Source organism: Pseudophryne corroboree, chromosome 8, assembly GCF_028390025.1.
Source record: "Pseudophryne corroboree isolate aPseCor3 chromosome 8, aPseCor3.hap2, whole genome shotgun sequence".
NCBI classification, from domain to species: domain Eukaryota; kingdom Metazoa; phylum Chordata; class Amphibia; order Anura; family Myobatrachidae; genus Pseudophryne; species Pseudophryne corroboree.
Genome location: NC_086451.1, coordinates 365,886,399 through 365,954,032, shown reverse-complemented (window position 1 = coordinate 365,954,032; position 67,634 = coordinate 365,886,399). Strand labels below are relative to the sequence as shown.

The following is a 67,634-nucleotide window of genomic DNA, read 5'->3' as shown; positions in this document are numbered from 1 at the left end:
GGGTTTTGTCAGTGTTTTGTCACTCAAGTTGAAAATAATTGGTTTATTTTCAACTAGGATGTCTGTTTTTTTCTTTGTTCTCTGTCCTCCTCTTCGTCCTCTTGTTCTTTTCTTCCAGTATGGTTCTCCCAGTGTTTTTTGTTCATGGATCTTTTGTAATCTGGTGGTTTCTGATTGCCTTGATTGAATTCTAAAAAATAGTCTTCATCTGAATCTTCTTCTGAGTCTTCACAATAATTTCTTTTAGTGGATTTTATTCTTCCCTTTGGTTTTTCTAATTCCTTCTTTTGGATTGTTTGTATTAATGATTCAATTTCTTGATTCTCTTCTCTTATTGCTGCTTCTTTTCCTGAGGTAAATGAATCTTTTATGAGCTTGTATTGATTTGTAGTATAACTGAAATTCTTTTGATTATATGGTTGATAGTTTCTTTCTGTCCTGTATGTTTTGGATATTGCTTGATTAATGGTTCTCTTGGTTCTTGCTTGTTTTGTTGCTGCCAATTCTGATATGTCCTTTTCTTATATGTATTGAAGTTTCTTACTGGTTTGTCTATGTCCTGAGTTTTATGGTTAAATGATTGCCTCTTTGTGTTTCGATTCTGAAGGAAAAATTCTAGTTCTTGCAGGTCTCTTTTAAATTTTCGTTGCTTTTGAAGGATGATATCTTCTTCAAGTTTGCCTATTTTGTCATTTGTCATGCGCGTAAGATTTTTGAAGTCCTCCATCTTCGATAAGCTGTCAAATCTTTTTTCAAATACTTGGATATTTTCATTAGTCTTTGTTAGATTAATTGATCTATCTTCAATAATAAGTTTGATTAGTTCTATTGAACAATTATCCAAAATCTTGTTCCATTTTTCGTAGAAATCCTCCTGTGTCGGCTGAAAGGTGGCTGTTTTTGTGATTCTTAACCCCTTTGGAATCATACAATTTTCTATGTATTTCTGGAGAGTTGTGATTTCCCACCACTGGCGGACTTCTTGAGTATATAATTTCTCCAATTTAAAAAATTGAGTGCAGAACCGTTCGTCTTCTGCTGTAATCTCAATGGGGATATTACTTTTAGTAAAGATATTCCCTAAATCACTTCTTTTGTGTGAGATGTGACGTGAAGTGTATTGTGCCATACTGCAGCAGTTTGATGAAAAAAGAACTATAAATTTTAGAAAAAAACTGCGCTGTGTGTGTCTAAGCAGCTCTGTTTGATTGAACACTAGTAAAATATATTTGCACCGAGCGCTGAAAAGATTAAATATATATATAAAGATTTCTAAAAAGCTTATGAAAAAACTTTGTAAAAAAACTTGTAAGAAACGTGTAAAAAATGTAAAAGACAGTGGCACCTGTGAAGAAAAAAGGGTTAATATAGCGGTGTTTACAGCTCCTTTTGGAGAATTTTTGAGCTAAGTTCGTCCCGGTTCACAAAATGTGAATGATCTACCTCTCCCTAACTACTGACCGGTGTTCGTGCAGGGCTCCAAGATGTAATATGGTACGTCCTCTTCTCCCGTACCGCTGCGTCCAGCGGTCTGGGATCGCGGTCAGTTGTCCAGTCGCGGCCCGATGACGTCACACTGCGGCTCGGCGTCGGGGAGTTCGGGCCGGTCAGATGGTCGACTGTAGCTCTGTGCCTCCAACGCGTTTCGTGTGTCACCGCACACTTAGTCAAGGATGGCAATTGTGTTTCCTGTTCCTTCTTTTATACTTAAAAAACTTTATTGTTCATGTTAAAAAAAACGGAAGTGCAAACAGGAAGTTAGTATCAAACAGGCGGCAACCATGTGCTCCTGTTTGAACATAGTAAAAAAAAAAAATTTAATTTTTTGAAAAATCTTTTCTTCTATTTAAAAAATAGGTGCCACTAAAAATTTATCAAAGAATGAAAATATAATGTGTGTTTTTATAAAAATGCGTTTAGTTCAATGTCAATGTTGAGTCCATGCGGAAATAAAGTTTTCATTTCAAAAATCCATCTAGTTTCATTTTTTAAAAGATCTGTGACGATATTTCCACCTCTCCAGTTGCTTTGAACTTGTTGTATTGCCATAAATTTTAATCCAAGTGGGTCTTTATTATGGAAATCTGTGAAATGTTTTGACACACTATGGCTACTCAATCCTCTTTTTATATTGTAAATATGTTCCGCCAGCCTTATTTTGAGTCTTCTCTTAGTTTGACCAATGTATTGTAGCCCACATGGGCATTCCAAAAGGTAGATTACTTGCTCCATCTCACAGCTTAAATGGTCTTGAATTATGTATGATCTTCCAGTTTTATTTGATTTGAAGGTTATTTCTGGTTTGGTTGTGTTTTTATTTAGATTTTTGCAGGCTTTACAATTTAAACAGTAATGATGGCCCTTTGATTGGGTGTTTTTTGGAAAGCTTCTCTGATAGCTTTTCACAAGATCTTGTTTAATATTTTTCGCTTTTCTATATATGATCTTAGGTCTATCTGTTAGGCTGTTTCTCAAATCATCATCCAATTTCAGAATGTGCCAATGTTTATTTAGCATGGTTTCTATGTTTTGATGATTACTGTTGTATTGAGTAATGAATTTGATTTTTTCCATGTTTTCATCTGTTCTTTTTTCTTTATACCTAATGAGATCTTTTCTATCCATAAGATCAATCTTGTTTTTCTGTTTATTCAAGTCTTCAATTTTATATCCTTTCTGGATAAAATTCTGTATCATCTTCTCACTCTGTTTTTCATATGTCTCCTTTTGATTGCAATTTCTTCTAATTCTTTGTAGTTGGCTTGATGGTATGCTTGCTTTCCAGTTTCTATGGTGATTACTTGAGTATGGCAAAATATTATTTCCGCTTACTTCTTTAATATGGGTTTTAGTGTTGATTCGATTATCTTCAATGAAAATTTCTAAGTCTAAGAAAGTTACTGTATTTTTACTTGTGTTTGTTGTAAATTCTAAATTGATGTTATTACTATTTATATGTAGAATGAACTTTTGTAGGTCTATATCAGTCCCTCCCCAAATGAAGAAGACGTCATCAATGAATCTGTACCAGCAGATCAGACTTTCTCTGAATGGATTGTTTGTCCAGATATTCTGATCTTCCCACCTTGCCACGAACAAGTTTGCGTAGCTGGGCGCAAATGATGTGCCCATTGCCGTTCCACATTTCTGTCTGTAGAACTTGTCGTTATTCCAAAAATAATTATGGTTTAAGATGAAGTCAATATTTGTCATGATGAAATTGACCTGTCTTGTTGGAAGATTTGATGCATTCAAGAAATGTTCAGTATATTCACAACCTATTTCATGATTAATACTTGTATACAATGATTTGACATCACTGGTTCCTAGTGTATAGTGTTCTTCCCATTGTATGTTCGTAAGTATCTGTATGATATGAATGGTATCTTTTAAATAACTTTTTTGTGTCTTTACAATATCTTGAAGGAAATGGTCTGTGTATTTTGATAAATTTGAGGTGATGGATTGGATTCCTGAGACTATAGGTCGTCCAGGTGGATTAATCGGGTCCTTATGCATTTTTGGCAAGCAGTAGAAGGTAGGAATTTTAGGATTTTTTTCTATAATGAAGTTGAATTCTTTGAGGGTAATAATTCCTAAATGTAGGCCTTCCTCAATTTGTTCTCTCAGTTGTGTTTCATACATACTTGTCGGGTCTTGATCCAATATTTCATAAGTATCTTGATCTTCTAGAAGACGTGTAACTTCTCCTTCATACTGGTCCTTATTAAGGATAACAATGCCCCCGCCTTTATCGGCTGGTTTGATTACAATGCTTGCATCTTGTTTCAGTTCTTTAAGTGCCAGTTTCTCCTCTTTAGAAATGTTCAATTTCATTTTAGGTTTCTCAGGTATTTTTTCTATTTCTTCTTCTATTAATTTTTGAAATGTCTCTACATGTGACCCTTTACAAAATGTTGGGTTAAAAGTTGATTGTGGTCCAAATTCTGTATGGTGGAATTCGTCTGGTTGTGTGATTGAACAGGATTTAGGATTTTTTGAATTTTTTTTTTTGATGTTACATTTTCTTATGAATTTATGCAAGTCTATGTATAAATCAAATTTGTTTATCTTTGATTGTGGAGCAAAATTAAGCCCTTTCTGAAGAATTGATGTTTGGGGTTTTGTCAGTGTTTTGTCACTCAAGTTGAAAATAATTGGTTTATTTTCAACTAGGATGTCTGTTTTTTTCTTTGTTCTCTGTCCTCCTCTTCGTCCTCTTGTTCTTTTCTTCCAGTATGGTTCTCCCAGTGTTTTTTGTTCATGGATCTTTTGTAATCTGGTGGTTTCTGATTGCCTTGATTGAATTCTAAAAAATAGTCTTCATCTGAATCTTCTTCTGAGTCTTCACAATAATTTCTTTTAGTGGATTTTATTCTTCCCTTTGGTTTTTCTAATTCCTTCTTTTGGATTGTTTGTATTAATGATTCAATTTCTTGATTCTCTTCTCTTATTGCTGCTTCTTTTCCTGAGGTAAATGAATCTTTTATGAGCTTGTATTGATTTGTAGTATAACTGAAATTCTTTTGATTATATGGTTGATAGTTTCTTTTCTGTCCTGTATGTTTTGGATATTGCTTGATTAATGGTTCTCTTGGTTCTTGCTTGTTTTGTTGCTGCCAATTCTGATATGTCCTTTTCTTATATGTATTGAAGTTTCTTACTGGTTTGTCTATGTCCTGAGTTTTATGGTTAAATGATTGCCTCTTTGTGTTTCGATTCTGAAGGAAAAATTCTAGTTCTTGCAGGTCTCTTTTAAATTTTCGTTGCTTTTGAAGGATGATATCTTCTTCAAGTTTGCCTATTTTGTCATTTGTCATGCGCGTAAGATTTTTGAAGTCCTCCATCTTCGATAAGCTGTCAAATCTTTTTTCAAATACTTGGATATTTTCATTAGTCTTTGTTAGATTAATTGATCTATCTTCAATAATAAGTTTGATTAGTTCTATTGAACAATTATCCAAAATCTTGTTCCATTTTTCGTAGAAATCCTCCTGTGTCGGCTGAAAGGTGGCTGTTTTTGTGATTCTTAACCCCTTTGGAATCATACAATTTTCTATGTATTTCTGGAGAGTTGTGATTTCCCACCACTGGCGGACTTCTTGAGTATATAATTTCTCCAATTTAAAAAATTGAGTGCAGAACCGTTCGTCTTCTGCTGTAATCTCAATGGGGATATTACTTTTAGTAAAGATATTCCCTAAATCACTTCTTTTGTGTGAGATGTGACGTGAAGTGTATTGTGCCATACTGCAGCAGTTTGATGAAAAAAGAACTATAAATTTTAGAAAAAAACTGCGCTGTGTGTGTCTAAGCAGCTCTGTTTGATTGAACACTAGTAAAATATATTTGCACCGAGCGCTGAAAAGATTAAATATATATATAAAGATTTCTAAAAAGCTTATGAAAAAACTTTGTAAAAAAACTTGTAAGAAACGTGTAAAAAATGTAAAAGACAGTGGCACCTGTGAAGAAAAAAGGGTTAATATAGCGGTGTTTACAGCTCCTTTTGGAGAATTTTTGAGCTAAGTTCGTCCCGGTTCACAAAATGTGAATGATCTACCTCTCCCTAACTACTGACCGGTGTTCGTGCAGGGCTCCAAGATGTAATATGGTACGTCCTCTTCTCCCGTACCGCTGCGTCCAGCGGTCTGGGATCGCGGTCAGTTGTCCAGTCGCGGCCCGATGACGTCACACTGCGGCTCGGCGTCGGGGAGTTCGGGCCGGTCAGATGGTCGACTGTAGCTCTGTGCCTCCAACGCGTTTCGTGTGTCACCGCACACTTAGTCATGGATGGCAATTGTGTTTCCTGTTCCTTCTTTTATACTTAAAAAACTTTATTGTTCATGTTAAAAAAAACGGAAGTGCAAACAGGAAGTTAGTATCAAACAGGCGGCAACCATGTGCTCCTGTTTGAACATAGTAAAAAAAAAAAATTTAATTTTTTGAAAAATCTTTTCTTCTATTTAAAAAATAGGTGCCACTAAAAATTTATCAAAGAATGAAAATATAATGTGTGTTTTTATAAAAATGCGTTTAGTTCAATGTCAATGTTGAGTCCATGCGGAAATAAAGTTTTCATTTCAAAAATCCATCTAGTTTCATTTTTTAAAAGATCTGTGACGATATTTCCACCTCTCCAGTTGCTTTGAACTTGTTGTATTGCCATAAATTTTAATCCAAGTGGGTCTTTATTATGGAAATCTGTGAAATGTTTTGACACACTATGGCTACTCAATCCTCTTTTTATATTGTAAATATGTTCCGCCAGCCTTATTTTGAGTCTTCTCTTAGTTTGACCAATGTATTGTAGCCCACATGGGCATTCCAAAAGGTAGATTACTTGCTCCATCTCACAGCTTAAATGGTCTTGAATTATGTATGATCTTCCAGTTTTATTTGATTTGAAGGTTATTTCTGGTTTGGTTGTGTTTTTATTTAGATTTTTGCAGGCTTTACAATTTAAACAGTAATGATGGCCCTTTGATTGGGTGTTTTTTGGAAAGCTTCTCTGATAGCTTTTCACAAGATCTTGTTTAATATTTTTCGCTTTTCTATATATGATCTTAGGTCTATCTGTTAGGCTGTTTCTCAAATCATCATCCAATTTCAGAATGTGCCAATGTTTATTTAGCATGGTTTCTATGTTTTGATGATTACTGTTGTATTGAGTAATGAATTTGATTTTTTCCATGTTTTCATCTGTTCTTTTTTCTTTATACCTAATGAGATCTTTTCTATCCATAAGATCAATCTTGTTTTTCTGTTTATTCAAGTCTTCAATTTTATATCCTTTCTGGATAAAATTCTGTATCATCTTCTCACTCTGTTTTTCATATGTCTCCTTTTGATTGCAATTTCTTCTAATTCTTTGTAGTTGGCTTGATGGTATGCTTGCTTTCCAGTTTCTATGGTGATTACTTGAGTATGGCAAAATATTATTTCCGCTTACTTCTTTAATATGGGTTTTAGTGTTGATTCGATTATCTTCAATGAAAATTTCTAAGTCTAAGAAAGTTACTGTATTTTTACTTGTGTTTGTTGTAAATTCTAAATTGATGTTATTACTATTTATATGTAGAATGAACTTTTGTAGGTCTATATCAGTCCCTCCCCAAATGAAGAAGACGTCATCAATGAATCTGTACCAGCAGATCAGACTTTCTCTGAATGGATTGTTTGTCCAGATATTCTGATCTTCCCACCTTGCCACGAACAAGTTTGCGTAGCTGGGCGCAAATGATGTGCCCATTGCCGTTCCACATTTCTGTCTGTAGAACTTGTCGTTATTCCAAAAATAATTATGGTTTAAGATGAAGTCAATATTTGTCATGATGAAATTGACCTGTCTTGTTGGAAGATTTGATGCATTCAAGAAATGTTCAGTATATTCACAACCTATTTCATGATTAATACTTGTATACAATGATTTGACATCACTGGTTCCTAGTGTATAGTGTTCTTCCCATTGTATGTTCGTAAGTATCTGTATGATATGAATGGTATCTTTTAAATAACTTTTTTGTGTCTTTACAATATCTTGAAGGAAATGGTCTGTGTATTTTGATAAATTTGAGGTGATGGATTGGATTCCTGAGACTATAGGTCGTCCAGGTGGATTAATCGGGTCCTTATGCATTTTTGGCAAGCAGTAGAAGGTAGGAATTTTAGGATTTTTTTCTATAATGAAGTTGAATTCTTTGAGGGTAATAATTCCTAAATGTAGGCCTTCCTCAATTTGTTCTCTCAGTTGTGTTTCATACATACTTGTCGGGTCTTGATCCAATATTTCATAAGTATCTTGATCTTCTAGAAGACGTGTAACTTCTCCTTCATACTGGTCCTTATTAAGGATAACAATGCCCCCGCCTTTATCGGCTGGTTTGATTACAATGCTTGCATCTTGTTTCAGTTCTTTAAGTGCCAGTTTCTCCTCTTTAGAAATGTTCAATTTCATTTTAGGTTTCTCAGGTATTTTTTCTATTTCTTCTTCTATTAATTTTTGAAATGTCTCTACATGTGACCCTTTACAAAATGTTGGGTTAAAAGTTGATTGTGGTCCAAATTCTGTATGGTGGAATTCGTCTGGTTGTGTGATTGAACAGGATTTAGGATTTTTTGAATTTTTTTTTTTGATGTTACATTTTCTTATGAATTTATGCAAGTCTATGTATAAATCAAATTTGTTTATCTTTGATTGTGGAGCAAAATTAAGCCCTTTCTGAAGAATTGATGTTTGGGGTTTTGTCAGTGTTTTGTCACTCAAGTTGAAAATAATTGGTTTATTTTCAACTAGGATGTCTGTTTTTTTCTTTGTTCTCTGTCCTCCTCTTCGTCCTCTTGTTCTTTTCTTCCAGTATGGTTCTCCCAGTGTTTTTTGTTCATGGATCTTTTGTAATCTGGTGGTTTCTGATTGCCTTGATTGAATTCTAAAAAATAGTCTTCATCTGAATCTTCTTCTGAGTCTTCACAATAATTTCTTTTAGTGGATTTTATTCTTCCCTTTGGTTTTTCTAATTCCTTCTTTTGGATTGTTTGTATTAATGATTCAATTTCTTGATTCTCTTCTCTTATTGCTGCTTCTTTTCCTGAGGTAAATGAATCTTTTATGAGCTTGTATTGATTTGTAGTATAACTGAAATTCTTTTGATTATATGGTTGATAGTTTCTTTTCTGTCCTGTATGTTTTGGATATTGCTTGATTAATGGTTCTCTTGGTTCTTGCTTGTTTTGTTGCTGCCAATTCTGATATGTCCTTTTCTTATATGTATTGAAGTTTCTTACTGGTTTGTCTATGTCCTGAGTTTTATGGTTAAATGATTGCCTCTTTGTGTTTCGATTCTGAAGGAAAAATTCTAGTTCTTGCAGGTCTCTTTTAAATTTTCGTTGCTTTTGAAGGATGATATCTTCTTCAAGTTTGCCTATTTTGTCATTTGTCATGCGCGTAAGATTTTTGAAGTCCTCCATCTTCGATAAGCTGTCAAATCTTTTTTCAAATACTTGGATATTTTCATTAGTCTTTGTTAGATTAATTGATCTATCTTCAATAATAAGTTTGATTAGTTCTATTGAACAATTATCCAAAATCTTGTTCCATTTTTCGTAGAAATCCTCCTGTGTCGGCTGAAAGGTGGCTGTTTTTGTGATTCTTAACCCCTTTGGAATCATACAATTTTCTATGTATTTCTGGAGAGTTGTGATTTCCCACCACTGGCGGACTTCTTGAGTATATAATTTCTCCAATTTAAAAAATTGAGTGCAGAACCGTTCGTCTTCTGCTGTAATCTCAATGGGGATATTACTTTTAGTAAAGATATTCCCTAAATCACTTCTTTTGTGTGAGATGTGACGTGAAGTGTATTGTGCCATACTGCAGCAGTTTGATGAAAAAAGAACTATAAATTTTAGAAAAAAACTGCGCTGTGTGTGTCTAAGCAGCTCTGTTTGATTGAACACTAGTAAAATATATTTGCACCGAGCGCTGAAAAGATTAAATATATATATAAAGATTTCTAAAAAGCTTATGAAAAAACTTTGTAAAAAAACTTGTAAGAAACGTGTAAAAAATGTAAAAGACAGTGGCACCTGTGAAGAAAAAAGGGTTAATATAGCGGTGTTTACAGCTCCTTTTGGAGAATTTTTGAGCTAAGTTCGTCCCGGTTCACAAAATGTGAATGATCTACCTCTCCCTAACTACTGACCGGTGTTCGTGCAGGGCTCCAAGATGTAATATGGTACGTCCTCTTCTCCCGTACCGCTGCGTCCAGCGGTCTGGGATCGCGGTCAGTTGTCCAGTCGCGGCCCGATGACGTCACACTGCGGCTCGGCGTCGGGGAGTTCGGGCCGGTCAGATGGTCGACTGTAGCTCTGTGCCTCCAACGCGTTTCGTGTGTCACCGCACACTTAGTCATGGATGGCAATTGTGTTTCCTGTTCCTTCTTTTATACTTAAAAAACTTTATTGTTCATGTTAAAAAAAACGGAAGTGCAAACAGGAAGTTAGTATCAAACAGGCGGCAACCATGTGCTCCTGTTTGAACATAGTAAAAAAAAAAATTTAATTTTTTGAAAAATCTTTTCTTCTATTTAAAAAATAGGTGCCACTAAAAATTTATCAAAGAATGAAAATATAATGTGTGTTTTTATAAAAATGCGTTTAGTTCAATGTCAATGTTGAGTCCATGCGGAAATAAAGTTTTCATTTCAAAAATCCATCTAGTTTCATTTTTTAAAAGATCTGTGACGATATTTCCACCTCTCCAGTTGCTTTGAACTTGTTGTATTGCCATAAATTTTAATCCAAGTGGGTCTTTATTATGGAAATCTGTGAAATGTTTTGACACACTATGGCTACTCAATCCTCTTTTTATATTGTAAATATGTTCCGCCAGCCTTATTTTGAGTCTTCTCTTAGTTTGACCAATGTATTGTAGCCCACATGGGCATTCCAAAAGGTAGATTACTTGCTCCATCTCACAGCTTAAATGGTCTTGAATTATGTATGATCTTCCAGTTTTATTTGATTTGAAGGTTATTTCTGGTTTGGTTGTGTTTTTATTTAGATTTTTGCAGGCTTTACAATTTAAACAGTAATGATGGCCCTTTGATTGGGTGTTTTTTGGAAAGCTTCTCTGATAGCTTTTCACAAGATCTTGTTTAATATTTTTCGCTTTTCTATATATGATCTTAGGTCTATCTGTTAGGCTGTTTCTCAAATCATCATCCAATTTCAGAATGTGCCAATGTTTATTTAGCATGGTTTCTATGTTTTGATGATTACTGTTGTATTGAGTAATGAATTTGATTTTTTCCATGTTTTCATCTGTTCTTTTTTCTTTATACCTAATGAGATCTTTTCTATCCATAAGATCAATCTTGTTTTTCTGTTTATTCAAGTCTTCAATTTTATATCCTTTCTGGATAAAATTCTGTATCATCTTCTCACTCTGTTTTTCATATGTCTCCTTTTGATTGCAATTTCTTCTAATTCTTTGTAGTTGGCTTGATGGTATGCTTGCTTTCCAGTTTCTATGGTGATTACTTGAGTATGGCAAAATATTATTTCCGCTTACTTCTTTAATATGGGTTTTAGTGTTGATTCGATTATCTTCAATGAAAATTTCTAAGTCTAAGAAAGTTACTGTATTTTTACTTGTGTTTGTTGTAAATTCTAAATTGATGTTATTACTATTTATATGTAGAATGAACTTTTGTAGGTCTATATCAGTCCCTCCCCAAATGAAGAAGACGTCATCAATGAATCTGTACCAGCAGATCAGACTTTCTCTGAATGGATTGTTTGTCCAGATATTCTGATCTTCCCACCTTGCCACGAACAAGTTTGCGTAGCTGGGCGCAAATGATGTGCCCATTGCCGTTCCACATTTCTGTCTGTAGAACTTGTCGTTATTCCAAAAATAATTATGGTTTAAGATGAAGTCAATATTTGTCATGATGAAATTGACCTGTCTTGTTGGAAGATTTGATGCATTCAAGAAATGTTCAGTATATTCACAACCTATTTCATGATTAATACTTGTATACAATGATTTGACATCACTGGTTCCTAGTGTATAGTGTTCTTCCCATTGTATGTTCGTAAGTATCTGTATGATATGAATGGTATCTTTTAAATAACTTTTTTGTGTCTTTACAATATCTTGAAGGAAATGGTCTGTGTATTTTGATAAATTTGAGGTGATGGATTGGATTCCTGAGACTATAGGTCGTCCAGGTGGATTAATCGGGTCCTTATGCATTTTTGGCAAGCAGTAGAAGGTAGGAATTTTAGGATTTTTTTCTATAATGAAGTTGAATTCTTTGAGGGTAATAATTCCTAAATGTAGGCCTTCCTCAATTTGTTCTCTCAGTTGTGTTTCATACATACTTGTCGGGTCTTGATCCAATATTTCATAAGTATCTTGATCTTCTAGAAGACGTGTAACTTCTCCTTCATACTGGTCCTTATTAAGGATAACAATGCCCCCGCCTTTATCGGCTGGTTTGATTACAATGCTTGCATCTTGTTTCAGTTCTTTAAGTGCCAGTTTCTCCTCTTTAGAAATGTTCAATTTCATTTTAGGTTTCTCAGGTATTTTTTCTATTTCTTCTTCTATTAATTTTTGAAATGTCTCTACATGTGACCCTTTACAAAATGTTGGGTTAAAAGTTGATTGTGGTCCAAATTCTGTATGGTGGAATTCGTCTGGTTGTGTGATTGAACAGGATTTAGGATTTTTTGAAATTTTTTTTTTTGATGTTACATTTTCTTATGAATTTATGCAAGTCTATGTATAAATCAAATTTGTTTATCTTTGATTGTGGAGCGAAATTAAGCCCTTTCTGAAGAATTGATGTTTGGGGTTTTGTCAGTGTTTTGTCACTCAAGTTGAAAATAATTGGTTTATTTTCAACTAGGATGTCTGTTTTTTTCTTTGTTCTCTGTCCTCCTCTTCGTCCTCTTGTTCTTTTCTTCCAGTATGGTTCTCCCAGTGTTTTTTGTTCATGGATCTTTTGTAATCTGGTGGTTTCTGATTGCCTTGATTGAATTCTAAAAAATAGTCTTCATCTGAATCTTCTTCTGAGTCTTCACAATAATTTCTTTTAGTGGATTTTATTCTTCCCTTTGGTTTTTCTAATTCCTTCTTTTGGATTGTTTGTATTAATGATTCAATTTCTTGATTCTCTTCTCTTATTGCTGCTTCTTTTCCTGAGGTAAATGAATCTTTTATGAGCTTGTATTGATTTGTAGTATAACTGAAATTCTTTTGATTATATGGTTGATAGTTTCTTTTCTGTCCTGTATGTTTTGGATATTGCTTGATTAATGGTTCTCTTGGTTCTTGCTTGTTTTGTTGCTGCCAATTCTGATATGTCCTTTTCTTATATGTATTGAAGTTTCTTACTGGTTTGTCTATGTCCTGAGTTTTATGGTTAAATGATTGCCTCTTTGTGTTTCGATTCTGAAGGAAAAATTCTAGTTCTTGCAGGTCTCTTTTAAATTTTCGTTGCTTTTGAAGGATGATATCTTCTTCAAGTTTGCCTATTTTGTCATTTGTCATGCGCGTAAGATTTTTGAAGTCCTCCATCTTCGATAAGCTGTCAAATCTTTTTTCAAATACTTGGATATTTTCATTAGTCTTTGTTAGATTAATTGATCTATCTTCAATAATAAGTTTGATTAGTTCTATTGAACAATTATCCAAAATCTTGTTCCATTTTTCGTAGAAATCCTCCTGTGTCGGCTGAAAGGTGGCTGTTTTTGTGATTCTTAACCCCTTTGGAATCATACAATTTTCTATGTATTTCTGGAGAGTTGTGATTTCCCACCACTGGCGGACTTCTTGAGTATATAATTTCTCCAATTTAAAAAATTGAGTGCAGAACCGTTCGTCTTCTGCTGTAATCTCAATGGGGATATTACTTTTAGTAAAGATATTCCCTAAATCACTTCTTTTGTGTGAGATGTGACGTGAAGTGTATTGTGCCATACTGCAGCAGTTTGATGAAAAAAGAACTATAAATTTTAGAAAAAAACTGCGCTGTGTGTGTCTAAGCAGCTCTGTTTGATTGAACACTAGTAAAATATATTTGCACCGAGCGCTGAAAAGATTAAATATATATATAAAGATTTCTAAAAAGCTTATGAAAAAACTTTGTAAAAAAACTTGTAAGAAACGTGTAAAAAATGTAAAAGACAGTGGCACCTGTGAAGAAAAAAGGGTTAATATAGCGGTGTTTACAGCTCCTTTTGGAGAATTTTTGAGCTAAGTTCGTCCCGGTTCACAAAATGTGAATGATCTACCTCTCCCTAACTACTGACCGGTGTTCGTGCAGGGCTCCAAGATGTAATATGGTACGTCCTCTTCTCCCGTACCGCTGCGTCCAGCGGTCTGGGATCGCGGTCAGTTGTCCAGTCGCGGCCCGATGACGTCACACTGCGGCTCGGCGTCGGGGAGTTCGGGCCGGTCAGATGGTCGACTGTAGCTCTGTGCCTCCAACGCGTTTCGTGTGTCACCGCACACTTAGTCATGGATGGCAATTGTGTTTCCTGTTCCTTCTTTTATACTTAAAAAACTTTATTGTTCATGTTAAAAAAAACGGAAGTGCAAACAGGAAGTTAGTATCAAACAGGCGGCAACCATGTGCTCCTGTTTGAACATAGTAAAAAAAAAAAATTTAATTTTTTGAAAAATCTTTTCTTCTATTTAAAAAATAGGTGCCACTAAAAATTTATCAAAGAATGAAAATATAATGTGTGTTTTTATAAAAATGCGTTTAGTTCAATGTCAATGTTGAGTCCATGCGGAAATAAAGTTTTCATTTCAAAAATCCATCTAGTTTCATTTTTTAAAAGATCTGTGACGATATTTCCACCTCTCCAGTTGCTTTGAACTTGTTGTATTGCCATAAATTTTAATCCAAGTGGGTCTTTATTATGGAAATCTGTGAAATGTTTTGACACACTATGGCTACTCAATCCTCTTTTTATATTGTAAATATGTTCCGCCAGCCTTATTTTGAGTCTTCTCTTAGTTTGACCAATGTATTGTAGCCCACATGGGCATTCCAAAAGGTAGATTACTTGCTCCATCTCACAGCTTAAATGGTCTTGAATTATGTATGATCTTCCAGTTTTATTTGATTTGAAGGTTATTTCTGGTTTGGTTGTGTTTTTATTTAGATTTTTGCAGGCTTTACAATTTAAACAGTAATGATGGCCCTTTGATTGGGTGTTTTTTGGAAAGCTTCTCTGATAGCTTTTCACAAGATCTTGTTTAATATTTTTCGCTTTTCTATATATGATCTTAGGTCTATCTGTTAGGCTGTTTCTCAAATCATCATCCAATTTCAGAATGTGCCAATGTTTATTTAGCATGGTTTCTATGTTTTGATGATTACTGTTGTATTGAGTAATGAATTTGATTTTTTCCATGTTTTCATCTGTTCTTTTTTCTTTATACCTAATGAGATCTTTTCTATCCATAAGATCAATCTTGTTTTTCTGTTTATTCAAGTCTTCAATTTTATATCCTTTCTGGATAAAATTCTGTATCATCTTCTCACTCTGTTTTTCATATGTCTCCTTTTGATTGCAATTTCTTCTAATTCTTTGTAGTTGGCTTGATGGTATGCTTGCTTTCCAGTTTCTATGGTGATTACTTGAGTATGGCAAAATATTATTTCCGCTTACTTCTTTAATATGGGTTTTAGTGTTGATTCGATTATCTTCAATGAAAATTTCTAAGTCTAAGAAAGTTACTGTATTTTTACTTGTGTTTGTTGTAAATTCTAAATTGATGTTATTACTATTTATATGTAGAATGAACTTTTGTAGGTCTATATCAGTCCCTCCCCAAATGAAGAAGACGTCATCAATGAATCTGTACCAGCAGATCAGACTTTCTCTGAATGGATTGTTTGTCCAGATATTCTGATCTTCCCACCTTGCCACGAACAAGTTTGCGTAGCTGGGCGCAAATGATGTGCCCATTGCCGTTCCACATTTCTGTCTGTAGAACTTGTCGTTATTCCAAAAATAATTATGGTTTAAGATGAAGTCAATATTTGTCATGATGAAATTGACCTGTCTTGTTGGAAGATTTGATGCATTCAAGAAATGTTCAGTATATTCACAACCTATTTCATGATTAATACTTGTATACAATGATTTGACATCACTGGTTCCTAGTGTATAGTGTTCTTCCCATTGTATGTTCGTAAGTATCTGTATGATATGAATGGTATCTTTTAAATAACTTTTTTGTGTCTTTACAATATCTTGAAGGAAATGGTCTGTGTATTTTGATAAATTTGAGGTGATGGATTGGATTCCTGAGACTATAGGTCGTCCAGGTGGATTAATCGGGTCCTTATGCATTTTTGGCAAGCAGTAGAAGGTAGGAATTTTAGGATTTTTTTCTATAATGAAGTTGAATTCTTTGAGGGTAATAATTCCTAAATGTAGGCCTTCCTCAATTTGTTCTCTCAGTTGTGTTTCATACATACTTGTCGGGTCTTGATCCAATATTTCATAAGTATCTTGATCTTCTAGAAGACGTGTAACTTCTCCTTCATACTGGTCCTTATTAAGGATAACAATGCCCCCGCCTTTATCGGCTGGTTTGATTACAATGCTTGCATCTTGTTTCAGTTCTTTAAGTGCCAGTTTCTCCTCTTTAGAAATGTTCAATTTCATTTTAGGTTTCTCAGGTATTTTTTCTATTTCTTCTTCTATTAATTTTTGAAATGTCTCTACATGTGACCCTTTACAAAATGTTGGGTTAAAAGTTGATTGTGGTCCAAATTCTGTATGGTGGAATTCGTCTGGTTGTGTGATTGAACAGGATTTAGGATTTTTTGAAATTTTTTTTTTGATGTTACATTTTCTTATGAATTTATGCAAGTCTATGTATAAATCAAATTTGTTTATCTTTGATTGTGGAGCGAAATTAAGCCCTTTCTGAAGAATTGATGTTTGGGGTTTTGTCAGTGTTTTGTCACTCAAGTTGAAAATAATTGGTTTATTTTCAACTAGGATGTCTGTTTTTTTCTTTGTTCTCTGTCCTCCTCTTCGTCCTCTTGTTCTTTTCTTCCAGTATGGTTCTCCCAGTGTTTTTTGTTCATGGATCTTTTGTAATCTGGTGGTTTCTGATTGCCTTGATTGAATTCTAAAAAATAGTCTTCATCTGAATCTTCTTCTGAGTCTTCACAATAATTTCTTTTAGTGGATTTTATTCTTCCCTTTGGTTTTTCTAATTCCTTCTTTTGGATTGTTTGTATTAATGATTCAATTTCTTGATTCTCTTCTCTTATTGCTGCTTCTTTTCCTGAGGTAAATGAATCTTTTATGAGCTTGTATTGATTTGTAGTATAACTGAAATTCTTTTGATTATATGGTTGATAGTTTCTTTTCTGTCCTGTATGTTTTGGATATTGCTTGATTAATGGTTCTCTTGGTTCTTGCTTGTTTTGTTGCTGCCAATTCTGATATGTCCTTTTCTTATATGTATTGAAGTTTCTTACTGGTTTGTCTATGTCCTGAGTTTTATGGTTAAATGATTGCCTCTTTGTGTTTCGATTCTGAAGGAAAAATTCTAGTTCTTGCAGGTCTCTTTTAAATTTTCGTTGCTTTTGAAGGATGATATCTTCTTCAAGTTTGCCTATTTTGTCATTTGTCATGCGCGTAAGATTTTTGAAGTCCTCCATCTTCGATAAGCTGTCAAATCTTTTTTCAAATACTTGGATATTTTCATTAGTCTTTGTTAGATTAATTGATCTATCTTCAATAATAAGTTTGATTAGTTCTATTGAACAATTATCCAAAATCTTGTTCCATTTTTCGTAGAAATCCTCCTGTGTCGGCTGAAAGGTGGCTGTTTTTGTGATTCTTAACCCCTTTGGAATCATACAATTTTCTATGTATTTCTGGAGAGTTGTGATTTCCCACCACTGGCGGACTTCTTGAGTATATAATTTCTCCAATTTAAAAAATTGAGTGCAGAACCGTTCGTCTTCTGCTGTAATCTCAATGGGGATATTACTTTTAGTAAAGATATTCCCTAAATCACTTCTTTTGTGTGAGATGTGACGTGAAGTGTATTGTGCCATACTGCAGCAGTTTGATGAAAAAAGAACTATAAATTTTAGAAAAAAACTGCGCTGTGTGTGTCTAAGCAGCTCTGTTTGATTGAACACTAGTAAAATATATTTGCACCGAGCGCTGAAAAGATTAAATATATATATAAAGATTTCTAAAAAGCTTATGAAAAAACTTTGTAAAAAAACTTGTAAGAAACGTGTAAAAAATGTAAAAGACAGTGGCACCTGTGAAGAAAAAAGGGTTAATATAGCGGTGTTTACAGCTCCTTTTGGAGAATTTTTGAGCTAAGTTCGTCCCGGTTCACAAAATGTGAATGATCTACCTCTCCCTAACTACTGACCGGTGTTCGTGCAGGGCTCCAAGATGTAATATGGTACGTCCTCTTCTCCCGTACCGCTGCGTCCAGCGGTCTGGGATCGCGGTCAGTTGTCCAGTCGCGGCCCGATGACGTCACACTGCGGCTCGGCGTCGGGGAGTTCGGGCCGGTCAGATGGTCGACTGTAGCTCTGTGCCTCCAACGCGTTTCGTGTGTCACCGCACACTTAGTCATGGATGGCAATTGTGTTTCCTGTTCCTTCTTTTATACTTAAAAAACTTTATTGTTCATGTTAAAAAAAACGGAAGTGCAAACAGGAAGTTAGTATCAAACAGGCGGCAACCATGTGCTCCTGTTTGAACATAGTAAAAAAAAAAAATTTAATTTTTTGAAAAATCTTTTCTTCTATTTAAAAAATAGGTGCCACTAAAAATTTATCAAAGAATGAAAATATAATGTGTGTTTTTATAAAAATGCGTTTAGTTCAATGTCAATGTTGAGTCCATGCGGAAATAAAGTTTTCATTTCATTTCAAAAATCCATCTAGTTTCATTTTTTAAAAGATCTGTGACGATATTTCCACCTCTCCAGTTGCTTTGAACTTGTTGTATTGCCATAAATTTTAATCCAAGTGGGTCTTTATTATGGAAATCTGTGAAATGTTTTGACACACTATGGCTACTCAATCCTCTTTTTATATTGTAAATATGTTCCGCCAGCCTTATTTTGAGTCTTCTCTTAGTTTGACCAATGTATTGTAGCCCACATGGGCATTCCAAAAGGTAGATTACTTGCTCCATCTCACAGCTTAAATGGTCTTGAATTATGTATGATCTTCCAGTTTTATTTGATTTGAAGGTTATTTCTGGTTTGGTTGTGTTTTTATTTAGATTTTTGCAGGCTTTACAATTTAAACAGTAATGATGGCCCTTTGATTGGGTGTTTTTTGGAAAGCTTCTCTGATAGCTTTTCACAAGATCTTGTTTAATATTTTTCGCTTTTCTATATATGATCTTAGGTCTATCTGTTAGGCTGTTTCTCAAATCATCATCCAATTTCAGAATGTGCCAATGTTTATTTAGCATGGTTTCTATGTTTTGATGATTACTGTTGTATTGAGTAATGAATTTGATTTTTTCCATGTTTTCATCTGTTCTTTTTTCTTTATACCTAATGAGATCTTTTCTATCCATAAGATCAATCTTGTTTTTCTGTTTATTCAAGTCTTCAATTTTATATCCTTTCTGGATAAAATTCTGTATCATCTTCTCACTCTGTTTTTCATATGTCTCCTTTTGATTGCAATTTCTTCTAATTCTTTGTAGTTGGCTTGATGGTATGCTTGCTTTCCAGTTTCTATGGTGATTACTTGAGTATGGCAAAATATTATTTCCGCTTACTTCTTTAATATGGGTTTTAGTGTTGATTCGATTATCTTCAATGAAAATTTCTAAGTCTAAGAAAGTTACTGTATTTTTACTTGTGTTTGTTGTAAATTCTAAATTGATGTTATTACTATTTATATGTAGAATGAACTTTTGTAGGTCTATATCAGTCCCTCCCCAAATGAAGAAGACGTCATCAATGAATCTGTACCAGCAGATCAGACTTTCTCTGAATGGATTGTTTGTCCAGATATTCTGATCTTCCCACCTTGCCACGAACAAGTTTGCGTAGCTGGGCGCAAATGATGTGCCCATTGCCGTTCCACATTTCTGTCTGTAGAACTTGTCGTTATTCCAAAAATAATTATGGTTTAAGATGAAGTCAATATTTGTCATGATGAAATTGACCTGTCTTGTTGGAAGATTTGATGCATTCAAGAAATGTTCAGTATATTCACAACCTATTTCATGATTAATACTTGTATACAATGATTTGACATCACTGGTTCCTAGTGTATAGTGTTCTTCCCATTGTATGTTCGTAAGTATCTGTATGATATGAATGGTATCTTTTAAATAACTTTTTTGTGTCTTTACAATATCTTGAAGGAAATGGTCTGTGTATTTTGATAAATTTGAGGTGATGGATTGGATTCCTGAGACTATAGGTCGTCCAGGTGGATTAATCGGGTCCTTATGCATTTTTGGCAAGCAGTAGAAGGTAGGAATTTTAGGATTTTTTTCTATAATGAAGTTGAATTCTTTGAGGGTAATAATTCCTAAATGTAGGCCTTCCTCAATTTGTTCTCTCAGTTGTGTTTCATACATACTTGTCGGGTCTTGATCCAATATTTCATAAGTATCTTGATCTTCTAGAAGACGTGTAACTTCTCCTTCATACTGGTCCTTATTAAGGATAACAATGCCCCCGCCTTTATCGGCTGGTTTGATTACAATGCTTGCATCTTGTTTCAGTTCTTTAAGTGCCAGTTTCTCCTCTTTAGAAATGTTCAATTTCATTTTAGGTTTCTCAGGTATTTTTTCTATTTCTTCTTCTATTAATTTTTGAAATGTCTCTACATGTGACCCTTTACAAAATGTTGGGTTAAAAGTTGATTGTGGTCCAAATTCTGTATGGTGGAATTCGTCTGGTTGTGTGATTGAACAGGATTTAGGATTTTTTGAAAAAATTTTTTTGATGTTACATTTTCTTATGAATTTATGCAAGTCTATGTATAACTCAAATTTGTTTATCTTTGATTGTGGAGCAAAATTAAGCCCTTTCTGAAGAATTGATGTTTTGGGTTTTGTCAGTGTTTTGTCACTCAAGTTGAAAATAATTGGTTTATTTTCAACTAGGATGTCTGTTTTTTTCTTTGTTCTCTGTCCTCCTCTTCGTCCTCTTGTTCTTTTCTTCCAGTATGGTTCTCCCAGTGTTTTTTGTTCATGGATCTTTTGTAATCTGGTGGTTTCTGATTGCCTTGATTGAATTCTAAAAAATAGTCTTCATCTGAATCTTCTTCTGAGTCTTCACAATAATTTCTTTTAGTGGATTTTATTCTTCCCTTTGGTTTTTCTAATTCCTTCTTTTGGATTGTTTGTATTTTTTTTTACTATGTTCAAACAGGAGCACATGGTTGCCGCCTGTTTGATACTAACTTCCTGTTTGCACTTCCGTTTTTTTAACATGAACAATAAAGTTTTTTAAGTATAAAAGAAGGAACAGGAAACACAATTGCCATCCATGACTAAGTGTGCGGTGACACACGAAACGCGTTGGAGGCACAGAGCTACAGTCGACCATCTGACCGGCCCGAACTCCCCGACGCCAAGCCGCAGTGTGACGTCATCGGGCCGCGACTGGACAACTGACCGCGATCCCAGACCGCTGGACGCAGCGGTACGGGAGAAGAGGACGTACCATATTACATCTTGGAGCCCTGCACGAACACCGGTCAGTAGTTAGGGAGAGGTAGATCATTCACATTTTGTGAACCGGGACGAACTTAGCTCAAAAATTCTCCAAAAGGAGCTGTAAACACCGCTATATTAACCCTTTTTTCTTCACAGGTGCCACTGTCTTTTACATTTTTTACACGTTTCTTACAAGTTTTTTTACAAAGTTTTTTCATAAGCTTTTTAGAAATCTTTATATATATATTTAATCTTTTCAGCGCTCGGTGCAAATATATTTTACTAGTGTTCAATCAAACAGAGCTGCTTAGACACACACAGCGCAGTTTTTTTCTAAAATTTATAGTTCTTTTTTCATCAAACTGCTGCAGTATGGCACAATACACTTCACGTCACATCTCACACAAAAGAAGTGATTTAGGGAATATCTTTACTAAAAGTAATATCCCCATTGAGATTACAGCAGAAGACGAACGGTTCTGCACTCAATTTTTTAAATTGGAGAAATTATATACTCAAGAAGTCCGCCAGTGGTGGGAAATCACAACTCTCCAGAAATACATAGAAAATGGTATGATTCCAAAGGGGTTAAGAATCACAAAAACAGCCACCTTTCAGCCGACACAGGAGGATTTCTACGAAAAATGGAACAAGATTTTGGATAATTGTTCAATAGAACTAATCAAACTTATTATTGAAGATAGATCAATTAATCTAACAAAGACTAATGAAAATATCCAAGTATTTGAAAAAAGATTTGACAGCTTATCGAAGATGGAGGACTTCAAAAATCTTATGCGCATGACAAATGACAAAATAGGCAAACTTGAAGAAGATATCATCCTTCAAAAGCAACGAAAATTTAAAAGAGACCTGCAAGAACTAGAATTTTTCCTTCAGAATCGAAACACAAAGAGGCAATCATTTAACCATAAAACTCAGGACATAGACAAACCAGTAAGAAACTTCAATACATATAAGAAAAGGACATATCAGAATTGGCAGCAACAAAACAAGCAAGAACCAAGAGAACCATTAATCAAGCAATATCCAAAACATACAGGACAGAAAAGAAACTATCAACCATATAATCAAAAGAATTTCAGTTATACTACAAATCAATACAAGCTCATAAAAGATTCATTTACCTCAGGAAAAGAAGCAGCAATAAGAGAAGAGAATCAAGAAATTGAATCATTAATACAAACAATCCAAAAGAAGGAATTAGAAAAACCAAAGGGAAGAATAAAATCCACTAAAAGAAATTATTGTGAAGACTCAGAAGAAGATTCATATGAAGACTATTTTTTAGAATTCAATCAAGGCAATCAGAAACCACCAGATTACAAAAGATCCATGAACAAAAAACACTGGGAGAACCATACTGGAAGAAAAGAACAAGAGGACGAAGAGGAGGACAGAGAACAAAGAAAAAAACAGACATCCTAGTTGAAAATAAACCAATTATTTTCAACTTGAGTGACAAAACACTGACAAAACCCCAAACATCAATTCTTCAGAAAGGGCTTAATTTTGCTCCACAATCAAAGATAAACAAATTTGATTTATACATAGACTTGCATAAATTCATAAGAAAATGTAACATCAAAAAAAAATTTTCAAAAAATCCTAAATCCTGTTCAATCACACAACCAGACGAATTCCACCATACAGAATTTGGACCACAATCAACTTTTAACCCAACATTTTGTAAAGGGTCACATGTAGAGACATTTCAAAAATTAATAGAAGAAGAAATAGAAAAAATACCTGAGAAACCTAAAATGAAATTGAACATTTCTAAAGAGGAGAAACTGGCACTTAAAGAACTGAAACAAGATGCAAGCATTGTAATAAAACCAGCCGATAAAGGCGGGGGCATTGATATCCTTAATAAGGACCAGTATGAAGGAGAAGTTACACGTCTTCTAGAAGATCAAGATACTTATGAAATATTGGATCAAGACCCGACAAGTATGTATGAAACACAACTGAGAGAACAAATTGAGGAAGGCCTACATTTAGGAATTATTACCCTCAAAGAATTCAACTTCATTATAGAAAAAAATCCTAAAATTCCTACCTTCTACTGCTTGCCAAAAATGCATAAGGACCCGATTAATCCACCTGGACGACCTATAGTCTCAGGAATCCAATCCATCACCTCAAATTTATCAAAATACACAGACCATTTCCTTCAAGATATTGTAAAGACACAAAAAAGTTATTTAAAAGATACCATTCATATCATACAGATACTTACGAACATACAATGGGAAGAACACTATACACTAGGAACCAGTGATGTCAAATCATTGTATACAAGTATTAATCATGAAATAGGTTGTGAATATACTGAACATTTCTTGAATGCATCAAATCTTCCAACAAGACAGGTCAATTTCATCATGACAAATATTGACTTCATCTTAAACCATAATTATTTTTGGAATAACGACAAGTTCTACAGACAGAAATGTGGAACGGCAATGGGCACATCATTTGCGCCCAGCTACGCAAACTTGTTCGTGGCAAGGTGGGAAGATCAGAATATCTGGACAAACAATCCATTCAGAGAAAGTCTGATCTGCTGGTACAGATTCATTGATGACGTCTTCTTCATTTGGGGAGGGACTGATATAGACCTACAAAAGTTCATTCTACATATAAATAGTAATAACATCAATTTAGAATTTACAACAAACACAAGTAAAAATACAGTAACTTTCTTAGACTTAGAAATTTTCATTGAAGATAATCGAATCAACACTAAAACCCATATTAAAGAAGTAAGCGGAAATAATATTTTGCCATACTCAAGTAATCACCATAGAAACTGGAAAGCAAGCATACCATCAAGCCAACTACAAAGAATTAGAAGAAATTGCAATCAAAAGGAGACATATGAAAAACAGAGTGAGAAGATGATACAGAATTTTATCCAGAAAGGATATAAAATTGAAGACTTGAATAAACAGAAAAACAAGATTGATCTTATGGATAGAAAAGATCTCATTAGGTATAAAGAAAAAAGAACAGATGAAAACATGGAAAAAATCAAATTCATTACTCAATACAACAGTAATCATCAAAACATAGAAACCATGCTAAATAAACATTGGCACATTCTGAAATTGGATGATGATTTGAGAAACAGCCTAACAGATAGACCTAAGATCATATATAGAAAAGCGAAAAATATTAAACAAGATCTTGTGAAAAGCTATCAGAGAAGCTTTCCAAAAAACACCCAATCAAAGGGCCATCATTACTGTTTAAATTGTAAAGCCTGCAAAAATCTAAATAAAAACACAACCAAACCAGAAATAACCTTCAAATCAAATAAAACTGGAAGATCATACATAATTCAAGACCATTTAAGCTGTGAGATGGAGCAAGTAATCTACCTTTTGGAATGCCCATGTGGGCTACAATACATTGGTCAAACTAAGAGAAGACTCAAAATAAGGCTGGCGGAACATATTTACAATATAAAAAGAGGATTGAGTAGCCATAGTGTGTCAAAACATTTCACAGATTTCCATAATAAAGACCCACTTGGATTAAAATTTATGGCAATACAACAAGTTCAAAGCAACTGGAGAGGTGGAAATATCGTCACAGATCTTTTAAAAAATGAAACTAGATGGATTTTTGAAATGAAAACTTTATTTCCGCATGGACTCAACATTGACATTGAACTAAACGCATTTTTATAAATACACACATTATATTTTCATTCTTTGATAAATTTTTAGTGGCACCTATTTTTTAAATAGAAGAAAAGATTTTTCAAAAAATAAAATTTTTTTTTTTACTATGTTCAAACAGGAGCACATGGTTGCCGCCTGTTTGATACTAACTTCCTGTTTGCACTTCCGTTTTTTTAACATGAACAATAAAGTTTTTTAAGTATAAAAGAAGGAACAGGAAACACAATTGCCATCCATGACTAAGTGTGCGGTGACACACGAAACGCGTTGGAGGCACAGAGCTACAGTCGACCATCTGACCGGCCCGAACTCCCCGACGCCGAGCCGCAGTGTGACGTCATCGGGCCGCGACTGGACAACTGACCGCGATCCCAGACCGCTGGACGCAGCGGTACGGGAGAAGAGGACGTACCATATTACATCTTGGAGCCCTGCACGAACACCGGTCAGTAGTTAGGGAGAGGTAGATCATTCACATTTTGTGAACCGGGACGAACTTAGCTCAAAAATTCTCCAAAAGGAGCTGTAAACACCGCTATATTAACCCTTTTTTCTTCACAGGTGCCACTGTCTTTTACATTTTTTACACGTTTCTTACAAGTTTTTTTACAAAGTTTTTTCATAAGCTTTTTAGAAATCTTTATATATATATTTAATCTTTTCAGCGCTCGGTGCAAATATATTTTACTGGTAACAATTTATAACCAATTTTATACCAAAAAGGCAAAATTAATGACCAACATAAAGCTACCACTTTGCCTGTCAGGCTTTTAGGATAGAACGAAGTTGGCGGTGCTCCCGGACATTAGTTCAGGACAAACTGTTGAAGGGTTTTTTTTGCAAAGAAGCAAATATTAGACTTTGTATACAGTAAGTTGTTGATGAAATTAGAATATTTAATAATTATGAATATAAAGATAAAACGTAACTTTTAATAATTAGCAGACGAAAAAAGACAGAAAAATTACATAAATCATGCTGTATATATCAGCAGGTAGATTAAAAAAAAGTATTAAATGGTGATAGGACGATTGTGACTCACTTGGTATGGAGTAGGTGGCAGATGATTTATGTGCACACCCACTGGGGTTAAGCGAGTATTGATATTTGAATTTATTCAGAGCGAAAATTAGGTAGATCTTGTTTTCTCTGTTGATTTATGAATTTTTATACGTGAGTATATTCATATGAGAGAAACAAGAAAAACCGGCTTAAACGACTCCGGACTCCTTCTTGAAAGGTAAGTATTGGTAAATTACTGCAAAATTGTGGTGGGGAATACTGGTGAGTAAAGGGTGTCTGCACGGAAGGTATGTTCCTTGATACTACAGTACCCAGTATTCCCAGAGGGTCACCCTCTCTGGTACTGACCAGGCCCAATGCTGCTTGGCTTCCAAGATCAGGCGAGATCGGGCATGTCCAGCATGGTATGACTGTAGATAGTCACATGGGTACCTATCTGCGTGTGGAAACACCAATTGCTTGATAGGCTTGAGCCGGTCACAAGAAAGGGGGTGGGGAAAAGATATTCCAAACTACTTCAAAGTGTCTGGATGATACGTCCAGTTGCTATTAATGTGACACTGAAGTCAAAAGAGTGGAGATTTTTCACATAAAGATGCCAAAAATAAATAAATACGGATAAAAATTAGAGGGCCAATATCTTGGTGTTGATACTGGAACAGTATGTGAACAGAGTAATAATAGTCACAAATTCCCACAGCAAAATTGTGGTAATACCAGTGAGCATGTAAGCATTGCCCCACTGACCAAATAAAGTGTAATAAATCTGCAGGGATATAGCCTTTTAGCAGTAGAATAACATCAAGTTGAAAAATAAGGCACAAAATGCTTACTATCTATAAACTAGATGCAAGACAGAATATATCATTATTTGTATTTCCACCTTTCAAGCAGATTGCCTAGGTAGAGAATGTTTTGAAATAGATAAGATAGAGGGTATATCGGTCTAAATTAGACAAATTAATAAATAAATAAATAACTGAGTACTTTGCAGCAATACCATATGTTATCTCATAACGAACGTAATGTTATATAGAATCCAGCATAAAGCAACATACAAAATACAAAATACAGTATAGGCAATAGACTGTCAGTTGCGGAATGGGTACACTTAGAAAGCAATAATTGTCATCATTTAATAAAGACACGCTATGTGTACAAAACCTCTGTAAGTAATTTAACCTGGTTCTCCTTGGCAATAGTCTGACCGGGCTGGTAATGGAGGCAATATTAGGATTAATGCACAGATTACCGATTAGTGAATGGTCTCCCTGTGTTGGTTAAATACCTTATCTGCATGGACTGAATCTGTGGAGACATCCAGCAATAGCTGTTGGGTCTAGACTTGTTGCTAGGCATCCTATCCTGTCCGTGCTGTGTGCACAGAGTGTGCACAGAGTGGAGAGTGTTATTCCCCTGTCACGTTAGAGACCACAGGGGAATACGATGCCTGTGAGGAGAGCTGGACAGAGGCAGCAGGGAGGGTGTAGGGTACCTGCTGTGTGCTGGAGAGGAGTCCGCCCGCCGGAGCTCCGTTACGGAGGTCCCGGAAGTCGGGCGCCGGACCGGAAGTGACGCGCGTTTCGCTGGGAGGAGCTTGTTCACCTGATCGTCCAGACGATCAGGTGAACAAGCTCCTCCCAGCGAAACGCGCGTCACTTCCGGTCCGGCGCCCGACTTCCGGGACCTCCGTAACGGAGCTCCGGCGGGCGGACTCCTCTCCAGCACACAGCAGGTACCCTACACCCTCCCTGCTGCCTCTGTCCAGCTCTCCTCACAGGCATCGTATTCCCCTGTGGTCTCTAACGTGACAGGGGAATAACACTCTCCACTCTGTGCACACAGCACGGACAGGATAGGTTGCCTAGCAACAAGTCTAGACCCAACAGCTATTGCTGGTTGTCTCCACAGATTCAGTCCATGCAGATAAGGTATTTAACCAACACAGGGAGACCATTCACTAATCGGTAATCTGTGCATTAATCCTAATATTGCCTCCATTACCAGCCCGGTCAGACTATTGCCAAGGAGAACCAGGTTAAATTACTTACAGAGGTTTTGTACACATAGCGTGTCTTTATTAAATGATGACAATTATTGCTTTCTAAGTGTACCCATTCCGCAACTGACAGTCTATTGCCTATACTGTATTTTGTATTTTGTATGTTGCTTTATGCTGGATTCTATATGAAACATTACGTTCGTTATGAGATAACATATGGTATTGCTGCAAAGTACTCAGTTATTTATTTATTTATTCATTTGTCTAATTTAGACCGATATACCCTCTATCTTATCTATTTCAAAACATTCTCTACCTAGGCAATCTGCTTGAAAGGTGGAAATACAAATAATGATATGTTCTGTCTTGCATCTAGTTTATAGATAGTAAACATTTTGTGCCTTATTTTTCAACTTGATGTTATTCTACTGCTAAAAGGCTATATCCCTGCAGATTTATTGCACTTTATTTGGTCAGTGGGGCAATGCTTACATGCTCACAGGTATTACCACAATTTTGCTGTGGGAATTTGTGACTATTATTACTCTGTTCACATACTGTTCCAGTATCAACACCAAGATATTGGCCCTCTAATTTTTATCCGTATTTATTTATTTTTGGCATCTTTATGTGAAAAATCTCCACTCTTTTGACTTCAGTGTCACATTAATAGCAACTGGACGTATCATCCAGACACTTTGAAGTAGTTTGGAATATCTTTTCCCCACCCCCTTTCCTGTGACCGGCTCAAGCCTATCAAGCAATTGGTGTTTCTTTCCACACGCAGATAGGTACCCACGTGACTATCTACAGTCATACCATGCTGGACATGCCAGATCTCGCCTGATCTTGGAAGCCAAGCAGCATTGGGCCTGGTCAGTACCAGAGAGGGTGACCCTCTGGGAATACTGGGTATTGTAGTATCAAGGAACATACCTTCCGTGCAGACACCCTTTACTCACCAGTATTCCCCACCACAATTTTGCAGTAATTTACCAATACTTACCTTTCAAGAAGGAGTCCGGAGTCGTTTAAGCCGGTTTTTCTTGTTTCTCTCATATGAATATACTCACGTATAAAAATTCATAAATCAATAGAGAAAATAAGATCTACCTAATTTTCGCTCTGAATAAATTCAAATATCAATACTCGCTTAACCCCAGTGGGTGTGCACATAAATCATCTGCCACCTACTCCATACCAAGTGAGTCACAATCGTCCTATCACCATTTAATACTTTTTTTTAATCTACCTGCTGATATATACAGCATGATTTATGTAATTTGTCTGTCTTTTTTCGTCTGATAATTATTAAAAGTTACGTTTTATCTTTATATTCATAATTATTAAATATTCTAATTTCATCAACAATTTACTGTATACAAAGTGTGCCCCAGAGAGACACAAAATTAGTCTAATATTTGCTTCTTTGCAAAAAAACCCCTTCCACAATTTAAATATATTAAGAACATAAATGTCAGCTACATCATGTACACACAAAGTGCATGATACAGTAAGTGCTCATTATTGTGGCTAAATGACACGCAACAGGCCAAATTAGATAAGCAGATCCAATTGGTTTTTAAATGATAATTGGCCATGGGTTCTTTATTAGTGATGTGCACCGGAAATTTTTCGGGTTTTGTGTTTTGGTTTTGGGTTCGGTTCCGTGGCCGTGTTTTGGGTTCGGACGCGTTTTGGCAAAACCTCACCGAAATTTTTTTGTCGGATTCGGGTGTATTTTGGATTCGGGTGTTTTTTTCAAAAAACCCTAAAAAACAGCTTAAATCATAGAATTTGGGGGTCATTTTGATCCCATAGTATTATTAACCTCAATAACCATAATTTCCACTCATTTTCAGTCTATTCTGAACACCTCACATCTCACAATATTATTTTTAGTCCTAAAATTTGCACCAAGGTCGCTGGATGGCTAAGCTAAGCGACCCAAGTGGCCGACACAAACACCTGGCCCATCTAGGAGTGGCACTGCAGTGTCAGACAGGATGGTCCTTCAAAAAAATACTCCCCAAACAGCACGTGATGCAAAGAAAAAAAGAGGCGCAATGAGGTAGCTGTGTGACTAAGATAAGCGACCCAAGTGGCCGACACAAACATCTGGCCCATCTAGGAGTGGCACTGCAGTGTCACGCAGGATGGCCCTTCAAAAAAATACTCCCCAAACAGCACATGACGCAAAGAAAAAAAGAGGCGCAATGAGGTAGCTGTGTGACTAAGATAAGCGACCCAAGTGGCCGACACAAACATCTGGCCCATCTAGGAGTGGCACTGCAGTGTCACGCAGGATGGCCCTTCAAAAAAATACTCCCCAAACAGCACATGACGCAAAGAAAAAAAGAGGCGCAATGAGGTAGCTGTGTGACTAAGCTAAGCGACCCTAGTGGCCGACACAAACACCTGGCCCATCTAGGAGTGGCACTGCAGTGTCACGCAGGATGGCCCTTCAAAAAAATACTCCCCAAACAGCACATGATGCAAAGAAAAAAAGAGGCGCAATGAGGTAGCTGTGTGACTAAGATAAGCGACCCAAGTGGCCGACACAAACATCTGGCCCATCTAGGAGTGGCACTGCAGTGTCACGCAGGATGGCCCTTCAAAAAAAATACTCCCCAAACAGCACATGATGCAAAGAAAAATGAAAAAAAAAAAAAGAGGTGCAAGATGGAATTGTCCTTGGGCCCTCCCACCCACCCTTATGTTGTATAAACAGGACATGCACACTTTAACGAACACATCATTTCAGTGACAGGGTCTGCCACATGACTGTGACTGAAATGACTGGTTGGTTTGGGCCCCCACCAAAAAAGAAGCAATCAATCTCTCCTTGCACAAACTGTCTCTACAGAGGCAAGATGTCCACCTCCTCCTCATCGTCTGATTCATCACCCCTTTCACTGTGTACATCCCCCTCCTCCCACCATCTCAGGTCCCCGTGTACTTTCTGGAGGCAATTGCTGCTGGTGAATGTCTCCACGAAGGAATTGATTATAATTCATTTTAATGAACATCATCTTCTCCACATTTTCTGGAAGTAACCTCGTACGCCGATTGCTGACAAGGTGAGCGGCTGCACTAAACACTCTTTCGGAGTACACACTGGAGGGAGGGCAATTTAGGTAGAATAAAGCCAGTTTGTGCAAGGGCCTCCAAATTGCCTCTTTTTCCTGCCAGTATACGTACGGACTGTCTGACGTGCCTACTTGGGTGCGGTCACTCATATAATCCTCCACCATTCTTTCAATGGTGAGAGAATCATATGCAGTGACAGTAGACGACATGTCAGTAATCGTTGGCAGGTCCTTCAGTCCGGACGAGATGTCAGCACTCGCTCCAGACTGCCCTGCATCACCGCCAGCGGGTGGGCTCGGAATTCTTAGCCTTTTCCTCGCACCCCCAGTTGCGGGAGAATGTGAAGGAGGAGCTGTTGACGGGTCACGTTCCGCTTGACTTGACAATTTTCTCACCAGCAGGTCTTTGCACCCCAGCAGACTTGTGTCTGCCGGAAAGAGAGATCCAAGGTAGGCTTTAAATCTAGGATCGAGCACGGTGGCCAAAATGTAGTGCTCTGATTTCAACAGATTGACCACCCGTGAATCCTGGTTAAGCGAATGAAGGGCTCCATCCACAAGTCCCACATGCCTAGCAGAATCGCTCTGTTTTAGCTCCTCCTTCAATGTCTCCAGCTTCTTCTGCAAAAGCCTGATGAGGGGAATGACCTGACTCAGGCTAGCAGTGTCTGAACTTGTTATGATTCCAGCACTCTGGTCAGAGGAGATCTTATGGCAAGGACCGGAGCACTGGAACGGAATGCTGGGGAAGGGAGCAGGACAGGAAAATAGCCCCTGGCGCCCTAACTCTGTTGTCTCACCCGTGTTGTTAGAAATCCCCTGCGAGACTATGGTTTCTTGAGCCCTTGGCAGCCGCGTTTGAAGGGCGGATTATGTCTGCCCAACTTCGATGCCCCCCGGTCTTAATGAGAGACAAAGGGAAACCCGAGACAGGGTGATAACAAGAGGCCCTCTAACTAAACAACCAGGCCAGGGGCTAAGCAAACTCAAAACTATAATATGTGCGGAGAAACCGCCAGGGAAAAGGACAACCAAAATATCCACTTGTCCAATTCTCCTACCCGGCACCGCCGAGTACCAGAGAGGACTTGTGAAAGCAGAACCCTCCGCAAATGCTCCAAACACAAAATATAAAAGGTAAAGCGGCTGAGCCGCAACACACGGCAGAGCCGCAACTCACGAACACCACTGGATATAAAACGGTGATCAGTCAGGACTCCAGGGAACCAAACGACCTCTTGGGATTAGATGACAACTCCCGAATACCGGACTTCTGAGGACTGGAATGACCGGATACAGCAGGACTGGAAACAGACTCTCAGCAAACAAAGGCAGCATGCAGGAAGCTATTACCGGCGTCTGTGAGAAGCCCTGGGAGTGTATTTAACAAGGAGTCCTCCAATCAGCTGCTAAAGGCTGATTAGAATAAATGCCGTGCAGCTGCCTTGCTGCACGGCCAGAGAGCAGGTGAATATCTTAATTTCCTAAAGCCTAGCAATGGGGAACGCGGTCCGCCAGTGGCGTCCCCGTTGCTAGGGTCCGTGCGGCTCAGCGCGCTCGCCTTCTAGCGTTGCTAGGGAGCCGGTGGCTGTACGCGCACGGCGTCTCTAGTTGCTAGGCGCCGGGCCGCGCAGACAAGCGGACCCCGGCGCCTAACAGTACCCCCCCCTTGAGGAGGGGTCAAGGAACCCCTAAAGCCAGGTTTCTGAGGAAATTCCCGAAAAAATGCCCTCTTGAGCCTCGGGGCATGAAGATCCTTATTCAGGACCCAAGACCTTTCCTCCGGACCATAGCCTTTCCAGTGAACTAGAAAATACAGCCGACCCCGGGACAATTTGGAATCGAGAACCTTCTCTACCAAGAACTCCTGTTGTCCCTGTACATCCACTGGAGATCTACCCTGAGAGATCTTCCGAGGAAATCTACTGGAAGAAACGTATTGTTTCAACAGGGAACAATGAAACGTATTTCCAATCCTGAGAGATCTTGGTAAACGTAACCGAAAGGCAACTGGGTTGACTCTTTTAATAATAAGAAATGGCCCAATAAATTTGGGTCCCAGTCTAGCCGAGGATTGTCGAAGCCTGATGTTGCGAGTCGACAACCACACCCTATCTCCCACCTTAAAAGTGCAAGGACGTCGGAGCCTGTCAGAAAATTTCTTCTCTCGAAAGGCCGCTTTTCTGAGAGCAAGGTGCACCTTTTTCCAAATGGCTCTGAGATGGGAGGTTAAGGTTAGCGAGGAGACTGAGGAATGATAAAAAAAAGAATTAGCTCTGGGGTGAAAACCAAAAACTGAAAAGAATGGAGACTCTTTAGTGGAGGAATGACAAGAATTATTGTAAGCAAATTCAGCCAACGGAAGAAACTCGGCCCAATCATTCTGGAGTTTGGCTGAATACAAGCGCAAATATTGTTTCAATGATTGGTTAACTCGTTCGGTTTGCCCGTTGGATTGTGGGTGGTAACCGGATGTTAACGACAATTTCATCTTCAATGAGGCACAAAAACATTTCCAGAATTGTGCGATGAATTGTGGACCCCGATCAGAAACAATATCAGTAGGCAACCCATGAAGCCTGAATACATGGCGGAGAAACAAAACTGCCAACCCTTGGGCAGAAGGCTATCGGGGAAGAGCAATAAAATGAGCCATTTTACTAAAACGGTCCACTACCACCCATATGACTCGGAATCCGGCTGAAAGGGGAAGGTCAACCACAAAATCCATGGAAATATGAGACCACGGCCTGAGAGGAACATTTAAGGGCATAAGTTGCCCGATGGGCAAGGAACGGGGAACCTTATGCTGTGCACAAACCTGACATGAATAAACAAATTCCTTGACGTCTTTAGAAAGACCAGGCCACCATACTGAGCGAGAGACTAACTCCAATGTCTTAGAGACTCCTGGATGCCCTGAAACTTTGTTATCATGGAATTCCGTTAAAACAGTAGCTCTCAAAAACTCAGGGACGTAAAGACGACCAGCAGGAGTAATTCTAGGAGCTTGGTGTTGAAGCTGTTTTAACTGGGTAAATAAATCTTGTGTGAGGCCCGCCCAGATAACCGAAGATGGAAGTATGGGGGTAACAGGATTGTTATTGTGAACCGGAAGAAAGCTACGTGACAGGGCATCAGCCTTAGTATTCTTGGAACCAGGCCTGAAAGTGATTATAAATTTGAAACGCGTAAAAAATAATGCCCAACGTGCCTGCCGGGCATTAAGCCGCTTAGCCGATTCAATGTATTGCAGGTTCTTATGGTCAGTCAATACCGAAATAGTATGTTTTGCTCTCTCCAGCCAATGCCTCCACTCCTCGAAAGCCCACTTTACCGCCAGTAACTCCCGATTACCAACGTCATAGTTGGATTCAGCGGAGGAGAATTTCCTGGACATAAAGGCACAAGGATGTAACTCCAGAGACTCCGGATCCTTTTGAGAAAGGATAGACCCCACTCCAACCTCCGAGGCATCAACCTCCACCACAAAGGGCAATTCCGGATTAGGATGTCTGAGGACTGGAGCTGAGACAAAGGCTTGTTTCAAGGCCCGGAAGGACAACTCAGCTTCACGCGACCAGTTGGTAGGATCCGCTCCTTTCTTTGTCAGAGCTACAATGGGAGCAACCAGGTCAGAAAAAGAATGAATGAACCTCCTATAATAATTCGCAAACCCTAAAAAGCGCTGAATTGCTTTTAAATTGGTGGGTTGCGCCCAACTAAGGATGGCCTGGAGTTTCTTTGGTTCCATGGAAAATCCCTGAGGGGAAATTATGTACCCTAAAAAAGATACTTCCGTGACATGAAACTCACACTTCTCCAACTTGGCATATAAATGATTCTCACGTAACTTTTGAAGAACCAGACGCACCTGGGTAACATGTTGTTCCATTGATTCAGAAAAAATCAGGATGTCGTCTAAGTAAACGACCACGAATTTCCCTAAGAAGTCACGGAGCACATCGTTAATGAGGTCTTGAAAAACTGCCGGAGCATTGGACAGGCCGAACGGCATCACCAGGTATTCGTAGTGACCCGACTGAGTACTGAAGGCCGTTTTCCACTCATCTCCAGATTTAATTCGGATGAGGTTGTACGCTCCTCTAAGGTAAATTTTAGAAAAAATCACAGCAGAACGTAACTGATCAAAGAGTACAGAAATCAACGGCAAAGGATAGGTGTTTTTAACTGAGATCTTATTCAGGGCTCTAAAATCAATGCAAGGTCTAAGCGAGCCATCCTTTTTCTCCACAAAGAAGAAGCCTGCACTTAAAGGAGATTTTGATGGTCTAATAAATCCTTTCTCAATGCTCTCCTTTACATAATCATTCATAGCCGCAGTTTCTTGCCCGGATAATGCATATAATCTTCCCTTTGGCAATGCGGCACCAGGAATTAACTCAATAGCACAATCATAAGGCCGATGGGGAGGCAGAATGTCCGCATTGCCTTTGGAGAAAACATCAGCAAACTCCTGGTATTCCACCGGAATGAGTTCTGGAATGATAGCTGCTACTCTGACTGGAAACGTGATACATTCCTTATCACAAAAAGTACCCCAATGTGAAATCTCCCCCGACCGCCAATCAATGGTGGGATTATGAAAGGCCAGCCAAGGGTGACCCAGAACAACTGGAACTGCTGGGCAATGTGTAAGAAAGAACTCGATTTTCTCGGAATGTAGAGCTCCTACTGTAAGTAGTACAGGGGGTGTACGGAGAGAAATAATCCCATTAGACAGCGGACTCCCATCTAAGCCATGCATGGTGACACACCTACCCAAAGGTAACTGAGGAATGCCTAAGGCCTTAGCCCAAGTTAAATCCATAAAGTTTCCTGCAGCTCCACTATCAACAAAAGCCGACACCGAAGAACTGAGGCTGCCAAAGGAAACTTTAACTGGGACTAAAAGGGAGTTATTCGAGGAGATAAGCTGCAGACCTAGGTGAACCCCCTCACAATTCACCTGGTCAAAGCGTTTCCCGACTTGTTCGGACAATTACGAGCAAAATGTCCCTTACCCCCACAGTACAGACAAAGACCAGAATTTTGCCTTCTGGCTCTTTCTTCAGGAGACAGCCGGGAGAGACCCATCTGCATGGGCTCCTCTACGTCTTCAGGAATGGAATATACACACGGACTTGACCTTACAGGTGCTCCTTTTTCAGCCCTCCGCTCTCTGAGACGACGATCAATCTTAATAGAAAGCTCCATGAGTTTATCGAGAGTCTCAGGAGCGGGGTACTGAAGGAGACTGTCTTTTATAGACTCTGATAAGCCGAGGCAAAACTGACTGCGCAGGGCTGGGTCATTCCAGCCACAGTCGTTCGACCAACGGCGAAACTCCGTACAATAAACCTCCGCAGGATTTCTACCCTGTCTGAGAGCGCGCAACTGACTTTCAGCGGACGCCTCTCTATCAGGGTCATCATACAAGAGCCCTAAAGACTCAAAAAAAGCGTCAACTGACAACAATGCCGGATCCTCTGCTCTTAAACCAAATGCCCAGGTCTGAGGATCCCCCCGGAGCAAAGAAATAATAAACCCGACCCGCTGAGATTCAGTACCCGAGGAAGTCGGTCTTAAACGAAAATAAAGTTTACAGGATTCTTTAAAATTAAAAAACTCTTTTCTATCACCAGAAAAACGGTCAGGCAAATGCATCTTTGGTTCAGGGACTACCCTTGGGGAAGCTCGCAAAAGATCTTCCTGCGACTTCACCCGAAGAGAAAGATCCTGAACCATCTGAGTAAGTTCTTGAATCTGGCTGACTAAGAGCTGACCAGGATTTGGCCCTAAACCTGTTGGATTCATGAGGCCGATAAACTCTCACAAAACTGAATGAGAAAAAATTAAACCCCGTTTAATTTTAAGTTTTGGTATGGCCGGTAATAATGTTATGATTCCAGCACTCTGGTCAGAGGAGATCTTATGGCAAGGACCGGAGCACTGGAACGGAATGCTGGGGAAGGGAGCAGGACAGGAAAATAGCCCCTGGCGCCCTAACTCTGTTGTCTCACCCGTGTTGTCAGAAATCACCTGCGAGACTATGGTTTCTTGAGCCCTTGGCAGCCGCGTTTGAAGGGCGGATTATGTCTGCCCAACTTCGATGCCCCCCGGTCTTAATGAGAGACAAAGGGAAACCCGAGACAGGGTGATAACAAGAGGCCCTCTAACTAAACAACCAGGCCAGGGGCTAAGCAAACTCAAAACTATAATATGTGCGGAGAAACCGCCAGGGAAAAGGACAACCAAAATATCCACTTGTCCAATTCTCCTACCCGGCACCGCCGAGTACCAGAGAGGACTTGTGAAAGCGGAACCCTCCGCAAATGCTTCAAACACAAAATATAAAAGGTAAAGCGGCTGAGCCGCAACACACGGCAGAGCCGCAACTCACGAACACCACTGGATATAAAACGGTGATCAGTCAGGACTCCAGGGAACCAAACGACCTCTTGGGATTAGATGACAACTCCCGAATACCGGACTTCTGAGGACTGGAATGACCGGATACAGCAGGACTGGAAACAGACTCTCAGCAAACAAAGGCAGCATGCAGGAAGCTATTACCGGCGTCTGTGAGAAGCCCTGGGAGTGTATTTAACAAGGAGTCCTCCAATCAGCTGCTAAAGGCTGATTAGAATAAATGCCGTGCAGCTGCCTTGCTGCATGGCCAGAGAGCAGGTGAATATCTTAATTTCCTAAAGCCTAGCAACGGGGAACGCGGTCCGCCAGTGGCGTCCCCGTTGCTAGGGTCCGTGCGGCTCAGCGCGCCCGGCGTCTAGCGTTGCTAGGGAGCCGGCGGCTGTACGCGCACGGCGTCTCTAGTTGCTAGGCGCCGGGCCGCGCAGACAAGCGGACCCCGGCGCCTAACAGAACTGACTTCACATGTGGCAAGTTCAAAGGGTTGCAGAACCTTGCACATCGTTGAAATCATTCTCCACTGCGCTTGAGACAGGTGCATTCCACGTCCTTTGCCTATATAGTGGCCAGATGTATAGGCTTGAATGGCCTTTTGCTGCTCCTCCACCCTCTGAAGCATATAGAGGGTTGAATTCCACCTCGTTACCACCTCCTGCTTCAGATGATGGCAGGGCAGGTTCAGGTATTTTTGGTGGTGCTCCAGTCTTCTGTACGTGGTGCCTGAACGCCGAAAGTGGCCCGCAATTCTTCGGGCCACCGACAGCATCTCTTGCACGCCCCTGTCGTTTTTTAAATAATTTTGCACCACCAAATTCAAGGTATGTGCAAAACATGGGATGTGCAGGAATTTGCCCAGATGTAATGCACGCACAATATTGCTGGCGTTGTCCGATGTCACAAATCCCCAGGAGAGTCCAATTGGGGTAAGCCATTCTGCGATGATCTTCCTCAGTTTCCGTAAGAGGTTTTCAGCTGTGTGCGTATTCTGGAAAGCGGTGATACAAAGCGTAGCCTGCCTAGGTACGATTTGGCGTTTGCGAGATGCTGCTACTGGTGCCGCCGCTGCTGTTCTTGCAGCGGGAGGCAATACACATTTACCCAGTGGGCTGTCACAGTCATATAGTCCTGAGTCTGCCCTGCTCCAGTTGTCCACATGTCCGTGGTTAAGTGGACATTGGGTACAACTGCATTTTTTAGGACACTGGTGAGTCTTTTTCTGAGGTCTGTGTACATTTTCGGTATCGCCTACTTAGAGAAATGGAACCTAGATGGTATTTGGTACCGGGGACACAGTACCTCAATCAAGTCTCTAGTTGGCTCTGAATTAACGATGGATACCGGAACCACGTTTCTCACTGCCCAGGCTGCCAAGGCCTCAGTTATCCGCTTTGCAGCAGGATGACTGCTGTGATATTTCATCTTCCTCGCAAAGGACTGTTGGACAGTCAATTGCTTACTGGAAGTAGTACAAGTGGTCTTCCGACTTCCCCTCTGGGATGACGATCGACTGCCAGCAGCAACAACAGCAGCGCCAGCAGCAGTAGGCGTTACACTCAAGGATGCATCGGAGGAATCCCAGGCAGGAGAGGACTCGTCAGACTTGCCAATGACATGGCCTGCAGGACTATTGGCTTTCCTGGGTAAGGAGGAAATTGACACTGAGGGAGTTGGTGGTGTGGTTTGCAGGAGCTTGGTTACAAGAGGAAGGGATTTAGTGGTCAGTGGACTGCTTCCGCTGTCACCCAAAGTTTTTAAACTTGTCACTGACTTATGATGAATGCGCTGCAGGTGACGTATATGGGAGGATGTTCCGAGGTGGTTAACGTCCTTACCCCTACTTATTACAGCTTGACAAAGGCAACACACGGCTTGACACCTGTTGTCCGCATTTGTGTTGAAATAATTCCACACCGAAGAGCTGATTTTTTTTGTATTTTGACCAGGCATGTCAATGGCCATATTCCTCCCACGGACAACAGGCGTCTCCCCGGGTGCCTGACTTAAACAAACCACCTCACCATCAGAATCCTCCTGGTCAATTTCCTCCCCAGCGCCAGCAACACCCATATCCTCATCCTGGTGTACTTCAACACTGACATCTTCAATTTGACTATCAGGAACTGGACTGCGGGTGCTCCTTCCAGCACTTGCAGGGGGCGTGCAAATGGTGGAAGGCGCAAGCTCTTCCCGTCCAGTGTTGGGAAGGTCAGGCATCGCAACCGACACAATTGGACTCTCCTTGGGGATTTGTGATTTCGAAGAACGCACAGTTCTTGCTGTGCTTTTGCCAGCTTAAGTCTTTTCTTTTTTCTAGCGAGAGGATGAGTGCTTCCATCCTCATGTGAAGCTGAACCACTAGCCATGAACATAGGCCAGGGCCTCAGCCGTTCCTTGCCACTCCGTGTCGTAAATGGCATATTGGCAAGTTTACGCTTCTCCTCAGACGCTTTTAATTTTGATTTTTGGGTCATTTTACTGATCTTTTGTGTTTTGGATTTTACATGCTCTGTACTATGACATTGGGCATCGGCCTTGGCAGACGACGTTGATGGCATTTCATCGTCTCAGCCATGACTAGTGGCAGCAGCTTCAGCACGAGGTGGAAGTGGATCTTGATCTTTCCCTATTTTTTTAACCTCCACATTTTTGTTCTCCATATTTTAATGCGCACAACTAAAAGGCACCACAGGTATACAATGTAGATGGATGGATAGTATACTTATGGACGACGAGTGACGACACAGAGGTAGATACAGCAGTGGCCTACCGTACTGCTATATACAGTATAATGGACCTGGTGGACACTGTCAGCAGACTGCTAAACTAGTACTACTAGTATAAAGAAAAAAAGCCACCACAGGTATACAATGTAGATGGATGGATAGTATACTTATGGACGACGAGTGACGACACAGAGGTAGGTACAGCAGTGGCCTACCGTACTGCTATATACAGTATAATGGACTTGGTGGACACTGTCAGCAGACTGCGTTTATAGTATAAAAAAAAAAGACACCACAGGTATACAATGTAGATGGATGGATACTTAGTATACTTATGGACGACGAGTGACGACACAGAGGTAGGTACAGCAGTGGCCTACCGTACTGCTATATACAGTATAATGGACCTGGTGGACACTGTCAGCAGACTGCGTTTATAGTATAAAGAAAAAAAGACACCACAGGTATACAATGTAGATGGATGGATACTTAGTATACTTATGGACGACGAGTGATGACACAGAGGTAGGTACAGCAGTGGCCTACCGTACTGCTATATACAGTATAATGGACCTGGTGGACACTGTCAGCAGACTGCGTTTATAGTATAAAAAAAAAAGACACCACAGGTATACAATGTAGATGGATGGATACTTAGTATACTTATGGACGACGAGTGACGACACAGAGGTAGGTACAGCAGTGGCCTACTGTACTGCTATATACAGTATAATGGACCTGGTGGACACTGTCAGCAGACTGCGTTTATAGTATAAAAAAAAGACACCACAGGTATACAATGTAGATGGATGGATACTTAGTATACTTATGGACGACAAGTGACGACACAGAGGTAGGTACAGCAGTGGCCTACCGTACTGCTATATACAGTATAATGGACCTGGTGGACACTGTCAGCAGACTGCGTTTATAGTATAAAGAAAAAAAGACACCACAGGTATACAATGTAGATGGATGGATACTTAGTATACTTATGAACGACGAGTGACGACACAGAGGTAGGTACAGCAGTGGCCTACCGTACTGCTATATACAGTATAATGGACCTGGTGGACACTGTCAGCAGACTGCGTTTATAGTATAAAAAAAAAGACACCACAGGTATTCAATGTAGATGGATGGATACTTAGTATACTTATGGACGACGAGTGACGACACAGAGGTAGGTACAGCAGTGGCCTACCGTACTGCTATATACAGTATAATGGACCTGGTGGATACTGTCAGCAGACTGCGTTTATAGTATAAAGAAAAAAAGACACCACAGGTATACAATGTAGATGGATGGATACTTAGTATACTTATGAACGACGAGTGACGACACAGAGGTAGGTACAGCAGTGGCCTACCGTACTGCTATATACAGTATAATGGACCTGGTGGACACTGTCAGCAGACTGCGTTTATAGTATAAAAAAAAAGACACCACAGGTATTCAATGTAGATGGATGGATACTTAGTATACTTATGGACGACGAGTGACGACACAGAGGTAGGTACAGCAGTGGCCTACCGTACTGCTATATACAGTATAATGGACCTGGTGGACACTGTCAGCAGACTGCGTTTATAGTATAAAAAAAAAAAGACACCACAGGTATACAATGTAGATGGATGGATACTTATACCCCTTTCACATCGCACAAATAACCCGGTACTGACACGGCATATTGCCGTGTCGAACCGGGTCAGTGTGCGATGTGAAAGCACACTGGCCGATTTAGCGGGTCGCCTGACCCGGTAAATCAACCCGGTAAAAAAGAAGGGTTTTACCCGGGTTGATTACCGGGTCAGGTGCGGTGTGAATGGGAGCCGTGTCGATGCGACACGGTTCCCATTCACAAGATAGGGAGAGGCGGCGCTGGAGATGACCTCATCTCCCGACACCGCCTCCACCCCCGCCCCTGCTGCTGCTGCACGCTCCGTTGTTATGGCAACCGACCCGGTATATTGCCGGGTCGGAAAGCCTGCAGCAGAGTGCAAATGCTGGATCCCACCCGGTAAGTACACGTTTGTCTTACCGGGTAGGATCCGGCATTTGCAGTCTGAATGCAGCATTAGTATACTTATGGATGACGAGTGACGACACAGAGGTAGGTACAGCAGTGGCCTACCGTACTGCTATATACAGTATAATGGACCTGGTGGACACTGTCAGAAGACTGCGTTTATAGTATAAAAAAAAAGACACCACAGGTATACAATGTAGATGGATGGATAGTATACTTATGGACGACGAGTGACGACACAGAGGTAGGTAGAGCAGTGGCCTACCGTACTGCTTTATACAGTATAATGGACCTGGTGGACACTGTCAGCAGACTGCGTTTATAGTATAAAAAAAAAAGACACCACTGGAGTGTTTTTCAGGCAGACAAACGTATACTGGTGGTCACTGTCAGCAAAACTGTGCACTGTACTCCTGCTATAGCTGCTCCCCAGTCCCCACAATTAAGCAGTGTGAGCACTCAGCACAGATATATCATGCAGCACACTGAGCACAGATATGGTATGGAGTGTTTTTTTCGGGCAGAGAACGGATAAAAAACTGGTGGTCACTATTAGCAAAACTCTGCACTGTACTCCTCCTAACAGCTGCTCCCCAATCCTCCCCACAATAAGCTAAGAATCAGATCAACTGTGTAACTATATAAACGGAGAGGACGCCAGCCACGTCCTCTCCCTATCAATCTCAATGCACGTGTGAAAATGGCGGCGACGCGCGGCTGCTTATATAGAATCCGAATCTCACGAGAATCCGACAGCGGGATGATGACGTTCGGGCTAGAGATGAGCGGGTTCGGTTCCTCTGAATCCGAACCCGCCCGAACTTCAGGTTTTTTACACGGGTCCGAGCAGGCTCGGATCTTCCCGCCTTGCTCGGCTAACCCGAGCGCGCCCGAACGTCATCATCACGCTGTCGGATTCTCGCGAGGCTCGGATTCTATCGCGAGACTCGGATTCTATATAAGGAGCCGCGCGTCGCCGCCATTTTCACACGTGCATTGAGAGTCATAGGGAGAGGACGTGGCTGGCGTCCTCTCCGTTTAGAGAAGAGAGAGACACAGTATTTTGGGGAGCATTATTAGGAGGAGTACTACTATACTGTATACTACTATACTACTTGCTGAAGTGATATTTATACTAGATTAGATAATAGATAGTGTGACTGTAAGTGTATTATCTGACTTGTGGGGGAGACACTGACAGTGGGGAGCAGTTAGAGTCTGAGAGCAGGACTCAGGAGTACATATAACGTACAGTGCACACTTTTGCTGCCAGAGTCAGTGCCACACTGCCATTGTTGTGACCACACTGACCACCAGTATAATAATATATTTTGTGATTGTCTGCTTAGGCCTCGGAGTACTAGTTGCAAGTTGCAACGTGACCTGAAGTGACCACCAGTTTAATAATCAATCACCACCAGTTTAATATATATATATATATATATATATATAATTGTATATAATATATATATATATATAATATTGTATACCACCTACCCGTGGTTTTTTTTTTTTTCATTCTTCTTTATACATACTACTATAGTAGCTTACTGTAGCAGTCTGCGGTGCTGTGCTGACCTGACAGTGTCCAGCAGGTCCGTCATCAGTCATTACATAATAAATATATATAGTACCTGTCCGGCTGCAGTACTAGTGATATTATATTGATTTCATCTCATTATCAATAATTTATCATCCAGTCTAGACTCTATATTAGCAGCAGACACAGTACGTTAGTCCACGGCTGTAGCTACCTCTGTGTCGGCACTCGGCAGTCCATCCATAATTGTATACCACCTACCCGTGTTTTTTTTTTTTTCTTTCTTCTTTGTACATACTACTATAGAGTATAGTAGCTTACTGTAGCAGTCTGCGGTGCTGCTGAGCTGACAGTGTCCAGCAGGTCCGTCATCAGTCATCATTACCTAATAAATATATTATCTACCTGTCCGGCTGCAGTACTAGTGATATTATATATACATACATATATATATTGATTTCATCTCATTATCAATCATCCAGTCTATATTAGCAGCAGACACAGTACGTTAGTCCACGGCTGTAGCTACCTCTGTGTCGGCACTCGGCTGTCCATCCATAATTGTATACCACCTACCCGTGGTTTTTTTTTCTTTCTTCTTTGTACATACTACTATAGTATAGTAGCTTACTGTAGCAGTCTGCGGTGCTGCTGAGCTGACAGTGTCCAGCAGGTCCGTCATCAGTCATCATTACCTAATAAATATATTATCTACCTGTCCGGCTGCAGTACTAGTGATATTATATATACATACATATATATATATTGATTTCATCTCATTATCAATCATCCAGTCTATATTAGCAGCAGACACAGTACGTTAGTCCACGGCTGTAGTTACCTCTGTGTCGGCACTCGGCAGTCCATCCATAATTGTATACCACCTACCCGTGGTTTTTTTTTTTCTTTCTTCTTTGTACATACTACTATAGTATAGTAGCTTACTGTAGCAGTCTGCGGTGCTGCTGAGCTGACAGTGTCCAGCAGGTCCGTCATCAGTCATCATTACCTAATAAATATATTATCTACCTGTCCGGCTGCAGTACTAGTGATATTATATATACATACATATATATATATATTGATTTCATCTCATTATCATCCAGTCTATATTAGCAGCAGACACAGTACGGTAGTCCACGGCTGTAGCTACCTCTGTGTCGGCACTCGGCAGTCCATCCATAATTGTATACCACCTACCCCTGGTTTTTTTTTTCTTTCTTCTTTGTACATACTACTATAGAGTATAGTAGCTTACTGTAGCAGTCTGCGGTGCTGCTGAGCTGACAGTGTCCAGCAGGTCCGTCATCAGTCATCATTACCTAATAAATATATTATCTACCTGTCCGGCTGCAGTACTAGTGATATTATATATACATACATATATATATTGATTTCATCTCATTATCAATCATCCAGTCTATATTAGCAGCAGACACAGTACGTTAGTCCACGGCTGTAGCTACCTCTGTGTCGGCACTCGGCAGTCCATCCATAATTGTATACCACCTACCCGTGTTTTTTTTTCTTTCTTTCTTCTATGTACATACTACTATAGTATAGTAGCTTACTGTAGCAGTCTGCGGTGCTGCTGAGCTGACAGTGTCCAGCAGGTCCGTCATCAGTCATCATTACCTAATAAATATATTATCTACCTGTCCGGCTGCAGTACTAGTGATATTATATATACATACATATATATATATTGATTTCATCTCATTATCAATCATCCAGTCTATATTAGCAGCAGACACAGTACGTTAGTCCACGGCTGTAGCTACCTCTGTGTCGGCACTCGGCAGTCCATCCATAATTGTATACCACCTACCCGTGGTTTTTTTTTTCTTTCTTCTTTGTACATACTACTATAGTATAGTAGCTTACTGTAGCAGTCTGCGGTGCTGCTGAGCTGACAGTGTCCAGCAGGTCCGTCATCAGTCATCATTACCTAATAAATATATTATCTACCTGTCCGGCTGCAGTACTAGTGATATTATATATACATACATATATATATATATATTGATTTCATCTCATTATCATCCAGTCTATATTAGCAGCAGACACAGTACGGTAGTCCACGGCTGTAGCTACCTCTGTGTCGGCACTCGGCAGTCCATCCATAAGTATACTAGTATCCATCCATCTCCATTGTTTACCTGAGGTGCCTTTTAGTTGTGCCTATTAAAATATGGAGAACAAAAATGTTGAGGTTCCAAAATTAGGGAAAGATCAAGATCCACTTCCACCTCGTGCTGAAGCTGCTGCCACTAGTCATGGCCGAGACGATGAAATGCCAGCAACGTCGTCTGCCAAGGCCGATGCCCAATGTCATAGTACAGAGCATGTCAAATCCAAAACACCAAATATCAGTAAAAAAAGGACTCCAAAACCTAAAATAAAATTGTCGGAGGAGAAGCGTAAACTTGCCAATATGCCATTTACCACACGGAGTGGCAAGGAACGGCTGAGGCCCTGGCCTATGTTCATGGCTAGTGGTTCAGCTTCACATGAGGATGGAAGCACTCAGCCTCTCGCTAGAAAACTGAAAAGACTCAAGCTGGCAAAAGCACCGCAAAGAACTGTGCGTTCTTCGAAATCCCAAATCCACAAGGAGAGTCCAATTGTGTCGGTTGCGATGCCTGACCTTCCCAACACTGGACGTGAAGAGCATGCGCCTTCCACCATTTGCATGCCCCCTGCAAGTGCTGGAAGGAGCACCCGCAGTCCAGTTCCTGATAGTCAGATTGAAGATGTCAGTGTTGAAGTACACCAGGATGAGGAGGATATGGGTGTTGCTGGCGCTGGGGAGGAAATTGACCAGGAGGATTCTGATGGTGAGGTGGTTTGTTTAAGTCAGGCACGCGGGGAGACACCTGTTGTCCGTGGGAGGAATAGGGCCATTGACAGGCCTGGTCAAAATACAAAAAAAATCAGCTCTTCGGTGTGGAAGTATTTCACCAGAAATGTGGACAACATTTGTCAAGCCGTGTTGCCTTTGTCAAGCTGTAATAAGTAGGGGTAAGGACGTTAACCACCTCGGAACATCCTCCCTTATTCGTCACCTGCAGCGCATTCATAATAAGTCAGTGACAAGTTCAAAAACTTTGGGTGACAGCGGAAGCAGTCCACTGACCAGTAAATCCCTTCCTCTTGTAACCAAGCTCACGCAAACCACCCCACCAACTCCCTCAGTGTCAATTTCCTCCTTACCCAGGAATGCCAATAGTCCTGCAGGCCATGTCACTGGCAATTCTGACGAGTCCTCTCCTGCCTGGGATTCCTCCGATGCATCCTTGAGTGTAATGCCTACTGCTGCTGGCGCTGCTGTTGTTGCTGCTGGGAGTCGATCGTCATCCCAGAGGGGAAGTCGTAAGCCCACTTGTACTACTTCCAGTAAGCAATTGACTGTCCAACAGTCCTTTGCGAGGAAGATGAAATATCACAGCAGTCATCCTGCTGCAAAGCGGATAACTGAGGCCTTGACAACTATGTTGGTGTTAGACGTGCGTCCGGTATCCGCCGTTAGTTCACAGGGAACTAGACAATTTATTGAGGCAGTGTGCCCCCGTTACCAAATACCATCTAGGTTCCACTTCTCTAGGCAGGCGATACCGAGAATGTACACGGACGTCAGAAAAAGACTCACCAGTGTCCTAAAAAATGCAGTTGTACCCAATGTCCACTTAACCACGGACATGTGGACAAGTGGAGCAGGGCAGGGTCAGGACTATATGACTGTGACAGCCCACTGGGTAGATGTATGGACTCCCGCCGCAAGAACAGCAGCGGCGGCACCAGTAGCAGCATCTCGCAAACGCCAACTCTTTCCTAGGCAGGCTACGCTTTGTATCACCGCTTTCCAGAATACGCACACAGCTGAAAACCTCTTACGGCAACTGAGGAAGATCATCGCGGAATGGCTTACCCCAATTGGACTCTCCTGTGGATTTGTGGCATCGGACAACGCCAGCAATATTGTGTGTGCATTAAATATGGGCAAATTCCAGCACGTCCCATGTTTTGCACATACCTTGAATTTGGTGGTGCAGAATTTTTTAAAAAACGACAGGGGCGTGCAAGAGATGCTGTCGGTGGCCAGAAGAATTGCGGGACACTTTCGGCGTACAGGCACCACGTACAGAAGACTGGAGCACCACCAAAAACTACTGAACCTGCCCTGCCATCATCTGAAGCAAGAAGTGGTAACGAGGTGGAATTCAACCCTCTATATGCTTCAGAGGTTGGAGGAGCAGCAAAAGGCCATTCAAGCCTATACAATTGAGCACGATATAGGAGGTGGAATGCACCTGTCTCAAGCGCAGTGGAGAATGATTTCAACGTTGTGCAAGGTTCTGATGCCCTTTGAACTTGCCACACGTGAAGTCAGTTCAGACACTGCCAGCCTGAGTCAGGTCATTCCCCTCATCAGGCTTTTGCAGAAGAAGCTGGAGACATTGAAGGAGGAGCTAACACGGAGCAATTCCGCTAGGCATGTGGGACTTGTGGATGGAGCCCTTAATTCGCTTAACAAGGATTCACGGGTGGTCAATCTGTTGAAATCAGAGCACTACATTTTGGCCACCGTGCTCGATCCTAGATTTAAAGCCTACCTTGGATCTCTCTTTCCGGCAGACACAAGTCTGCTGGGGTTCAAAGACCTGCTGGTGACAAAATTGTCAAGTCAAGCGGAACGCGACCTGTCAACATCTCCTCCTTCACATTCTCCCGCAACTGGGGGTGCGAGGAAAAGGCTCAGAATTCCGAGCCCACCCGCTGGCGGTGATGCAGGGCAGTCTGGAGCGACTGCTGATGCTGACATCTGGTCCGGACTGAAGGACCTGACAACGATTACGGACATGTCGTCTACTGTCACTGCATATGATTCTCTCACCATTGAAAGAATGGTGGAGGATTATATGAGTGACCGCATCCAAGTAGGCACGTCACACAGTCCGTACTTATACTGGCAGGAAAAAGAGGCAATTTGGAGGCCCTTGCACAAACTGGCTTTATTCTACCTAAGTTGCCCTCCCACAAGTGTGTACTCCGAAAGAGTGTTTAGTGCCGCCGCTCACCTTGTCAGCAATCGGCGTACGAGGTTACATCCAGAAAATGTGGAGAAGATGATGTTCATTACAATGAATTATAATCAATTCCTCCGTGGAGACATTGACCAGCAGCAATTGCCTCCACAAAGTACACAGGGAGCTGAGATGGTGGATTCCAGTGGGGACGAATTGATAATCTGTGAGGAGGGGGATGTACACTCTGATATATCGGAGGATGATGATGAGGTGGACATCTTGCCTCTGTAGAGCCAGTTTGTGCAAGGAGAGATTAATTGCTTCTTTTTTGGTGGGGGTCCAAACCAACCCGTCATTTCAGTCACAGTCGTGTGGCAGACCCTGTCACTGAAATGATGGGTTGGTTAAAGTGTGCATGTCCTGTTTATACAACATAAGGGTGGGTGGGAGGGCCCAAGGACAATTCCATCTTGCACCTCTTTTTTCTTTAATTTTTCTTTGCGTCATGTGCTGTTTGTGGAATGTTTTTTGGAAGGGCCATCCTGCGTGACACTGCAGTGCCACTCCTAGATGGGCCCGGTGTTTGTGTCGGCCACTAGGGTCGCTTATCTTACTCACACAGCTACCTCATTGCGCCTCTTTTTTTCTTTGCGTCATGTGCTGTTTGGGGAGGGTTTTTTGGATGGGCCATCCTGCGTGACACTGCGGTGCCACTCCTAGATGGGCACGGTGTTTGTGTCGGCCACTAGGGTCGCTTATCTTACTCACACAGCTACCTCATTGCGCCTCTTTTTTTCTTTGCGTCATCTGCTGTTTGGGGAGGGTTTTTTGGAAGGGCCATCCTGCGTGACACTGCAGTGCCACTCCTAGATGGGCACGGTGTTTGTGTCGGCCACTAGGGTCGCTTATCTTACTCACACAGCTACCTCATTGCGCCTCTTTTTTTCTTTGCGTCATGTGCTGTTTGGGGAGGGTTTTTTGGAAGGGCCATCCTGCGTGACACTGCAGTGCCACTCCTAGATGGGCCCGGTGTTTGTGTCGGCCACTAGGGTCGCTTATCTTACTCACACAGCTACCTCATTGCGCCTCTTTTTTTCTTTGCGTCATGTGCTGTTTGGGGAGGGTTTTTTGGAAGGGCCATCCTGCGTGACACTGCAGTGCCACTCCTAGATGGGCCCGGTGTTTGTGTCGGCCACTAGGGTCGCTTATCTTACTCACACAGCTACCTCATTGCGCCTCTTTTTTTCTTTGCGTCATGTGCTGTTTGGGGAGGGTTTTTTGGAAGGGCCATCCTGCGTGACACTGCAGTGCCACTCCTAGATGGGCACGGTGTTTGTGTCGGCCACTAGGGTCGCTTATCTTACTCACACAGCTACCTCATTGCGCCTCTTTTTTTCTTTGCGTCATGTGCTGTTTGGGGAGTGTTTTTTGGAAGGGCCATCCTGCGTGACACTGCAGTGCCACTCCTAGATGGGCCCGGTGTTTGTGTCGGCCACTAGGGTCGCTTATCTTACTCACACAGCTACCTCATTGCGCCTCTTTTTTTCTTTGCATCATGTGCTGTTTGGGGAGGGTTTTTTGGAAGGGCCATCCTGCGTGACACTGCAGTGCCACTCCTAGATGGGCCCGGTGTTTGTGTTGGCCACTAGGGTCGCTTATCTTACTCACACAGCTACCTCATTGCGCCTCTTTTTTTCTTTGCGTCATGTGCTGTTTGGGGAGTGTTTTTTGGAAGGGCCATCCTGCGTGACACTGCAGTGCCACTCCTAGATGGGCACGGTGTTTGTGTCGGCCACTAGGGTCGCTTAGCTTAGTCATCCAGCGACCTAGGTGCAAATTTTAGGACTAAAAATAATATTGTGAGGTGTGAGGTATTCAGAATAGACTGAAAATGAGTGGAAATTATGGTTTTTGAGGTTAATAATACTTTGGGATCAAAATGACCCCCAAATTCTATGATTTAAGCTGTTTTTTAGTGTTTTTAAAAAAAACACCCGAATCCAAAACACACCCGAATCCGACAAAAAAAATTCGGTGAGGTTTTGCCAAAACGCGGTCGAACCCAAAACACGGCCGCGGAACCGAACCCAAAACCAAAATACAAAACCCGAAAAATTTCAAGTGCACATCTCTAGTTCGGGCGCGCTCGGGTTAACCGAGCCATACGGGAGAATCCGAGTATGGCTCGGACCCGTCTAAAAAGGGTGAAGTTCGGGGGGGTTCGGTTTCTCGGAAACCGAACCCGCTCATCACTAATGGATAGTATACTTGGCGACACAGAGGTAGGTAGAGCAGTGGCCTACTGTACCGTACTGCTACTGGTGGTCAGCAAAATTATGCACTGTCCTCCTACTATATATACACTGCACCACTTAAATGCACCACAGGGATGGATGGATAGTATACTTAATGACACAGAGGTAGGTAGAGCAGTGGCCTACTGTACAGTACTGCTATATATTATATACTGGTGGTCAGCAAAATTATGCACTGTCCTCCTACTATATATACAGCGCACAACAACTAAAATGCACCACAGGTATGGATGGATAGTATACTTGACGACACAGAGGTAGGCAGAGCTGTGGACTACTGTACCGTACTGCTTTATATTATATACTGGTGGTCAGCAAAATTATGCACTGTCCTCCTACTATATATACACTGCACCACATAAATGCACCACAGGGATGGATGGATAGTATACTTGACGACACAGAGGTAGGTAGAGCTGTGGAATAGTGTACCGTACTGCTATATATAATATACTGGTGGTCAGCAAAATTATGCACTGTCCTCCTACTATATATACACTGCACCACTTAAATGCACCACAGGGATGGATGGATAGTATACTTGATGACACAGAGGTAGGTAGAGCAGTGGCCTACTGTACCGTACTGCTATATATTATATACTGGTGGTCAGCAAAATTACGCACTGTCCTCCTACTATATATACACTGCACAACAACTAAAATGCACCACAGGTATGGATGGATAGTATACTTGACAACACAGAGGTAGGTAGAGCAGTGGCCTACTGTACCATACTGCTATATATTATATACTGGTGGTCAGCAAAATTATGCACTGTCCTCCTACTATATATACACCGCACCACTTAAATGCACCACAGGGATGGATGGATAGTATACTTGACGACACAGAGGTAGGTAGAGCAGTGGTCTACTGTACCGAACTGCTATATATTATAATCTGGTGGTCAGCAAAATTATGCACTGTCCTCCTATTATATATACACCGCACCACTTAAATGCACCACAGGGATGGATGAATAGTATACTTGACGACACAGAGGTAGGTAGAGCAGTGGCCTACTGTACCGTACTGCTATATATTATATACTGGTGGTCAGCAAAATTATGCACTGTTCTACTACTATATGTACACTGCACCACTTAAATGCACTACAGGGATGGATGGATAGTATACTTGACGACACAGAGGTAGGTAGAGCAGTGGCCTACTGTACCGTACTGCTATATATTATATACTGGTGGTCAGCAAAATTATGCACTGTCCTCCTACTATATATACACTGCACAACAACTAAAATGCACCACAGAGATGGATGGATAGTATACTTGACAACACAGAGGTAGGTAGAGCTGTGGACTACTTTACCGTACTGCTATATATAATATACTGGTGGTCAGCAATATTATGCACTGTCCTCCTACTATATATACACCGCACCACTTAAATGCACCACAGGGATGGATGGATAGTAGTTATGTGCACCGGAAATTTTTTGGGTTTTGTGTTTTGGGTTTGGGTTCAGTTCCGCGGCCGTGTTTTGGGTTCGAACGCGTTTTGGCAAAACCTCACCAAATTTTTTTTGTCGGATTCGGTTGTGTTTTGGATTCGGGTGTTTTTTTCAAAAAACCCTAAAAAACAGCTTAAATCATAGAATTTGGGGGTCATTTTGATCCCATAGTATTATTAACCTCAATAACCATAATTTACACTCATTTCCAGTCTATTCTGAACACCTCACACATCACAATATTATTTTTAGTCCTAAAATTTGCACCGAGGTCGCTGGATGGCTAAGCTAAGCGACCCTAGTGGCCGACACAAACACCTGGCCCATCTAGGAGTGGCACTGCAGTGTCATGCAGGATGGCCCTTCAAAAAAATACTCCCCAAACAGCACATGACGCAAAGAAAAAAAGAGGAGCAATGAGGTAGCTGTGTGACTAAGCTAAGCGACCCAAGTGGCCGACACAAACACCTGGCCCATCTAGGAGTGGCACTGCAGTGTCACGCAGGATGGCCCTTCAAAAAAATACTCCCCAAACAGCACATGACGCAAAGAAAAAAAGAGGCGCAATGAGGTAGCTGTGTGACTAAGCTAAGCAACCCTAGTGGCCGACACAAACACCTGGCCCATCTAGGAGTGGCACTGCAGTGTCACGAAGGATGGCCCTTCAAAAAAATACTCCCCAAACAGCACATGACGCAAAAAAAAAAGTGGCGCAATGAGGTAGCTGTGTGACTAAGCTAAGCGACCCAAGTGGCCGACACAAACACCAGGCCCATCTAGGAGTGGCACTGCAGTGTCAGGCAGGATGGCCCTTCAAAAAAATACTCCCCAAACAGCACATGACGCAAAGAAAAAAATAGGCGCAATGAGGTAGCTGTGTGACTAAGCTAAGCGACCCTAGTGGCCGACACAAACACCTGGCCCATCTAGGAGTGGCACTGCAGTGTCAGGCAGGATGGCCCTTCAAAAAAATACTCCCCAAACAGCACATGACGCAAAGAAAAAAAGAGGCACAATGAGGTAGCTGTATGACTAAGCTAAGCGACCCTAGTGGCCGACACAAACACCTGGCCCATCTAGGAGTGGCACTGCAGTGTCAGGCAGGATGGCCCTTCAAAAAAATACTCCCCAAACAGCACATGACGCAAAGAAAAAAATAGGCGCAATGAGGTAGCTGTGTGACTAAGCTAAGCGACCCTAGTGGCCGACACAAACACCTGGCCCATCTAGGAGTGGCACTGCAGTGTCAGGCAGGATGGCCCTTCAAAAAAATACTCCCCAAACAGCACATGACGCAAAGAAAAAAAGAGGCGCAATGAGGTAGCTATGTGACTAAGCTCAGCGACCCTAGTGGCCGACACAAACACCTGGCCCATCTAGGAGTGGCACTGCAGTGTCAAGCAGGATGGCCCTTCAAAAAAATACTCCCCAAACAGCACATGACGCAAAGAAAAAAATAGGCGCAATGAGGTAGCTGTGTGACTAAGCTAAGCGACCCTAGTGGCCGACACAAACACCTGGCCCATCTAGGAGTGGCACTGCAGTGTCAGGCAGGATGGCCCTTCAAAAAAATACTCCCCAAACAGCACATGACGCAAAGAAAAAAAGAGGCACAATGAGGTAGCTGTATGACTAAGCTAAGCGACCCTAGTGGCCGACACAAACACCTGGCCCATCTAGGAGTGGCACTGCGGTGTCAGGCAGGATGGCCCTTCAAAAAAATACTCCCCAAACAGCACATGACGCAAAGAAAAAAAGAGGCGCACTTGCAGGGGGCGTGCAAGTGGTGGAAGGCGCAAGCTCTTCCCGTCCAGTGTTGGGAAGGTCAGGCATAGCAACCGACACAATTGGACTCTCCTTGGGGATTTGTGATTTCGAAGAACGCATAGTTCTTTGCTGTGCTTTTGCCAGCTTAAGTCTTTTCTTTTTTCTAGCGAGAGGATGAGTGCTTCCATCCTCATGTGAAGCTGAACCACTAGCCATGAACAAAGGCCAGGGCCTCAGCCGTTCCTTGCCACTCCGTGTCGTAAATGGCATATTGGCAAGTATACGCTTCTCCGCAGACGCTTTTAATTTTGATTTTTGGGTCATTTTACTGATCTTTTGTGTTTTGGATTTTACATGCTCTGTACTATGACATTGGGCATCGGCCTTGGCAGACGACGTTGATGGCATTTCATCGTCTCGGCCATGACTAATGGCAGCAGCTGCAGCACGAGGTGGAAGTGGATCTTGATCTTTCCTTATTTTTTTAACCTCCACATTTTTGTTCTCCATATTTTAATGCGCACAACTAAAAGCCACCACAGGTATACAATGTAGATGGATGGATAGTATAGTATTATATTACTTATGGACGACGAGTGCACTGACGACACAGAGGTAGGTACAGCCGTGGCCTACCGTACTGCTTATATATATAATATACTGTATAACGGACCTGGTGGACACTGTCAGCAGACTGATAAACTAGTATGAAGAAAAAAAAAGCCACCACAGGTATACAATGTAGATGGATGGATAGTATAGTATTATATTACTTATGGACGACGAGTGCACTGACGACACAGAGGTAGGTACAGCCGTGGCCTACCGTACTGCTTATATATATAATATACTGTATAACGGACCTGGTGGACACTGTCAGCAGACAGATAAACTGGTATGAAGAAAAAAAAAGCAACCACAGGTATACAATGTAGATGGATGGATTGTATAGTATTATATTACTTATGGACGACGAGTGCACTGACGACACAGAGGTAGGTACAGCCGTGGCCTACCGTACTGCTTATATATATAATATACTGTATAACGGACCTGGTGGACACTGTTAGCAGACTGATAAACTAGTATGAAGAAAAAAAAAGCCACCACAGGTATACAATGTAGATGGATGGATAGTATAGTATTATATTACTTATGGACGACGAGTGCACTGATGACACAGAGGTAGGTACAGCCGTGGCCTACCGTACTGCTTATATATATAATATACTGTATAACGGACCTGGTGGACACTGTCAGCAGACTGCTAAACAAGTATGAAGAAAAAAAAAGCAACCACAGGTATACAATGTAGATGGATGGATAGTATAGTATTATATTACTTATGGACGACGAGTGCACTGACGACACAGAGGTAGGTACAGCCGTGGCCTACCGTACTGCTTATATATATAATATACTGTATAACGGACCTGGTGGACACTGTCAGCAGACTGCTAAACTAGTATGAAGAAAAAAAAAGCAACCACAGGTATACAATGTAGATGGATGGATAGTATAGTATTATATTACTTATGGACGACGAGTGCACTGACGACACAGAGGTAGGTACAGCCGTGGCCTACCGTACAGCTTATATATATAATATACTGTATAACGGACCTGGTGGACACTGTCAGCAGACTGCTAAACTAGTATGAAGAAAAAAAAAGCCACCACAGGTATACAATGTAGATGGATGGATAGTATTGTATTATATTACTTATGGACGACGAGTGCACTGACGACACAGAGGTAGGTACAGCCGTGGCCTAGCGTACTGCTTTTATATATATATATATATATATATATATATATATATATAATATACTGTATAACGGACCTGGTGGACACTGTCAACAGACTGCTAAACTAGTATGAGGAAAAAAAAAGCCACCACAGGTATACAATGTAGATGGATGGATAGTATAGTATTATATTACTTATGGACGACGAGTGCACTGATGACACAGAGGTAGGTACAGCCGTGGCCTACCGTACTGCTTATATATATAATATACTGTATAACGGACCTGGTGGACACTGTCAGCAGACTGATAAACTAGTATGAAGAAAAAAAAAGCCACCACAGGTATACAATGTAGATGGATGGATAGTATAGTATTATATTACTTATGGACGACGAGTGCACTGATGACACAGAGGTAGGTACAGCCGTGGCCTACCGTACTGCTTATATATATAATATACTGTATAACGGACCTGGTGGACACTGTTAGCAGACTGATAAACTAGTATGAAGAAAAAAAAAGCCACCACAGGTATACAATGTAGATGGATGGATAGTATAGTATTATATTACTTTTGGACGACGAGTGCACTGACGAAACAGAGGTAGGTACAGCCGTGGCCTACCGTACTGCTAGATATATATAAAATAAATATAATATACTGTATAATAAATAATAACGGACCTGGTGGACACTGTCAGCAGACTGCTAAACTAGTATGAAGAAAAAAAAAGCCACCACAGACAGGAGTGTTTTTCAGGCAGACAAACGTATACTGGACTGGTGGTCACTGTCAGCAAAACTGTGCACTGTACTCCTGCTATAACTGCTCCCCAGTCCCCACAATTAGGCAGTGTGAGCAGTGCATTCAGCACAGATATATCATGCAGCAGTGCAGCACACTGAGTGAGCACAGATATGGTGGAGCGTTTTTTTTTCAGGCAGAGAAACAAACAAAGGATTAAACTCACTGGTGGTATAATCAAAACCCTGCACTGTACTCCCTAACAGCTGCTCCCCGTCCCCAATCCTCCCCACAATTATAAGTAAGTCACTCAGTCTTTATACTCAGTCTTTTTCTACTATAACGGAGAGGACACCAGCCACGTCCTCTCCCTATCAATCTCAATGCACGTGTGAAAATGGTGGCGACGCGCGGCTCCTTATATAGAATCCGAATCTCGCGAGAATCCGACTGCGGGATGATGACGTTCGGGCGCGCTCGGGTTAACCGAGCAAGGTGGGAGGATCCGAGTCGCTCGGACCCGTGAAAAAAAAGGTGAAGTTCGGGCGGGTTTCGGATCCCGAGGATCCGAACCCGCTCATCACTAATGGATAGTATACTTGACGACACAGAGGTAGGTAGAGCAGTGGCCTACTGTACCGTACTGCTATATATTATATACTGGTGGTCAGCAAAATTGTGCACTGTCCTCCTACTATATATACACTGCACAACAACTAAAATGCACCACAGGTATGGATGGATAGTATTCTTGATGACACAGAGGTAGGTAGAGCAGTGGCCTACTGTACCGTACTGCTATATATTATATACCGGTGGTCAGAAAAATTATGCACTGTCCTCCTACTATATATACACTGCACCACTTAAATGCACAACAGGGATGGATGGATAGTATACTTGACGACACAGAGGTAGGTAGAGCAGTGGCCTACTGTACCGTACTGCTACTGGTGGTCAGCAAAATGATGCACTGTCCTCCTACTATATATACACTGCACCACTTAAATGCACCACAGGGATGGATGGATAGTATACTTAATGACACAGAGGTAGGTAGAGCAGTGGCCTACTGTACCGTACTGCTATATATTATATACTGGTGGTCAGCAAAATGATGCACTGTCCTCCTACTATATATACAGCGCAGAACAACTAAAATGCACCACAGGTATGGATGGATAGTATACTTGACGACACAGAGGTAGGCAGAGCCGTGGACTACTGTACCATACTGCTATATATTATATACTTGTGGTCAGCAAAATTATGCACTGTCCTCCTACTATATATACACCGCACCACATAAATGCACCACAGGGATGGATGGATAGTATACTTGACGACACAGAGGTAGGTAGAGCAGTGGCCTACTGTACCGTACTGCTATATATTATATACTGGCGGTCAGCAAAATTATGCACTGTCCTCCTACTATATATACACCGCACCACTTAAATGCACCACAGGGATGGATGGATAGTATACTTGATGACACAGAGGTAGGTAGAGCAGTGGCCTACTGTACCGTACTGCTATATATTATATACTGGTGGTCAGCAAAATTATGCACTGTCCTACTACTATATGTACACTGCACCACTTAAATGCACCACAGGGATGGATGGATAGTTAACTTGATGACACAGGGGTAGGTAGAGCAGTGGCCTACTGTACCGTACTGCTATATATTATATACTGGTGGTCAGCAAAATTATGCACTCTCCTCCTACTATATATACACCGCACAACAACTAAAATGCACCACAGGTATGGATGGATAGTATACTTGATGACACAGAGGTAGGTGGAGCTGTGGACTACTGTACCGTACTGCTATATATAATATACCGGTGGTCAGCAAAATTATGCACTGTCTTCCTACTATATATACACCGCACCACTTAAATGCACCACAGGGATGGATGGATAGTATACTTGACGACACAGAGGTAGGTAGAGCTGTGGCCTACTGTACCGTACTGCTATATATTATATACTGGTGGTCAGCAAAATTATGCACTGTCCTCCTACTATATATACACCGCACCACTTAAATGCACCACAGGGATGGATGGATAGTATACTTGACGACACCGAGGTAGGTAGAGCAGTGGCCTACTGTACCGTACTGCTATATATTATATACTGGTGGTCAGCAAAATTATGCACTGTCCTCCTACTATATATACACTGCACAACAACTAAAATGCACCACAGGTATGGATGGATAGTATACTTGACAACACAGAGGTAGGTAGAGCAGTGGCCTACTGTACCATACTGCTATATATTATTTACTGGTGGTCAGCAAAATTATGCACTGTCCTCCTACTATATATACACCGCACCACTTAAATGCACCACAGGGATGGATGGATGGTATACTTGATGACACAGAGGTAGGTAGAGCAGTGGCCTACTGTACCGAACTGCTATATATTATATACTGGTGGTCAGCAAAATTATGCACTGTCCTACTACTATATGTACACTGCACCACTTAAATGCACCACAGGGATGGATGGATAGTATACTTGATGACACAGGGGTAGGTAAAGTACTGGCCTACTGTACCGTACTGCTATATATTATATACTGGTTGTCTGCAAAATTATGCACTGTCCTCCTACTTTATATACACCACAAAACTACTAAAATGCACCACAGGTATGGATGGATAGTATACTTGACGACACAGAGGTAGGTAGAGCACTGGCCTACTGTACCATACTGCTATATATTATATACTTGTGGTCAGCAAAATTATGCACTGTCCTCCTACAATATATACACCGCACCACATAAATGCACCACAGGGATGGATGGATAGTAAACTTGACGACACAGAGGTAGGTAGAGCAGTGGCCTACTGTACCGTACTGCTACTGGTGGTCAGCAAAATGATGCACTGTCCTCCTACTATATATACACTGCACCACTTAAATGCACCACAGGGATGGATGGATAGTATACTTAATGACACAGAGGTAGGTAGAGCAGTGGCCTACTGTACCGTACTGCTATATATTATATACTGGCGGTCAGCAAAATTATGCACTGTCCTCCTACTATATATACACCGCACCACTTAAATGCACCACAGGGATGGATGGATAGTATACTTGATGACACAGAGGTAGGTAGAGCAGTGGCCTACTGTACCGTACTGCTATATATTATATACTGGTGGTCAGCAAAATTATGCACTCTCCTACTACTATATGTACACTGCACCACTTAAATGCACCACAGGGATGGATGGATAGTTAACTTGATGACACAGGGGTAGGTAGAGCAGTGGCCTACTGTACCGTACTGCTATATATTATATACTGGTGGTCAGCAAAATTATGCACTCTCCTCCTACTATATATACACCGCACAACAACTAAAATGCACCACAGGTATGGATGGATAGTATACTTGATGACACAGAGGTAGGTGGAGCTGTGGACTACTGTACCGTACTGCTATATATAATATACCGGTGGTCAGCAAAATTATGCACTGTCTTCCTACTATATATACACCGCACCACTTAAATGCACCACAGGGATGGATGGATAGTTTACTTGACGACACCGAGGTAGGTAGAGCAGTGGCCTACTGTACCGTACTGCTATATATTATATACTGGTGGTCAGCAAAATTATGCACTGTCCTCCTACTATATATACACTGCACAACAACTAAAATGCACCACAGGTATGGATGGATAGTATACTTGACAACACAGAGGTAGGTAGAGCAGTGGCCTACTGTACCATACTGCTATATATTATATACTGGTGGTCAGCAAAATTATGCACTGTCCTCCTACTATATATACACCGAACCACTTAAATGCACCACAGGGATGGATGGATAGTATACTTGATGGCACAGGGGTAGGTAGAGCAGTGGCCTACTGTACCGTACTGCTATATATTATATACTGGTGGTCAGCAAAATTATGCACTGTCCTATTACTATATGTACACTGCACCACTTAAATACACCACAGGGATAGATGGATAGTATACTTGATGACACAGGGGTAGGTAGAGCAGTGGCCTACTGTACCGTACTGCTATATATTATATACTGGTGGTCAGCAAAATTATGCACTGTCCTCCTACTATATATACACCGCACCACTTAAATGCACCACAGGGATGGATGGATAGTATACTTGATGGCACAGGGGTAGGTAGAGCAGTGGCCTACTGTACCGTACTGCTATATATTATATACTGGTGGTCAGCAAAATTATGCACTGTCCTATTACTATATGTACACTGCACCACTTAAATACACCACAGGGATAGATGGATAGTATACTTGATGACACAGGGGTAGGTAGAGCAGTGGCCTACTGTACCGTACTGCTATATATTATATACTGGTGGTCAGCAAAATTATGCACTGTCCTCCTACTATATATACACCGCACCACTTAAATGCACCACAGGGATGGATGGATAGTATACTTGATGGCACAGGGGTAGGTAGAGCAGTGGCCTACTGTACCGTACTGCTATATATTATATACTGGTGGTCAGCAAAATTATGCACTGTCCTACTACTATATGTACACTGCACCACTTAAATGCACCACAGGGATGGATGGATAGTATACTTGACGAAACAGAGGTAGGTAGAGCTGTGGATTAGTGTACCGTACTGCTATATATAATATACTGGTGGTCAGCAAAATTATGCACTATCCTCCTACTATATATACACTGCACCACTTGAATGCACCACTGGGATGGATGGATAGTATACTTGACGACACAGAGGTAGGTGGAGCAGTGGCCTACTGTACCGAACTGCTATATATTATATACTGGTGGTCAGCAAAATTATGCACTGTCCTCCTACTATATATACACCGCATAACAACTAAAATGCACCACAGGTATGGATGGATAGTATACTTGACAACACAGAGGTAGGTAGAGCAGTGGCCTACTGTACCGTACTGCTATATATTATATACTGGTGGTCAGCAAAATTATGCACTGTCCTCCTACTATATATACACTGCACAACAACTAAAATGCACCACAGGTATGGATGGATAGTATACTTGACAACACAGAGGTAGGTAGAGCAGTGGCCTACTGTACCATACTGCTATATATTATATACTGGTGGTCAGCAAAATTATGCACTGTCCTCCTACTATATATACACCGCACCACTTAAATGCACCACAGGGATGGATGGATAGTATACTTGATGGCACAGGGGTAGGTAGAGCAGTGGCCTACTGTACCGTACTGCTATATATTATATACTGGTGGTCAGCAAAATTATGCACTGTCCTATTACTATATGTACACTGCACCACTTAAATACACCACAGGGATAGATGGATAGTATACTTGATGACACAGGGGTAGGTAGAGCAGTGGCCTACTGTACCGTACTGCTATATATTATATACTGGTGGTCAGCAAAATTATGCACTGTCCTCCTACTATATATACACCGCACCACTTAAATGCACCACAGGGATGGATGGATAGTATACTTGATGGCACAGGGGTAGGTAGAGCAGTGGCCTACTGTACCGTACTGCTATATATTATATACTGGTGGTCAGCAAAATTATGCACTGTCCTATTACTATATGTACACTGCACCACTTAAATACACCACAGGGATAGATGGATAGTATACTTGATGACACAGGGGTAGGTAGAGCAGTGGCCTACTGTACCGTACTGCTATATATTATATACTGGTGGTCAGCAAAATTATGCACTGTCCTCCTACTATATATACACCGCACCACTTAAATGCACCACAGGGATGGATGGATAGTATACTTGATGGCACAGGGGTAGGTAGAGCAGTGGCCTACTGTACCGTACTGCTATATATTATATACTGGTGGTCAGCAAAATTATGCACTGTCCTACTACTATATGTACACTGCACCACTTAAATGCACCACAGGGATGGATGGATAGTATACTTGACGAAACAGAGGTAGGTAGAGCTGTGGATTAGTGTACCGTACTGCTATATATAATATACTGGTGGTCAGCAAAATTATGCACTATCCTCCTACTATATATACACTGCACCACTTGAATGCACCACTGGGATGGATGGATAGTATACTTGACGACACAGAGGTAGGTGGAGCAGTGGCCTACTGTACCGAACTGCTATATATTATATACTGGTGGTCAGCAAAATTATGCACTGTCCTCCTACTATATATACACCGCATAACAACTAAAATGCACCACAGGTATGGATGGATAGTATACTTGACAACACAGAGGTAGGTAGAGCAGTGGCCTACTGTACCGTACTGCTATATATTATATACTGGCGGTCAGCAAATATATGCACTGTCCTCCTACTATATATACACCGCACTACATAAATGCACCACAGGGATGTATGGATAGTATACTTGACGACACAGAGGTAGGTAGAGCAGTGGACTACTGTACCGTACTGCTATATATTATAGTCTGGCGGTTAGCAAAATTATGCACTGCCCTCCTACTATATATACACCGCACCACTTAAATGCACCACAGGGATTGATGGATAGTATACTTGACGACACAGAGGTAGGTAGAGCAGTGGCCTACTGTACCGTACTGCTAATATATTATATACCGGTGGTCAGCAAAATTATGCACTGTCCTACTACTATATGTACACTGCACCACTTAAATGCACCACAGGTATGGATGGATAGTATACTTGACAACACAGAGGTAGGTAGAGCAGTGGCCTACTGTACCATACTGCTATATATTATATACTGGTGGTCAGCAAAGTTATGCACTGTCCTCCTACTATATATACACCGCACCACTTAAATGCACCACAGGGATGGATGGATAGTATACTTGATGACACAGAGGTAGGTAGAGCAGTGGCCTACTGTACCGTACTGCTAAATATTATATACTGGTGGTCAGCAAAATTATGCACTGTCCTACTACTATATGTACACTGCACCACTTAAATGCACCACAGGGATGGATGGATAGTTAACTTGATGACACAGGGGTAGGTAGAGCAGTGGCCTACTGTACCGTACTGCTATATATTATATACTGGTGGTCAGCAAAATTATGCACTGTCCTACTACTATATGTACACTGCACCACTTAAATGCACCCCAGGGATGGATGGATCTAATACTTGATGACACAGGGGTAGGTAGAGCAGTGGCCTACTGTACCGTACTGCTATATATTATATACTGGTGGTCAGCAAAATTTTGCACTGTCCTCCTACTTTATATACACCGCAAAACAACTAAAATGCACCACAGGTATGGATGGATAGTATACTTGATGACACAGAGGTAGGTAGAGCTGTGGATTAGTGTACCGTACTGCTATATATAATATACTGGTGGTCAGCAAAATTATGCACTGTCCTCCTACTATATATACACTGCACCACTTGAATGCACCACTGGGATGGATGGATAGTATACTTGACAACACAGAGGTAGGTAGAGCAGTGGCCTACTGTACCGTACTGCTATATATTATATACTGGCGGTCAGCAAATTTATGCACTGTCCTCCTACTATATATACACCGCACCACATAAATACACCACAGGGATGTATGGATAGTATACTTGACGACACAGAGGTAGGTAGAGCAGTGGACTACTGTACCGTACTGCTATATATTATAGTCTGGCGGTTAGCAAAATTATGCACTGCCCTCCTACTATATATACACCGCACCACTTAAATGCACCACAGGGATTGATGGTTAGTATACTTGACGACACAGAGGTAGGTAGAGCAGTGGCCTACTGTACCGTACTGCTATGTATTATATACCGGTGGTCAGCAAAATTATGCACTGTCCTCCTACTATATATACACTGCACCACTTAAATGCACCACAGGGATGGATGGATAGTATACTTGACAACACAGAGGTAGGTAGAGAAGTGGCCTACTGTACCGTACTGCTATATATTATATACTGGTGGTCAGCAAAATTATGCACTGTCCTCCTACTATATATACACTGCACAACAATTAAAATGCACCACAGGGATGGATGGATAGTATACTTGACAACACAGAGGTAGGTAAAGCTTTTGACTACTTTACCGTACTGCTATATATAATATACTGGTGGTCAGCAATATTATGCACTGTCCTCCTACTATATATACACAGCACCACTTAAATGCACCACAGGGATGGATGGATAGTATACTTGACGACACAGAGGTAGGTAGAGCAGTGGCCTACTGTACCGTACTGCTATATATTATTTACTGGTGGTCAGCAAAATTATGCACTGTCCTCCTACTATATATACACTGCACCACTTAAATGCACCACAGGGATGGATGGATAGTATACTTGATGACACAGAGGTAGGTAGAGCAGTGGCCTACTGTACCATACTGCTATATATTATATACTGGTGGTCAGCAAAATTACGCACTGTCCTCCTACTATATATACACTGCACAACAACTAAAATGCACCACAGGTATGGATGGATAGTATACTTGAAAACACAGAGGTAGGTAGAGCAGTGGCCTACTGTACCATACTGCTATATATTATTTACTGGTGGTCAGCAAAATTATGCACTGTCCTCCTACTATATATACACCGCACCACTTAAATGCACCACAGGGATGGATGGATGGTATACTTGATGACACAGAGGTAGGTAGAGCAGTGGCCTACTGTACCGAACTGCTATATATTATATACTGGTGGTCAGCAAAATTATGCACTGTCCTACTACTATATGTACACTGCACCACTTAAATGCACCACAGGGATGGATGGATAGTATACTTGATGACACAGGGGTAGGTAAAGTACTGGCCTACTGTACCGTACTGCTATATATTATATACTGGTTGTCTGCAAAATTATGCACTGTCCTCCTACTTTATATACACCACAAAACTACTAAAATGCACCACAGGTATGGATGGATAGTATACTTGACGACACAGAGGTAGGTAGAGCACTGGCCTACTGTACCATACTGCTATATATTATATACTTGTGGTCAGCAAAATTATGCACTGTCCTCCTACTATATATACACCGCACCACATAAATGCACCACAGGGATGGATGGATAGTATACTTGACGACACAGAGGTAGGTAGAGCAGTGGCCTACTGTACCGTACTGCTACTGGTGGTCAGCAAAATGATGCACTGTCCTCCTACTATATATACACTGCACCACTTAAATGCACCACAGGGATGGATGGATAGTATACTTAATGACACAGAGGTAGGTAGAGCAGTGGCCTACTGTACCGTACTGCTATATATTATATACTGGCGGTCAGCAAAATTATGCACTGTCCTCCTACTATATATACACCGCACCACTTAAATGCACCACAGGGATGGATGGATAGTATACTTGATGACACAGAGGTAGGTAGAGCAGTGGCCTACTGTACCGTACTGCTATATATTATATACTGGTGGTCAGCAAAATTATGCACTGTCCTACTACTATATGTACACTGCACCACTTAAATGCACCACAGGGATGGATGGATAGTTAACTTGATGACACAGGGGTAGGTAGAGCAGTGGCCTACTGTACCGTACTGCTATATATTATATACTGGTGGTCAGCAAAATTATGCACTCTCCTCCTACTATATATACACCGCACAACAACTAAAATGCACCACAGGTATGGATGGATAGTATACTTGATGACACAGAGGTAGGTGGAGCTGTGGACTACTGTACCGTACTGCTATATATAATATACCGGTGGTCAGCAAAATTATGCACTGTCTTCCTACTATATATACACCGCACCACTTAAATGCACCACAGGGATGGATGGATAGTATACTTGACGACACAGAGGTAGGTAGAGCTGTGGCCTACTGTACCGTACTGCTATATATTATATACTGGTGGTCAGCAAAATTATGCACTGTCCTCCTACTATATATACACCGCACCACTTAAATGCACCACAGGGATGGATGGATAGTTTACTTGACGACACCGAGGTAGGTAGAGCAGTGGCCTACTGTACCGTACTGCTATATATTATATACTGGTGGTCAGCAAAATTATGCACTGTCCTCCTACTATATATACACTGCACAACAACTAAAATGCACCACAGGTATGGATGGATAGTATACTTGACAACACAGAGGTAGGTAGAGCAGTGGCCTACTGTACCATACTGCTATATATTATATACTGGTGGTCAGCAAAATTATGCACTGTCCTCCTACTATATATACACCGCACCACTTAAATGCACCACAGGGATGGATGGATAGTATACTTGATGGCACAGGGGTAGGTAGAGCAGTGGCCTACTGTACCGTACTGCTATATATTATATACTGGTGGTCAGCAAAATTATGCACTGTCCTATTACTATATGTACACTGCACCACTTAAATACACCACAGGGATAGATGGATAGTATACTTGATGACACAGGGGTAGGTAGAGCAGTGGCCTACTGTACCGTACTGCTATATATTATATACTGGTGGTCAGCAAAATTATGCACTGTCCTCCTACTATATATACACCGCACCACTTAAATGCACCACAGGGATGGATGGATAGTATACTTGATGGCACAGGGGTAGGTAGAGCAGTGGCCTACTGTACCGTACTGCTATATATTATATACTGGTGGTCAGCAAAATTATGCACTGTCCTCCTACTATATATACACCGCACCACTTAAATGCACCACAGGGATGGATGGATAGTTTACTTGATGGCACAGGGGTAGGTAGAGCAGTGGCCTACTGTACCGT

General features: G+C 40.9%; 2 pseudogenes; one reads left to right on the top strand and one right to left on the bottom strand.

Moving 5' to 3' along the window:
- Positions 1 to 26,251: 26,251 nt before the first annotated feature.
- Positions 26,252 to 26,370, bottom strand: LOC134950414 (5S ribosomal RNA; annotated as a pseudogene).
- Positions 26,371 to 28,759: 2,389 nt separating this feature from the next.
- LOC134953723 (5S ribosomal RNA) lies at positions 28,760 to 28,878 on the top strand (annotated as a pseudogene).
- Positions 28,879 to 67,634: the final 38,756 nt, after the last annotated feature.